Here is a 71,795-nt window from a genome sequence, read left to right as displayed (position 1 = left end):
ACCTTTTTGTTGTTAAAGCATCTTTCATCTTTTCTTCTGAGTTGATGACAACTCTCTCTTTTTTAAATGCAAAGGAGACGCCTTCTGTTTTCCCCCCATTTGTATCTTATATTATTGCGTCTTAAGTATTATGTTAGTATTGTGTAGTCTCGCCTTTTCCTTAACACTTGTGTTGGAGTTGCTTTAAATTTTTTTATCTCTTTCCCTTCAATCTCAATTTTTTTATTTTGGTTTATGTCCAGAATAAGATCTTTCACTCTTTAAATAGCACTTGCAGAGATTATACGTTTTACTCTGACAGATTTAGTAGTTGGCCCAGAAGTGATATAATTTGTATATCTTAACAACTCTGTAAAAATATCACAAAAACTGAGATATCCCCCCAGACACTTTCAGACTATTATGCAATCTGCATGGTCTTTAAAACTTTAAAAAGGGAATGGACATGGAAATTAAAAGATTACCTATTGCAAGATGAAGAATTTGTCAAAAGAATAAAGCAAGAACTAAAATTTTATTTTTAAAAGAACAAAACCAGTGAAATGCCAGCCCATATTATTTGGTATGCTAGTAAAGCAGTTATAAGAGGGCTTTTCATCCAACAAGAGGCCAGAAAAAAGAGATGCGAGAAACAAAAAGAAAAAGAACTAATGGACTCACTGAATAAGAAAGAACAAAAGCTTAAAGAAAACCCTCAAGATAAAAAAGCCAGGCAAGATCGTCATATAATAAAGAATCAATTGAGTCAGAAAATTAATCAACAAATAGCCAACAAAATAAAATACTTAAGACAACACCACTTTGAACATGCTAACAAAACAGGAAAATGGTTAGCATACAAATTTAAAAAAAGAAAGAGAAAGGAGAATGATAATAAAATTAAAGGTTAAAGGGAAAGAATACACACAGCAAGACAAAATTAAACAAATTATTACTGATTATTATTCAATATTATTCTCCAATGTGAATTTAACAGAAAAAAGTCTAAGATCCAAGAATTTATTAGAAAAGAAAAAATTCCACAATTCACAGAAAAACAAAGAAAAGAGCTAAATGCTCCAATAATTGGGGAAGAAATACATAGAGTAACAAGGAATTTGAAAGACAATAAGGCTCCAGGGCCAGATGTGTTAATTGCAAAATACTATAAGACCTTTGCAGAGGAATTATTAGTACCTATTTACAACACGATAAAAGAAATTAAAAATGGTAAGTTCACAGAAACTTGGTGTAATGCAACAATTGTGTTAATCCCCAAAGAATAAAGAGATCCTGAACTGATGGAGAATTATAGGCCAATCTCGCTTCTAAACTTGGATTATAAAATTTATGCTTCAATCTTGGCAGACAGGTTAAAAAAGTGTTGTTGTATTGGATACATGAAGATCAAGCTGGGTTTTTACTGAGATGCCAAATTAAAAATAACATAAGAACAGTGGTAAATATAATAGTTTTTTTGAACATCATAAAAAGAAAAAAATGGGAATAATATTTTTGGATCTAGCAAAAGCACTCAATATTGCAAACCAGTTCTTTCTTAAAGAGGTACTAAAACAGAGTGATATAGGAACAAACTTTCAAAAATGGGTCAATGCCATATACAGTCGGCCCTTCTTATACAGATTTTTTATACACGGATTCAAGCATACACGGTTTGAAAATGTTCCAAAAAAGTATAAATTTACCTTGATGTTCCATTTTTTATTAGGGACACCATTTTGCTATGTCATTATATTTAATGGGACTTGAGCATACATGGATTTTGTTATACACGGGGAATCTTGGAACCAAACCCCAGCGTATAACAAGGGTCCACTGTATAATAAACAATCAGCCCAAAAAGTTATTCATGGGGAAAGATCACAAGGTTGTAAAATAAATAAAGGAACTCGACAGGGATGTCCCCCCTTTCCCCATTTATTTATTTTGATGATAGAAATTCTGTTAAGGAAAATTAGAAACAACAAACAGATCACTTTAAACTAAAGGCATTCACTGATGACATTGTAATTTTCTTAGAAAATCCATCAAATAGTATTAAAAAATTATGGCTAACATTAGATGAAGCTGGTGAGATGGCAGGATTTAAGATCAAAAAACAAAAAGTGGTATAATGACAAAGAATCTCTCAAAAGCAGATGAGAAATCTCTGCTAGAAAATTCTGATTTAAAAATATAAAAAAACAAATATCTGGGGATCACCATCACAAACCAAAATTCTGAACTGTGAGGAAACGATTACAGTGGTACCTCGGGATACGAAATACCCAGGTTACGAAATTTTCGGGATACGAAAAAATCCCATTGGAAATCATTGTTCCGGGTTACGAATGTTTTTTCGGGTTACGAAGAAAATTTTTGGTGCTTTTTGGCGCTTTTTCGCACGAAACGCGGCTTTTCCCCATTAGCGCCTATGGCAATTCGGCTTACGAAGGCTTTTCGGGTTACGAAAGCGGCCGCGGAACGAATTACTTTCGTAACCCGAGGCACCACTGTATATCAAAGTGTGGAGTAATATACAGGAGGATTTGAGAAAATGGAAGACATTACAACTCTCATTAATGGGCAGGGTAGCCGTGATTCAAATGTACATACTCCCCAAGATGATTTTTTTCTTCCAATCTATACCTATTATTACATCTGACAAGCTTTTTAAGAAATGGACAAAAGACATTAGAGAATTCATTTGGCAAGGCAAAAAATCCAGAATTAAAACATTTGTCATGCAGGATAGCAAAAGGCAAGGAGGTCTAGGCTTACCAAATTTGCAAATCTATCTTAATGCATGCACCTTTAAATGGTTAAAGGAATGGATTAATCTGAAAAATGAGAAACTGCTTGCCTTGGAAGGCATAAATTTAGATAAAGGATGGCATGCTTTTTTATGTTATAAAGAAGAGGTGAACTTGAAAGATTTTAACAAACATCCAATTAGGAAATCCTTATTAAAGATATGGCATAAATATAAGAATTCATTTTATTTGAAAATCCCAAGCTGGACCTCCCCTCAGGAAGCCTTTTATAAAACCCAAGGGAAAAAAAGAAAAATGGATTACATATAAAGATCTGTTGTCTAAAATGAAAAAAGGAATTGAATTTAAAACTCTGGAAACGGTTCAGAAGGAAGATTTAGGAATACAATGGTTAACATTCTTCCAATTGAAAGAGAGATTTTAAAAAGATATTAAACAGACAGGAATTGAAATTGAATAGAAGGATATAGATTACATTCTATCTAGGGGTGAAAAACATATGGTTTCAAGAATTTACAAAATCCTATTAGACACTGAGTTAAATGAAGAAATGGTAAAGGTCTGCATGATAAAGTGGATGAGGGATATAGGGGAACAAATACCCCTTAACTCATGGGAGAAAGTATGGGGAAAAACTTAAAGTTTACTAAAAGTGCTCACTTGATAGAAAAATATTATAAATTACTCTACAAGTGACATCTAACACTTGCAAAACTGGCAAGGATGGAAGATGGTATCAATGGAAGTAAATGTTGGAGGTGCGGCAAAAACGATGCCAATTACTTTCATATGTGGTGGTCATATATGAGATAACTGAGTTTTGGAAAGCAGTACACTCCAAAATCCAAACAAACTTTGAGAGAACCCCTAAATTATTTTTGTTAAATATAATGGAAGAATTAGAAAGGAAAATAAATCAAGACCAGTTAGGCACTATATTAAACATGATCAGCGTAGCCTGTTTGAAAGTTGCAAGGTACTGGAAAGGAGGAAACTCTCAAATGTTTGAGGATTGGATACTAAAAGTAAATGACCTAATGATAATGGATAAACTAACAATGATGATTAATGGCAAATCAGAGCAACAATTTCAAAGGAAATGGGAAAGAATTACCAAAATCTGGAATTAACGATAAGAAGGGGAAAATATAATAATATGTATTATGGTTAGTAACATCAATATGAAGATAACTGTGAATGAAACGAAAGTTAGCAGGTATATATATATATACAGTATATGAAAGTGTAAACAGAATAATGTACCAAGAATACAACTCCAACTAAGGCTGGGGAACCTGGGGGAGGATGAAACCAGTTTCTACTGCTATAGTTATTTAAGTTTCATTTTTCTGAATGTAATATTAATATTATTCTTTTTACTCTTCCTTTCCAAAAACACTGAATGAAATTTGAGTATTCAAGGACAAGAAAGAGAAGATGGAAGCTTTAGAAATTATTAAAAATGCTATATTTTAACAAATAATAAAAAAATTAATAATAATAAAAAAGGAATGAAGTATACAAGGATGAACCTCAAATTCTAGAAATTTCTGTGGCAGCTGCAATGAGAGAAATTGGGACGAATCAGTCACAAGGAGCAAATGATATTCCTATTGAACTGAGACAACCCGCACAGAAAGTATCAATTTCTAAAGCCTGCCAACAAATATGGAAAATAAAACAGTGGCCAACAGACTGGAAACATTCAATATTCATCCCAATCCACAAAAAAGAGACACAAAACAATGCGGCAATTAGAGAATTATAGCATTTCCCATGCAAACAAAATGATGCTTAAAATTCTGCAACACTGATTCCAAGCATATACAGAGACAGAAATCCCAGAGGTGCAAGCAGGGTTCAGTAAAGGCAGAGGCACAACGTACCACATAGCAAACATATATTGGTTAATGGAACGCACCAGGGCATTCCAAGAGAAAATCAGCATGTGGTTTATAGACTATAGCAAAGCCTTTGGCTGCAAAGATCATGAAAGGTTATGGAATGCCCCTAAAGACACGGGAGTGCCAACACATCTGATAGTCCTAATGAGGAATCTGTACTCAGACAAGAGGCTACTGTCAGAACAGAACATGGAAAAACAGAATGGTTCCTAATTGGAATGGGGTCAGGCAAGGGTACAAATCATCACCCTATCTGTTCAACCTGTATGTAGAAAATATCATACAAAGAGCTGGTTTAGACTCAGAAGGAGGAGATGTGAAGATAAGAAACAGGAACATCAATAGTCTAAATTATGCAGATGACACCATACTACTAGCAGAAAACATCATGAACTTGGAACAATTACTATGGACAATCAAGGAGGAAAGTGTAAAGGCAGGCTTGAACATAAAGAAGACAAAAATAATGATCAAAGAGGAGCTGCATAAATTCAACCTAGAGTCCTAGACAATGAGCAAATCAAAATCATTAAAGATTTCCCATACCTTGAATCAAATATTGTTCAGAATGGAGACTGAAGTCAAGAAATAAGAAGACGACTAGGAATGGGAAGAGCAGTGATGAAAGAACTAGACAAAATCCTAAAAAGTAAAGATACGCAACTGAGCACTAAAGTCAGACTCATCCAAGCCGCTGTATTCCACATCGTCTTGTACAGATGCGCGAGCTGAACAGTGAAGAAAACGGATAAAAAGAAAATCAACTCATTTGAGATGTGGTGCTGGAGAAGAGTGCTGAGGATACAATGGATAGCCAGAAAGGCAAACAAATGTGTCCTTGACCAGATGAAGCCTGAAATCTCCTTAGAAGCCAAGATCACGAAACTGACGCTGACATACTTTGGCCACATAATGAGAAGGCAAGACTCACTAAAAAAAACAACAAAGCTAGGAAAGGTAAAAGGCAGCAGAAAGCAAGGAAGACCTCATGATGGCTAGACTCAACTAGGAAGGACACTGGCCAGAATCTAGAAGACCTAAGCAGAGCAGAGGGGGGCAGGGGAGCTTGGAGATGTCTCATCTACAGGGTAGCCATGAGTACAAGTTGACTCGAGGGCACCTAACAACTAACACAGAATATACCTATTTCTGATTTTTATTTTAAAGAAACCCCACTCAAACAGATTTTACAACTGTAGTCAAACAGTCATAGTGCAATCAAAACACGTACATTTTCAAATGTTAAGGCAGGGAAGAAGATACTCAATCCCAAACTGGACGGATGCATAGTAGAAGCTTATCAAGAAGATACTGGCTCTAAGCTGCAAAATGCTCAGCTCCTCCATACCACTGCTACTTGAAGGAAGTCTTTAATGTAACAGTTGTTTGCTCATATGGGAAAAGTGCTCATACGCACACAACTGCTCAAATGAACTCTTCTCTGACCAATTGTTGGATACTAAAATACAGAGACTCAGTGCTCTCAGAGTCCTTCTAAGCTCACTGTGGTTACAACTATGTACTGTATATGTCAAGTATTACAGATGCTGTTAAATCAGAAGTTTACAACTGATGCTTTCCCTTGTTAAAGATACTCAGAGACTACGCTTTAAAACTGTATGCCTAACAACACTTATCTGGAAATAAGATCCACTAGCTGATTTTACTTGCATATTATTATGCTTTAGATCTGGGAGGAAAAGATGCTATTACACAAGCCTGTCAGGAAACGCCCTCCCTTCATCCCAAATATATCAGAACTACCTTAAAGAAGGACATTCATGTCTTACCATATTTTAAAATTAAAGCAACTTTTTCTGGAAAGAGAAGTATAACTCATGCAAAAACATATGCATATATGCACTTATGTATGCAGGCTAATGCTCTATAGGGCCTAGCCCAGTGGTTCCCAGATTCTGGTCCTCGAGGTGTTTTGGACTTCAGTTCCCAGAAGCCTCAGCCACTTTGGCCAATGGGAACCACTGGCAGCCTGTAGATTTCACATTATTTTTTACACATAACTGCTTTCTTTTAAGAAAAGGATAATGCTCACATGATAAATGGGGGGGGGGAGTGGCTCACCAAACAAATAAATAAAATCTCAAGGTCTGACCAAAGCAGAGTGGTACTAAAGTTGGCCCTCCTTATCCACAGATATTTTATACATGGATTCAAGCATCCACTGCTTGAAAATATTTTTTTGAAAAAAGTATAAATTTCAAGTATCAAACCTTGATTTTTCCATTTTATATAAGGGACACCATTTTGCTATGCCACTGTATTTACCGGGACTTGAGCATACACAGATTTTGTTATTCATGGGGGTTCCTGGATCTAAACCCCTGGGGATAAAAAGGGTCCACTGTATTTCTTTCTTTGATCTAGACCCGTGGTGGCACGTGAAGCCATATTTCATGGCACACGGAGGGTGGGGAAGAGGAGGAACAGGCACATGCCCATTCCTCTTCTTTCCACCTCGGCCCCCTGGGCCTTCAGCTGTCTCTGGAGAGGCAGCTGAAGGCCCAGGAAGGTGGTGGGAAGACGTTCTGCTCCTGGAGGGCAGAAGTCCTGTCCTGGACGTCCCTTCCCTCGGAAGTCCTGCCCCTGCCAGGTAATATCCAGTGCTGGAATGCCTTTTAGTTTGGGCATTTAGTCCCTAAAAGGTTCGCCATCACTGATCTAGATACTACACGTAGAGAGATCTTGCAGCACCTTTGAGACTCAAGGGTGCTACAAGATCTCTCTACAGACTAACATGGCTATATCTTTCTTCTAGACACTATACTTCTATAGATGCAGCACAGACTTGCATTGACTTTTTAAGCTACATCAACAGAAGTACCGTGTCTAATCTAGATCGAGGGAAAGAATAGTGCCACTCTATTCTGCTTTGGTCAGGCCTCACCTGTAATCCTGTGTCCAGTTCAGGGCACCACAATTCAAAATAGATGTTGAGAAGCTGGAGCGTGTCTAGAGAAGGGCAACCAAAATGGTGAAGGGTCTGGAAACCATGGCTTATGAGGAGAGACTTAGGGAGCTGGGCATGTTTAGCCTGGAGAAGAGAAGGTTAAGGGGTGATATGATAGCCCTGTTTAAGTATTTGAAGGGGTGTCACATTGAGGATGGAGCAAACTTGTTTTCTGCTGCACCAGAGAATAAGACATGGAGTAATGGATTCAAATTACAGAAAAAGAAATTCCGCCTAAACATTAGGAAGAACTTCCTGACAGTAAGAGCTGTTTGACAGTGGAACACACTCCCTTGGAGTTTGGAGGAGTCTCTTTCCTTGGAGGTCTTTAAGCAGAGGCTGGATGGCCATGTGTTGGGGATGCTTTGATTGTGCATTCCTGCAGGTTAGGACTGGATGGCCCTTGAGGTCTCTTTGATTCTATGATGGCGAGTTTCTGCGTGGTGGAATGGGGTTGGCCTGGATGGCCCTTGCGGTCTCTTCCAACTCTATGATTCTATGATAAACTTTTATGTGCTGTGCCCCAGCTGTAACTCAGACACCTTCCCTTTAGATCAGCGACTCCCAGACTTTGGTTCTCCAGGTGTTTTGGACTTCAACTTCCAGAAGCCCTAGCTGACTCGGCCAACAGTTAGGAGGAATTCTGGGAGCTGAAAAGTCTAAAAGAGGTCCCCAAACTCTGCATTCTGGGATTTGTAGTTCAGTGAACCCAAGAGCTTTCTTGCTGAGAATTCTAAATGCCTCTCCCTAAACTGCAAATCCCAGAATGCAAAAGGAGGCAGCCAGAGCAGTAAAAAAAAATAATAATAATAATAATAATAACAACAACAACAACTACTACTTTATATTTCCCGCCTCTCCCTGTGGATCGAGGCGGGAGCACAACAGCTAAAATCAGCATTACAATGCATAAGTTTCACAACTCACAATTTCATACATGTATTATTGGTGGTATAGCAGCGCTATAAGAGGGTACTGTGTGGTAATCTTGACAGTGGCTATTCCATGTTCATTGGCGTTAGGGGGTGAAGGCGGTGGGGTCACTTCCTCCATTGACTTCCCCCATACCACACTCTTACAGAATCCTTAGCAATGATTTTTTGTACTAATTTACTTATAAATCAAAGATATAGCCCTGTTAGTCTGTAGAATCAGTGTCCAGAGGAATCTTGTGTTGCCCCTTTGAGACTCACTGAGAGAAAAAAGTGGGCAGCATGAGCTTTCCTAGACTTCAGTCGACTTCTTATCAATGCATGTACAGCAGTGGTCCCCAAAGTGTGGCTTTTAAGGGAATTTTGGACTTCAACTCCCAGAATCCCAGACTATCGGCCAACGTGGCCGAGGCTTCTGGGAGCTGAAGTCTAAAATCTCTTACAAGGGCACAGTTTGGGAACCACAGAGAGCTCTTGTACCACCTTTGAGACTCACTGAGAGAAAGAAGTCGACAGCATGAGCTTTCCTGGACTTAAATCTGCTTCCCTTCAAATGCACTTGAGGAAGTAAGACTGAAGTCTAGGAAAGCTGATGCCGCCCGACTTCTTTTTTTCAGTGAGTCTCAAAGGGGCTACATAAGATCTCTCTGTGTACTATATTCCTCAAATGCACCCGAGGAAGTAGATTTAAGTTTAGGGGAGCTCCTGCTGCTAATTCCTTTCTCTCAGTGAGTCTCAGGGGGGCTACATAAGATCTCTTTGCATCCTATATTCCTCAAATGCATCTATGAGAGAGAGCTCATACTGTCTGACTTCTTTCTTTCTGTAACTCTTTTGGACTCTGGCTCCCAGAAGCCTCTATAGCCTGGCGTTCTGGGAGCTGAAGTCCAACAAATGAATGAATGAATGAATAATCTCTTACAAGGGGCACACTTTGGGGACAGGACCTCTGGTCTGTATGACATCCGGAGGGGCAAAGTCTGGGGAACCAGAGCAACCTCGGTCCTGCTTACCTGGTGAGTCATTCCCGGGGTGCTTTGGTGCTGCTCCCCTCTGACGCTGGGGTCTGGGCCCTGCTTTGCCTCCTTCGCTTCGGGAGGAGGCTGGGTCCCCTGGGAAGGCTGCGGGGGAGGCAGGTAAGCCTGGGAAGGAGCCGCTTGAGGCAACTGGAAGGAGGAGGAGGAGGAGGCGGAGGATGGGGCTGGGGGCGGCGGGGTCCTGCTGGGGGCGCCGCTGGGCTCGGTCTCGGGCGGCGGAGGGGAGGAGGAGAGGTCCATGTCCATGTCCATGTCCATGCGGGGGGCTGCCTGGCGGGAGGCGGGGCTCCCACTCCTCCGGAGGCAGCGGAGGCGGCGGCGGCGGCGCGGAGGGCTCCTCGGGCGCGTGGCGGAAACCGCCTTCCCGCGAGGAAGGCGGGAGAGGCTCCCTGTGCTTGAACTGCTTCTGGTAGCTCCGCACCGGAGGCGGCTGAGGCGGCGGCGGCGGCGGCTGCTGCGTCCATGCCGAGGGCGGAGGAAGCGGCGGCAGGCTCGGCGGAGGCAGCACCGACTGCAGCTGCTTCTGGTGCATCTGCTGGAGCTGCTGGAGCTGGACCAGGTGCTGCTCCCGGAGGCTCAGGAAGCCCCCCGCGCCGGACGCAGCCCCCGAAGAGGAGCCGGAGGAGTAGCTGCCCAGAGGCGGCGGCGGCGCTGGCACTGCCATGGCGCCCGGCAGCACGGCCGGAGGGGGAGGCCCGGCCATGGCGGGAGGCGGCATCATGGCGGGCGGGTGAGGAGGGTAGGGCCCCGGGGCCGCCCCATAGAGGCCCCACGTCGGGAACATGGAGGCGGCGGCGGCGCAGGCCTGAGGGGAGACGCCGACTTCCTCAGGCTGCAACGGCGGTGCGTGAATAGGGCCACTGCGCCTGCGCACCGAGGCCCGAGACCCGGAAGCGCCATAGACAGAGGCTTGCTTCAGGGCTAGAGCGGCTTCCGGTTTTGCTCCTCCAATACGAGAGAGAGAGAGAGAGTCAGGAAAGAAGGGCGCCGGCGGTGGCTCAATGGTTAAATGCCTGTACTGCAGCCGCTCAGTCACTGCATAAGGCTGCCAGTTCAATGCCAGCAAAAGGGCTCAAGCTCGACTCAGGGTTGCAAATGAGGAGCCAGATGGTTGGGGCAATGAGCTTACAGTTTGCAAACTGCTGAGGGAATCTTATGTGCCCTGATTAGCGGTATAGAAAGGTGCTTGCTATTGTCGTTCTCCTTTGGCAGCATGCGCTCTAGGCTTCCAACCCTCTCTCTGCCCCAGGAGGAATTTCAACAGCTTCCATCCACTTTGAGCATGAACCAGAAGCACGGAGTTACATTTAAGGAGGGTAGAGTTGGAAGAGACCGCAAGGGCCACCCACTCCAACCCCATTCTGCCATGCAGGAAATCGCAATCAAAGCATCCCTGACAGATGGCTATCCAGCCTCTGCTTAAAGACCTCCAAGGAGGGAGATTCCCCTACTCTCCCAGGGAGTGTGTCCCACTGTCAAACAGCTCTTACTGTCAGGAAGTTCCTAAGGCTTAACTTGACTCTACACCAGAAACCTCCCCTGGATGCAGAAGGCATTGACAGATGGATAGCTCTTCCTTGATTCTGTGGGTGGTGGTGGATGGCCGTTCTTAGTTGGTGGATAAAGGGATTATGCAACTGTATTTATGTGTGTATTTATGTATTTTATTTATGTACACTCATCCCTCCATATTTGCAGCTTTGACTTTTGCGGATTTGATTATTCACAGATTTGAGTAATATGTCCTCTCTAGGAATATCTAGGCCCTCCTCCATGCAACTCTATGGTCAACGTTAACTAAAAGACGCACTGAAAGGACCTAGAGATCCCCAGAGAGAATACTGTACTAGGCATTTGTAGCTCATCCAGTGCAGTTCTATGGTCAGTGTCTGTCGGACGTTGACCAGAGAGTTGCGCTGGAGGACCTAGGGATTCCTAGAGAGGTGTCCTCTCAGGTAAAAACATGGGGTTTTTCTTATTTGCATTTTTTCCATATTCACGGGGGTCTTGTGCCCCTAACCCTAGCGAAGATGGAGGGACAAGTGTATTTGGTCAAGCCTTACATTTTTTCCCTTGGGCATCCTGCATTCTTTTTCTCCTGGTGCCTTGGCCCTCCCTCTGTGGTTAGGATATCTGGGTCCAAAGCACACCACAGAAATAATCCAGTTTTGAGACTGTTGTAACTGCCCTGGCTCAATGCTAAGGAATTCTAGGAACTGTAGCTTAGTGAAGCATTCAGCTTTCTCTGTCAAAGAGCTCTGCCGCCACAATAAGCCACATTTCCCAGGGGTCCCTAGCACTGAACCAAGGCAGCTAAAGCAGTCTCAAACTGGATTATTTCTGCAGTGTCTTTTGGACCCTGGTCACCCTGACTTTGACCCATGGCGATCTGAAGAATGAGAGACCTCCAAGTCACCTTTTCCTCAACTGCCCTGCTCAGCTCTTACAGATTCATGGCTGTGGCTTCTCTGATGGAATCTATCCATCTGGAATATGTTCTTCCTTTTTTCCCTGTTGCCCTCCACTTTTCCAAGCATTATTGTCTTTTCTAGTGAGTCCTTTCTTCTCATGATATGGCCAAAATGGGACAACCTCAGTCGACTGATCATTGCTTCTAGGGAGAGTTGGGACTTTATCTGTTCCAGGAACCATTTGTTAGCCTTTTTTAGCTGCCCTTGGTATCCTCAGCACTCAACCACAACCATATCTCAAATGAATTGATTTACTTCTTGTCCTCTTTCTTCACTGTCCATCACAATTGCCACCAATCATCATCATCATCATCAATGACCCATCACAGTAGAGACTGCTGTCAAAAGATCAGAAGAAGACTAGGACTTGCAAGGGCAGCTATGAAGGAACTAAACAAAATCATGAAGTGTAAAGATATATCATTAAATACTAAAATTAGAATTTTCCATGCCAACATATTTCCAATATCTCTACACATGGATGTGAAAGCTGAGCACTGAAGAAAGTGGACAGGAAGAAAACTCAATTGAGATGTGGTCCTGGAAAAGTGTTCTAGGGTCTGCTAAAAAGACAAATAAATGGGTCCTAACTAAATGAAGACTGAACTCTCCCTAGAAGCCAAGATGACTAAACTGAGGCTGTTATACTTTGGCCACATAATGAGAAGGCACAATTCATTGGAAAAAACCAATAATGCTAGGAAACATAGGAGTAGAAAGAGAGGAAGGCCGCATGCCAGGTGATAGACTCAATCAGGGAGACCACAGGCCTGAGCCTACAGGACCTGAGAAGAGCAGTGGATGACAGGCGGTTGGAGACCTCTCATTCATAAGGTCGCCATGAGTTGACGTCACCTCAAAGGCAGCTAACAACAATAACAAATGGAAAATCTTAAGCTATTTTGATCTCATGTCTATTTTGAAATTATGTAGATTGTTTGTGGTCTTAATTTTTATTTTGATATTCAGTAGTAAACATGCCTTCACACTTTCTGCCTTGACCTTCTTCAATAATCTTACCACATCACTATTTTCTGCTGGTATTATGGTGTCATCTGCATATTTTAAATTGTCGATATTTCTTCCTCCAGTTTTCATGCCTCCCTCCCCTGAGTGCAATCCTGCCTTTTGTATAATGTTCTCAGCATACAAATTAAATTGGTAGTGTGACAGAATACAGCCTGGTCTGATCCCTTTTCCAGTTGGAAACTATTCCGTTTCTCCATATTCTGTCTTGACAGTACCCTCATCTTGAGTACAGATTACACCTCAGGTCTATCAAATAGGAAATTGGTTCTTACCTGTGAGATGTTCATTTTCAGTAATGTAGGGGGAAGTATCCTATATCATGGGTTGATTCCATCTCATTGCTCCAAATACAGTAGACAGGAAAAATAGACTTGAAGGAGTCGCCACCAGAGGGAGCAATCCCCGCCATCCCTCAGTCAATATTACAGCTGAGGATACAAAGCAAAATCAGAGAGCATTCAATACAAATATATGTATAATAAATAGAAACTACCATGAACTCAAACTAAAAGTAACTAACTACTAGCCTTGCAGAGCCAAGGGAAACAGCCTCATCAGTTCTGGGTGGGGAGGATATTTCCATCTACATCACTGAAAATGAACATCTCACAGGTAAGAACCAATATTCCTTTTTCCAGTGATGTAGGTGGAAACATCATATATCATGGGACTTACCAAAGCTCACTGACCAATGGGTGGGTGAACTGAGGCATATCACCTATGTGAGAACCACAAGATATATGTCTTCTAAAGGAAACCTCGTTTGATTCAAGGCAACCCAACAGTGGTGGCATGTAAATGTGGAAGATGAAGGCCACATTTCCTACATTTATCTAAGATGGGTGTGATTGTTGCTAGTGCAAAGGAAGTAGCTGCACTGTAAATGGAGTGATCAACAACTGCTCCCAGCAGAGATATCCCAATCTTCTTGTAGCATGTTAAAATGCATCCAAGGTATACCACAATTTTACCAACTCCTTCTTTTGATTGTGACAAAAAGATACTGAACTAATGTCTTGAACCAAGGTATTAGAAATGTTGCTTTTGTCATCAGTGACCTGGATTGGGTCAGTCCTTTGGTTCACATGCACCTTTATGTTAACTTGTCAATTTGAAACAGAATTGTTCGTTATTGTGAGTGAAAGGTCCAAATACAAACACTATTGGTTGTAGCTCGAGCCAGTTCATACTGAGGGTAGATTTTGTTGCTATCACTTTTTTTCTTTTTCTTTTTGCTTACAGGGAGTCACAAACTGCTCCCCATCCCCCTAAGCTGGCATCCACCATTATTTGGAACTCCAGCAGGGCCCAAATCAGACAACCCTTCTTGATTGGTGGCAATAACCACCATTCAAAGGGGTTTGAACTTATTTTGCTACCTGTCAGAGCAGGTGAATCATCTGTGCCATCTGTTTAGGATATAGCAAGAGGAACTACTGCAGGCTCCTGACATGAAATCATGTTCATGCTAAACTATTAACTGAAGCAAATCAGGCACTGTAGGTCAGCTAGTAATAGTAGGTTTGATAACTGGGAAGAACCTACCTGCTTGAGGATGTTCTTCATGGATCTTGCCCTTTGTTTGGTAGGTAGACTCTCCTCAGCAACGTGTCTACAACCACTCCAAGGTGTTGTAGGTTCTGAAATCGAACTAGGTTGTTCTTCCCATGAGTTAGCAAAGAACCATGTCTGGGTAGGCAGGAAGCACAACTTGACATCTATTATACCCTATGGAAGAAAATCAGAACTGATCAGGACATCATGAAGTTATGTGTCCCTATCACTGAAGTGAGTGCCATTGAAGAAAACAACAGACTGAATGGTAGGGCCTTGTATGGAAAAGGTTTCCCCTGGTAAGGAATGTGCAGATACTTGTGATGAAGTGGGTGGATTGGGATGCAGAAGTATACTACAAACAAGACACATGAAAATCTTGGAGTCCAAAATTGTCTGGAGAGTGAGTCTAAAGTCTGAACCTGTATTATATTATTATTGTTGTTGTTGTTGCTATTATTATTATTTCACAAAACCAATTGACCCATTTCAGCTCTAGCACCACACTCTACAATTTGTTTTTGTTTGTTTGTTTTAAATGTAGCATTAAAGAATATTGGAATAAGCATCTTTTGTTCTTTCCAAAGATAGTATAGTTTTTATGGTCCCAATATCGATCAGACGTTCTGTGGCTTCTAGCATCAGCCAATGATTCTTTGCCTTCCTGTACCTTGGGGAGGCAATTAAAAAATCATGAGAATGATATATAGAGTATATCAGAGCACCTTCTTTCAGACCCATACGTCTGTTGAATTTCTTCCCAAAGATGAAAGAAAGACTGCAGTCTTCCTACCACCTTTTACCTCCAATCAGTCAGGACTGAGGCTATTTCTGTCATTGTTTGACAAGATAGGTACTGCCACTGACATTTTGTTGGTTCTGGTGAAGCCATGCTTCGGATTAATGCTGAGGTTGGTAACTAAGCTCAGACCACTGTCTGCCAAATCTATTGCCTCATGTACAACAAGTACCATAATTGTATCTATGGGGATGAAAGGAGGACTATCCCTGATGAAGAGACCTCTTTTCCTTTTTCATGTGAAAAAAGCTAATGCTTTCACCTTATCATACATCTCTACCAATACTGGATCCAGTGACTCCTCAAAAAGTTTGTTACCAATCAAATTATCAATTTTTGTTTAGAACAGGCATCCACATGCCAGTGGGTTTGTTTACTTGTTTGTTTTTATTTAAAATCTGACTCCTGACTAATATAGAGGCTGCCTGTGGCCTATTGCTGAACTGTATTACATGCAGGCTGGCATCAACTGAGAAAGCAGCTACTTTGAGTCACTTATAGATTGTCTGACATAATTTAATGCTCACCTGTTTATGAGGGACCTCATTGATAATATCTTTAGTCCACACAAGGTTGGCCTTCGAGAATATTGATATAGTGTAAGCAGCCCTAATTGCCAAGGAGGATGCTGTTTATGCCCTTTTAAGCACCACATCTGCTCTTTCATAGTGTGTGTGTGTGTGTGTGTGTGTGTGTATACATGTATGTGTGTGTGTATGTGTGTGTGTGATGGCTGGGTCTCCAGTCATCTGGGAACTTCTCCTGAACTACAAAGGGTTAATCTGGGAGGAGGTGCATGCTAATGAGAGATGACATCACATGCTAATGAGCTGTGACATCATAGCTGATGTAAGGTCTAACTGACCAATCAGAGAGTAGGACCGCGAGATTCAAGAACTTTCTATGGGAAATCTTTAAAAGGACTTGTGCAGCCATGTCATCCTTTGTCTCTCCCTTGATCCTCTCCTGAGGGGGGAACCAGATGCTGTCTCTTTGAGTCTGGGAGACACAGACTCAAGGGAATGCAGGTCGAGAGGCCAGGGGGCCCTCCCTGCATCCAGGAACTCAAAAGGACTACAAATCCCATCTTCTGTGAGTAGTTAGGAATGTGTTAGCTAGTGCGTTTAGGCCTTTTGTTATTTTCAACAATGGCTTGGGTGAAATGAACTCTTTGCAACTATGCTTTTCTAGACCTGCATAGCAAGGTGGCTCTGCACGAATGATATCTTTTTATTCTATGCTATTTCTTTAAAATAAACTCCTTTCTTTTAAAAGTATCAGCTGTCTCTCTCTTTGCTCCTGTACACGTGCCTGGACTCGGCTATTGAAACTAGATCTCTCTCTCTCTATCCCTCACAAGTCTCAGTGTGTGTGGGGAAAGGAATTAATTCACTGAGTGGTGGCAGCGCGGATAGGACCTCCAGGGGTCTCATTCTGCTCAACAGGGAGCAAGAATGGAGATCTAGGAGATCCTAGAGGGAAAAGTGTGACAAGAGGGGACTCCCTGGGAGTAAAGGGCCATGCACAGGGCGCCAAGGGCTCCAGGGAAAGGCCCCCCAAGTCACCACATGGTTGGCAGCGGTGGTTTTCGGACTTTTGGAAGCATTGGTTGCTAGGCAAGGGTGTTTCCGCTTTGGGAGCTATAGTGCAGCTAGGTACTTTAAAGAGAGGTTGGGTTCTTTGGCTCTGTCTCTCTCTTCTCTCACTCTCTTCTTCTTTCTCTGCCTGGGGGCGGGAAAAGAAAACTCTGTGCTGAATTTCTTCTCTTTCTGTTTCTCTCTCTCCCTTTAGGACAGGTAACAGGCTTGGATTTTGGTTCCTATCTCCTTGGTGGGAGGAGAGGGAAGGAGGATTTTATTACCACAGTGTGAAAGAGGGAATGTGTGTCTTTTCCATCTTGAGTATAAATGGGAGAAAACTAGAGCTTATACTGAACCATCCATCTATTAGATTTGTAGTTTTGCTATTACCTGTCAAGGTAAATGATAAAACTTATTAACATATAGAATTTAGGCGTACTGTGGCAGGTTTAACCCGCTCTTCCCTGACACCTTCATGAAGTCATCTCTGAATAATGCCTTTAGTATTGAAGGCCTGGTATAAGAAAAGTCACCTTTGCCTTGTGGCAAATCAAGATCGTCTCTTCTAGACTCACTGGCCTCAAGAATATTATTTCAAGTTATTAACTGCAATGTGTAGTAACACTACAAAATGCTCAGTCAGAAGAAGCCTGTCAGAAAATAAAGTCCCTGCATCAGAGGCATCTTCCTCCCCAAAGGCTCCCCATTGTCATATTTAGACAATACAGGAAAGTCAGGGCCCAGTTTTCATTATTCATTTGAGGGAATGTACTGTAGGAAAGACCTTTCCCCCCAATGGTCTTGAAGACTCTTTCCTGAAGGCCTCTTTCCTTTCCCTCTCTCTCTCTCTCTCTCTCTCTCTCTTTTAATTTTTTATTTTTTCAATAAAAGATGGTAAGGCCTTCTTCTTATCCTTAGTCTCAGCCAAGAGACTTTCCTCCAATTTGCTCCCAGTAATAGGTGGAAATGTCAGATTTTGTTTGGAATGGGCATCTATGTGTCACTTCTTTAGTCAAATCTGCCTTTGAACTGGAACTGAAGCATTCTGTTCTTGGTTTCCATCGAATCACGCTTAAACTAGTGACTACCTTCATCCATTTGTTAATGCCCTGGCAAAACTTTATTTTGCCCTTAAGTGTTTTTATTTGGTTGGGTATTTTTAACAAGAGCTCTAGTCCACACATGTATAGCTATAGAAAAAATGGAAATAGCAGAGAAGTCTGATTGAGTATAAACTCTGTCAACCACAATTGGGATCTGTTGATTCCCATGACCTTCATAAAATCTGCATGAAATTGAGTATTTGATGCTGAAGGCCCAGGCTTGGAGGGGGGGGGGAGAGGTGAATACTTCCCTTGAGGAAGACCAGGATCCTCCAGCTTCTATTGATTGGAGGTGCCATTAAACTCCAATATATTAATTGTCTTATACAATAATAATAAAAGAGCATCAGACCCCAAAAGTCTAACAGATGAAGATGCTACTGAAAGGTCCTCATCTTTCTTTACTTTTTTCCCTTTCTTTTTCTCTTTCTTTTTCAGATTACATTCCTCTTCTGAGGAATGAACTAGTTACTACTTTCTTTTGTTTTATTAGAGGCACATTGGTTAGCAGAAGCAGCAGGCCTTCCCTTTTTTGCTTTGTTTAATCAAAATGGCTGCCACACCTTCAGTTCCAGCTTTGCTCCTTCTTTTAAAAAAGGCAAGCACAATAAATAAATTGTTTAGACAAATTCCCCCAAAGGGGTGACTGAAACATCCAACTAGTGGATGATGGGGCAGAAGGAGAAGACTCCCTGCACCTGGAAAATCCTTCTGATAACTCTCTCTGATCCCTTCAGTCTGAGTGGATCATGGAGGAAGGAGAGGAGGCGGCGGCAGCAGTTGGTTTTGGTGGAAAACTCTCCACTTGCACTTCTGAGATAAAATACTCTGGTTTCTACTGAAGGCCCATTCCGCATGGGCGTAAAGTACGTCTCCAGGACGTACTAGGGTTAGGAAAGGGCGTGCGTAAAGCACACCCCTAACCCTAGTACGTCCTGGGGACGTACAAAATGGCAGGGCCTGCTCTACATGGGCACTGCCATCTTGATGTCACGGACACATAGCGTCCGCACGTCCCACAACAAGTGACATCGCGAGTGCGCCATTGGCTACTTGCAGCGCCACTTCTGGGGCGCAAAAAGAAGCTGCTTTTTGTGGTTTCTTTTTGTTGCATCCGGGAACCGCGCAGTTTTACTGCTGCGGTTCCCAGACGCAGCAACCAGCGGCAGCGGCAGAGAGTCTATTTTGGGCGCTCTGTAATGCGCCAAAGTCTCCTTCAAAACTTGCAATGCAAGGCAGAAACAAACTTCTGGGGTAAAGCTTAACCCACAAACATAGGATTAGGACTCACCACTCACCTCTCCAAATCTGCCTCCTCTCTCTCACTGCCCAAACCTCTTGCCAGGTTTGATGTCTGCGGTGGGGCACAATCTGGCCAAGGACAGATGGTTCTCCCTCTTCCAGTCATGCCAAGGTCCTGTTTGGTTCTCCATCTCACCGCCCAAACCCCATCTGGGGCTGGTGTCTGCAGTGTGGCGCCATTTGGTTAAGGACAGGGGGAACTCCCTTCTCCACCGCGACAAATTTCTTTTAGGCTCTCTATCTCACTGCCCAAACCCCTTGGTGGGGTTGGACTTTGCAGCAGAGCGCATCTGGTCAAGGACAGAGGGATCTCCCTTCTCCGGCCACGCCTGGGCTCTCTGGCCTTTCAGTCTTTTCAGCTAGACATGGCTGGGCTGTCTTTTTTAATGCTGGAGTTGGGCCGTTGTCGCATAGCAGCTTCTGAACTGCCCTTCCATGCCTGGCTTAGCTTCAGCAAAGACTAAAGAAAACATAGTTGTTTTTGTAGGGAGTTGCCAAGGCAGGAGAGAACAGATCATAAATATAATCATAAGAATAGAAGAAATATTAGAAGAAATATTAAAGTCTTTAAGACAAAGTCAAGGAAGGAGGAGAAAATGAAAAACACAGCCTACTCGGGAGCTGAGGCAGGAAAAAGACAGGGATGGTGGGGGTTGTTCCCTCTGGTGATGACTTCTTCAAGTCTGTTTTTCCTGCCTATTTGGAGCAACGTGATGGAATCAACCCATGATATAGGATGTTTCCACCTTCATCGCTGGAAAAGACCCATGTCATTGTCCGGCCTCACATCATTCTGTACAGACAATGCAGGCCATTAGCCTGCAGTTCCAGAGTGATCCCAGCTCAAAGAGGCCATGGCTCAGGGCAAATTGCTTGAAACTCTGCCACAACAGGTGGCCCTGCATGCCCTTTAGCTACTGTCACATGGGGCTGTCAGGACACATGTATTGTGTCTTTTCCGCCCATAACGAGATAAGACAGCAGTCTTCTGAGAAGACATAATGGTGAAGGCAGGTATAGAGCATGTGGCAGCAACGGGTCCATGAACAGCTGTGGGTGGGTGTGTAAACACTCACCTATCAGCACACCAGCCTGGGGCCTGACTCAGGTCAGAATCTGGGGCAAGATAGGAAGGGCATGCATGGTCTACTCTATGCTATCCTGCCTAACTGCTTAGGCCCAAGACCCATTGACCTGAATATGCAAGACCAGACCAGAGCGGTTGATAATAGGGTGAGTTGAAGGACTCTCATTCATAGGGTCATCATAAGTCGAAGTTAACTTGAGGGCAGCTAACAAAACATAATCAAGGGGGGGGGGGGGAAATTAGGCTTGATCCAAATTGGGTTAGTTATATTCTAATATAGGAATGGATAATCTGTAGTCCTCCAATCAGTGTTGGATTCAGCCAGATGGTCAAAGGTAATGGAAATCAGAATGTATCTGGAACACCACTGATTCCTTACCCCGTTTTAGTGTACAACTTGTTCCACTGATAATAGGACTAAAATATTTAGCTGTGATCCAACTCAAACTGAATTTAAACCCAGATTCTCTGTTATTTTCCAGAGCAGATAGTTCCCCCAAGTGCTGCTAAATTGATTTTTTCAGATTGCTGATTAAGAAGGGTTTGAATGGAACAAACTGCAATCTGATGGCAACCAAAAATATTTTTTTACAGATTTCAGTTTCCAACCTTTATACATTTCTATAATGGCCAGAAAGTAAGCACATTTTAAAATTAATCCCAATACCTCACACAGGAGTAACATGTGCACGCTTAATCTGAATGCATGTAAACAAAGAAAAATAAGAAAGAAGTCTACTTGTATTTAATGAAGAATATTTATTCTGGACCATAAATCAAGAAAAAAGACTGCATGTTTTTTCTGGGAAATACATTTAAGAAAGCAAACCAGTTTCAAGCACCACAGGAAGCCAATTAGAAACAATGGAATCTTACAACAGATTCATTTTTTGGGGGGAGGGGAGAGCTGGACATAGCAGGCATATCTTGTTTCCTTTCCAGAAGTTGGTTAAAATCGGGGAGCTCCATAGTCATCAGGCATCCGCTCAATATTATACCTAAAATGAGAGAAATCTTTTGTGAAGTGTTTTATTGTTTTTGCACTATGGTGCACTGCAATCACACTGTAAGGGAAGCATGGTATTTGTTAGCATTATATATCCCTTTAAACCCTTAATATAATAGCACATGTGCTAAAACAATCTGTGAACTGTATAGCTAGGGAAGTGAAATTTTGGCACCTAAATGGGAATACAGCAAGTGGTAAGGGCTACACACTGCTGAAAGTTATACTGTACTGTACATTATACAGTGACATCTGTAAACAATGATTTTAAGAGTAATGTATACAGAAGGTTCTTTGCCTCAAGGAACTTACACATCTCAGCTTCATCAGTGATAACAGAGAGAAATGAGAGGTGCAAGATGATTGTGAGCAAATCACCTACATGAACTTAGGTTACAATTCTATACTGCATTTACCTGAGAATAAGCGCCATTGCACTCATCAGGTATTACTTCTGAATAGACAAATGTAGGATGTATATTTTCAGGTTCATTTTAGCTGGAGATAGGGAATGAAACAATAGATGCATACTTGCTAAATATATTTACCTATAACTTTCATATACCTTACATTACTACTGAATTACCCATTTGTTAATTCTAATTACAAAAACAGACATGCGGGCAGCTGTCTGAAGCTAGAGAATCTATTTCACTATATCCCACAACATTTATTTTGGGTATGTTCTGTCATGAGGCTTGAATACAAAAAAGCAAGTTTACTGGATTGCATTTGTCTCCTAAATAATAATAATAATAATAATAATAATAATTCATATCCATGTCTCCAAAAAGATCAAAGCGGCTAACAATAAGACATCCATAAAATACAAGACGCATACAATAAATGTCTCATTGTCCACTGTATCCCATTGTCCACTGTATAAGACTGCTTGCTGCAATCCTATCCACATTTATTTGTGAATAAACTCCAAAGAACCCTGCTGGAACTTTCGTCTAAGTAGAAGTGTTTAGGATTCTGTCTTAATTTTATGTAGCCATCAGTAAGTAGAATTTGTGTTGATGTTTTATTCCAGCATCATGTTTCTAAATGGAACTACTGCAAATTAAGCAGCAGTAATAAAACGGCTTTTATTACTACAGTACTGAGCATTTCCTTTGTTGTTCTTCATGTGTGCGTTCAAGTCATTTTTGACTTTTGGTGACCTTTAAGCGAACCTATCATAGGGTTTTCTGGGGCTGAGTGTGTGACTTGCCCAAGGTCCCTCAGTGGGTTTCTGTGGCTCAGCAGGAAATTGAATCCTGATCTCAAGAGTCGTAGTACAACATTCAAGCCATTATACCATGCTGGCACTTTCAGACAAGTGAAGTCATCTGTGGTTTTTACCTGTGGTTTTTAAAGGTTTGGTTTAATTTTGATTGACTATTATTATTTTTACACACCTTGTACTATACAAAAGAATTGCAACAGGGAGAAAATAGAAATGTTGCTGCAGTGTCATTATTGAACAGATGGAAAACTGCCCAGAAATATTTCTCATGTGCACTGGAAAAAGCATATTGAGAATGAAGTGAAAAGGAGAGGTTCATGCAAGGCATATCTCCTTCCAAAGATTCAAAATAAACTATTACGAAAATAGAATGTAAATTCATTTTGTTATCAGTAACAGGTTCCCACTTGGGTTTTCACTTACCTATGATTAGATATATACATTATAGGGACTCCTGGTATTTTCCGTATTCTCCGTTTCAGGTCTCTGTCTACGGTAGCCACTATGTAGCATTTATGCTGCATAAAAAAGGGAGCAATCTTATATTGAGAAAAAAAACCCAGGTGCTTTAATTCATTTGAAGCAGGGAGTGTCAGAGAATATCTATTTCCAAAAAACCAGGAATTTGGACAAATACTTTATTCAGGAAATAAGAGAGGTAAGGAAACAGAATCAGCTGTTTGCAATTTGATGTTTTTTCTTAATTAAACAAACAAACTTATTTTATACACCGCTTCATACCACCTAAGCAGTGTCTAAGCGGTTTACAACTGTAAGCTAATTTGCCCCCCAACAATCTGGGTACTCATTTTAGCGACCTCGGAAGGATGCAAGCCTGAGTCGAGCTTGAGCCCTTTTGCTGGTCTTGAACTCGCAACCTTATGGTTTTGTGTGAGTGGCTGCAGTACAGACATTTAACCACTGCACCACCAGGACTCTTAACAATAATGAAGACCCTTTACTGAATATCAGGTTCTTTTAAGTCACTGGCAGTAAATTGTGTAGCTCCAGATACATTTGTATGTCAATAGTAAGGTGCAAACATTTCTACAACATGCGATACCTGAGTGACCCTCTGTACCAAACAGTCATCTGCATATGTTCCTTTGTGAGTGCATGGCAAGCGTTCAAATCGTGGGTCTTTTGCTATCCTGTGGAATAATTAAAATGAAAGTTAGGTGCTAGCCAGCTATTCAAACTGAGTAAAGAAACTAGATCTTGAATCAAGGGTGAGCCCCAGTTCCACATATTTATGCTACAGGCCTGGATCTCAGCTGTTTTTGACTGGGGACCTCTAACAAAATGGCTGCCATTGAGAAGCTTGCCCATTTGTAAAAGGGTTGCCACGTTGAATATAGCCAGTCACAAAATTACCGTCTTCCATGAGGCAAAATGGGAAAGAGGAGAAGCACTGCATTTGCATTGCAGAGTTAACGTAGTTTGACACCACTTTAACTGCCATGGCTCAATGCTATGGAATTCTGGAATTTGTAGCTTTGCAAAATATTTAGCCTTCCTTCTGAGAAGTCTGGTTCCCCAACAAACTACATATCCCAGGATTCTATAGGATGCAGCCATGACAGTTAAAGCAGCATCAAACTGCTTTACTTCTGCAGTGTGGCAGAACCTAACTTGCCCAAGAGCTTGCTTAAATGGAAGGCAGAGGTCAGGGTCTCAGCTCTAAAACACAAAGCATTCTTTTGAACCAAACATTTCTGCTCTATTTCACAGATGGTAACAAACATCTGACAATACCCTCCAACAACATAAAACTAACTAGGCAAGATACATAACATGCCAGAATAACTAATACCCCCATCATCCCAAGCTATCAAGTAACAAAACACTGCAAAAAACAAAACAAAACAAAACAACAACAAAGCAAAATACAAACACACCACACATGTTCCTTACCTACCCTACCCCAAAGACTGAGTGCTACAACACACCCTGCTATCCTTTCCCTTTTTCTGTGTGGTACCTTAACTTCAAAATAAAGTATGGACTAGTTTGTGTGCATGTGCCTTCAAGGTGTTTCTGACTTATGGTGACCCTAAGGCGACCCTATCATGTTTTTTTTTCTTTTTTGGCAAGATTTGTTCAGATGTGCTTTGCCATTGTCTTCCCCTGAGGCTGAGAGTGTGTGACTTGCCCAAGGTCACCCAGTGGGTTTCAGGGCCGAGCTGGAAACTGAACTCTGGTTTCCAGAGGTGAAGCATCTATACCACACTGGCTCTCATGGACTAGTTAACCACTATTTTTATAATAATAATAATAATAATAATAATAGGTTTTATTATATACCGCCCAATCACTGGGAATCCGAGCGGTTTACAATAGAGGGGATAACAGACAGGTCCCTGCCCACAGGCTTACAGTCTAAAAGACACAACACAAAAGGAGAAGGGAATGGTGAGGGGGGGGGGAGGGAATCAGGTCCAGCATTCTTCTCTCCCTCTGAGGCCTGGACCAAGGCAGATGGACTGGAGGGAGGGCTCTGCTTCTTCAGGCTAGCCCCTGATGGTACTGGGCCAGCCTTCTCTCTCCCTCAGAGAGAGAATTTATTTACCACTAATGCTTCTGGGACTTATCTGGAGCCCATAAGCATTCTTAAATAAAGATGGTGTTAGAGGCCAGTGTCAGCTTGTTACAAAAATCTTTGCTGGGGGTGTCTGTGGAATCATGGGGGACAGGAAGATGTGTAGGCACCAACAGAGGTGTCCATGGGCATTATAATGGTGACCCCAGGACAAAATGAGCATGCCCTTACCTTAGGGCCACACGATATTTCTGCCCTAGTTTCTCAATTTCAGCCATAACACAATCAGTGATACAGGGAATACCTGTTGGAAAAGAGTATCACCATAACATTACAAACCAGCATAGCAATAAACTCTTACAAGTGGTGCATTCTAAAAATACTTACGTTTCAAATGTCTGAATATGCAGTTACTCTATTAATCCTTTTAAGACAGTCTCCATGAAAGCTCATAGAAAATTATCAAAATTGAAAAGCACACTCTTTAGTTGATTAGTTTATCTATAGATCTAATTAGTTTTTTTCACATCAGAAAGAAAATATGTTATGAATAAAGTTCTCTTTGAACATAACTTATCAGCTGACAAAGTTTGTTAACAGACATCTTTACTTTCAACATTATAACCAGATTTTAAATAAAATTAGCAATAAGCTGGTAATATATTTGTAGCTGACTAGCTTTTTTTTAAAAAAAAAAGCAAAAGCTTGCTTTATAAATAAACACAGATACATTTGCCCACTTAATTGTAAAGCACTTAGTAGTAGACTTAAAAAACCCAACAACCTACAGCCTAGTGCCTCACTGTTGTAACAGCCTCAGCAATATGATTTTGTAACTGGAGCTTCTCATAGAGTCCATCCACAGTGCAGAAATAATCCAGTTTGACACTGCTTCAGCTGCAATTAAAGCGGTATCAAATCAGATTAATCCTGCAGTGTTAATACAGTTCCTGTCTCTTATCATAATGCTACTCTCTAGAAGAAATTGCAAAAGATGTAGATACTTACACTTGGCATAAAGGCAATCCATCATTGACTGCACCAAATCCAGTTTGGCTTTAATGGAAAAGTTAATGAAGTTGGTATCAACGAGGATATAGTAAGGAGGCCCTAGTTGTGTGTTGTATTGGAAAAACAAGCAGGAGGGATATTTAGGGCTGTAAAACAAACACACCAGGAAAAAGTAACATTAAAACAATGAAATGAAACACACTGTCTACACACTGCGCATAGAGTTTTTTTCTTGGCATATAAATTCTAGTTAATTTTAATTGTTCAAAGAATACTGTAAATATTTTTCCCAGAAAATTTTCAGAAAATCTGTTGAAAAATGTGAGCAATGTGAATAGCAAGATAGTTGGAATTTAAAATATTGGGGTACATCCAATCAAGATTTAGTTCTGAATCTTTACAATGTGTTATTAAGAAGCAAAATAGCCAGAGTGGTATAGTTTTTTGTGTTGGACTAAGACTTTGGGAGACCATGGTTCACATTCCCACTTGGCCATGGAAACCTATTGGGTGGCCCTGGGCAAGTCATACACTTTCTGCCTGAGAGAAAGGCAAAGGAAAACACCTTCTGCATAGATTTTGCCAAGAAAATCTCATGACAGGTTCACCTTAGGGTCACCATAAGTCCGAAACAATGTGAAGGCACAGAAGAAAATAAGGAGGAAGGATCAGCCCTTAAAATAAACACAAAGGTGTCTTTTTGTACTTCCTCATCACTAATCTGTAACAAACCTGCTGCTTGGAAAACAATGAATCCCAACACCTGCTTGATCAGTAAGTGATTTACAAGATGTGTTTGCCTCTCCCAACTGTATTTATTTATTTAATTAATTTATATGCCACCTTTCTCCTGGAATGGGCCCTAAGGTGGCTTCCAAAGAGAATAAGTTAAAATACTTTAATAACATTTTAAATACAATTAAAAATTCCCATATTATACAATATAAAATAATTTAAAAGCCATACAAAAGATTAAAGAAATAAACATTCATCTCAATAAAAACGTTTCCTATTTACTACAGTGGGCCCTTGACATCCACTGGGATGGGGTTTACTTCCAGCAGCCAATACCAAAATCCTTGGGTACTCAAGTTCCATTAAATACAAAAACCCAGTAAAATGATGGCCCTGATATAAAATAGCCAAATCAAGTTTTGCTGTTTGAAATTTATATATTTTTAAAATATTTTCAAGCAGTGGATGCTTGACTTTGTGGATATGGAGGGCCCACTGTAATTAAAAACCTGCTGAACAGAAATGTCTTTGACTGGCGATGAAAGAAAAGTGGGGAGGAGGCCAACTTAGTTTCCTGTGGAAAGAATTCCAGAGAATGGGAGCAGCCACTGAGAAAGCTCTCTCTCATGTCCTCACCAAGTGAGCCTGTGATGGTGGTGGGACCCAGAGAAAGCCTTCCCATGGAAATCTTAATGTTCTGGCTCATTTCCAGGAAAGCATGAAATATTTGTAGTCATTGGGCACAAATATGGCCTACAGCACATTACAAGAAAAATCCTGCTTGTTCTTAACATCAAATGGTTTAACAGGCACTGGACTAGATAACTTTCCAAACACACAGTTCTGTGAAGTAAGGAAGGTAACAGTGGAGTTAAGCAATCCATCACAAATACTTCAACCCTTTCATCATCTTCATGCCACTACTCCCCAGATTGCTAACACAGAGATTTGTGTTCATACTTGGTCATTTGCACACTACTCCTATGACAAGAAGCCAATAAATAATTTCATACTTACACCTCTCTCTCTTTGATTGCACTGGGATCTTCCTTCTTTTTCTCTTTGGCTTTTGCTCGGTCTGCCTCTTTGCTAGAAATGACAAGAAATGCAAAAACATTTACATGTGTCATCTCTTGTCATTTCAGTAAATCACTACAAGTAAGTTAGGATCTTTACATCAAAGTTGAGAAAATGCTTCAGTATAGGATCAGATGATAAAAATGAAAGAAAGCATAGTTCAAATGTTTATGACACTTCTCCAAATAATAGGTTAATGTTTTCTAAAAAGGTCTAAAAAGGATTAGAATAGAATACTCCAACTTCACAAACTCCAGCAGTCTCTGTTGATTCCAGCTAGACTGGAAAGCCATCTCTCCAAATCTGGCAACTTTCCTACCATTTAGTCTCATGATACAAATTCAATGGGAAAAAATAGCCTGAACTCCTTATGTAAAAGGATATGTAAGTTGTCACATTAAAGCTAGGTACTACATTAAAATGCTTACAATAATAATTTAAAAGCATTGAAGACAACAAAAAGTGGGTGGTGGGGAGGGAGAATGCAGTTCTCACTCAAACTTTAGGCTAACTACTAACTACTACAAATATTCTTCTACAACAACATGTCAGTGTCCAAAAATCTCTCTAAACAAAAAGGTCTTTGCCAGCAAGTGGAACAGAGCAGAAAGGAGGACAGCCTAGCCTCCAGTGGAAAGGAGTGCTGCAGTTTAAGAGCAGCTACTGCTATGTCCTAATCAAATGAACCTGTAGGGATGGTGGAAGGAAGTGAAAGTCTTTCCCTAAAAATCTCAAGGAAAAGGAAGACTCATGGAGAGAACAGTCTTTTGGACAGTCTGGCCCAAGCTGCACAGTTCATAGACAGCAGTTTGAAATGTGCCTGGAAATGGATTGGACAAATATATGAAACTGCAAGACATCTGCCCTCAGCAATACAAGAGTAGCCTGATCTCTTCTATTCTGACACACAGTAACAGCTATAGAATTTTATATAGCCATTTTCATAAATCCTGTATGAATTAAGGACACAAACAATTCAACAAAGATAAAAAATATTTCTTCAGTTTCAAACCCAACACAATACCTGAAAAAAATCTGCCTTCTATTTGCTGTCTAGAAATCTCATTTCTTTTCATAATACAAACAAAAAGATATCTTGGTCACTATAGCTACTGGCAAACACCAGGGTTTGAGGGGAGGGAGATTAAAATGGCTCCTGTCGTATGACTTAATTCTGAATGTAAGATAAAGAGTTTTGCCACCAAACTTTTGTTTAATGTGTAGCATGTTAAGCACAAATGAATAAGTAAGCGGTTCCATGTTGAGCTCTCCTCCCTTCTGTCTTTATAATACAGTAATTCTAACTTCCCTCAGTTAAGTGGGAACTATTGGCCAGTTTACAAACATTCATTACTACATCTATCAGTTAAAGAAAAAAAATTAGCACTGCAATTCTATACAAACTTTACCAGACAGAAAGCTCAAGTGAACTGTTACTTCTGAGAAGATGTGCACAGAACTGCTCTATTGTATCAGATTGATTGAATCTGATATGTGAGTGTAAATGAGAACATTGTAGTTCTAAAGGGAATATGCTACAGCAGGCATCAATGTGCAAAAGGTATCCCTTCTTTAAAGGAACTGGAATGGTTCTTTAAAATGAACTTTGTTCTTTTTGTAAATATTTACCTTTTTAAAAAACATACGCCAAATGAGGCAAGACAAATTTGTAATCAAAATACCATACATCAATAGATTTTAATAATGCATCCACCAACAGACGTCATTACTGTACATAGGACTGCACTGTAAACATTTCAGATTTATTAATTACACAAACCTATTAGAGTTCAACACAAATACTTCACCACTGCCATTATTAAATAGTACTCACATTCGTTGGTCACGGAGGCTGATCATGCGCTTCATGGTAGCATATTTCCTTGCTTTCTTCTGTTTCCCCTAACAAGTTAATAATAAATAATTGTTGTGAAGACATATATAACATCCTCTCTAGTTCTTTCTAACACCTAAGGCACCTGAGCTCTTGACAGACCAGGCTGGAAAGCCTCACCAAACTATAAATCCCAGAATCCCACAGGACATAGCCATGGCAGTTAAAGTGGTGTCAAACTGCTTATTTCTGCAGCATGGCAAGTCTCTAAAAGACTTATTTTAGTATCAATGGGGTGAAGCAGGTAGGGCAAAAGGAGTGGCCAGAGGCCACTCTGGCCCTGATTCTTCTGGGACTGCTGTGAACAGACCGTCACCAGGAGAGGGATGGCTTTGGGCTGCCTTAGAACAACTTCCAGATGGTTTGGGGGTGTGTGTTGTTTGAATGCCATGCCCCAAAGTGACCAGAAGGCACTTTATCTAGCCTGTGTGTTTTGGGACAATATCAATAAACTGCCTAACAACCTTTAGTAATGGTTAAAAGGCTCATTGGGAGTTAACTGCCTTATTTATTTCCAGGATGTACATGATACAGTATATGGGTACCATATACCTAAAAGTTTATGACTACTGTTAGCAATACAAATGTTATTTTCTGTATCTCGCACACCCACATATTGTGCATATTCCTTAGGCATGAATACTGTATTGTTTCCCATGCATCTGAGGAAGTAGATTATAACTGGCAAATAACACACTAAAATAAATCTGTTAATCTTAAAGGTGTCACAAGGCTATTTTTCTTTTCTTTTCATTAGGTATTGTTATCTCTGAAAATGTCTAGTTTGTTCTGAACAGCTATTTGAATCAACATCAAATTCTAAAAAAAATGAGGGCAAAACACAGGAATTGTATTTGACCCAGAAAATGTCCAATAATGTTAGCTCTGTATGGTCAGTTATGATAATGTAAAGCACTCTATTATGTATTTTACTTTTCATTTAAAAAAACCTGGGGCCTCTCCTTTCTCCTCCCACGGAGCCTTGCCCCACTCACACCGTCTCTTTAATGATTTAAAGGGATGCAGGGGAACGACACAGTCTGTTTCTGCCAAAAGGCAGGTGTTTGGGGGCAAGGCGGTAGTGACACCCCCCCTTAGGGTGTCACCTGGTGTGAACTTCTGAACCCCTCTCCTGACGCCTCTGGATAGGGGGAGAGGCAACAAAACACAAAGGACATCTCAAAGCTAATGACTTTCTCTACATTTTGGACCTAGGGGACATAAACATGAGTTATATGAACTATAGAAAAGCATTTGGCTGTATAGATCACTAAAAGTTATGGAATGCTCTCAGAGAAATGGGAGTGCCACCACATTTGATAGTTCTACTGAGAAATCAGTACTTAGGACAAGAGGCTACAACTAGAACAAACTACAGAGAAACATAAGGATTCCCAATTGAAAAAATGGTCAGGCAAGGCTGCATTCTATCATGCTATTTGTTCAACTTCTATAGAGAAAATAATCATACGGAGAGCAGGCTTAGATCTGAAAAAAGGAGTAAAGACGAGAGGAAGAGATATTAACAGTCTAAGATATGTGGAGGGCACTATACCACTGTACTAGCAGAAAACATCATGGACTTGAAACAGTTATGTACTAAGGAAGTTCAAAGAGAAAAGTGCAAGGCCAGGCTTAATGCTGAGCATACAGAAAACAAAGACAATGACCACAGAGGGCCTACGCACATTCAACCCGGACCATGAGGAAACCGAAACAGTTAAATGAATTCCAGTACATAGGATCAAACGCTGACCAGAATGGGGACTGTAGTCAAGAAATAAGAAGACTAAGAATAGGAACGGCAGCCATGAAAGAATTAGGAAAGATCCTAAAATACAAAGATATACCACTGAGCACTAAAGTCAGAATCTTCCAAGCCACTGTATCCCCCATCGCCACGTATGGATGTGAGAGCTGGACAGTAAAGAAAGCAAACTGGAAGAAAATGAACTCATCTGAGATGTGGTGCTGGAGAAAAGTGCTAAGGATGCTGTGGACAGCCAGAAACACAAATGGGTCCTTGACCAGATCAAGCCTGAACTGGCCCCGGAAGCCAAGATGATTCAACTGAGGCTGTTGTACTTTGGCCACAGCATGAGAAGGAAGGACTCACTGGACAGGACAGTGATGCTAGGGAATGGAGAAGGCAGTAGAAGGAGTGGAAAGCACAGGTCAGATGGCTCAACGCAATTAGGAAGGACAGAGGCCTGGATTTACAAAACCTAACCAGAGCAGTGCAGTGCAGGGTCTTGGAGATGCCTCATCCACATCTAGTTGAGGCTGACTAGACTCAGAGTTGGAAGGGGCCACAAGGCAGGGCCATGCAGTCCAACCAACCCCATTCCGCCATGCAGGAACTCTCAATCAAAGCATGCCATCTTAACTAAGGACAGAAACAACAATGCAGACATGATCTTAGTTAACATCTCCAATTTCTCTCCTGTTCGGTGTGTAACTCCTTGACTGATGGAGCTTCGAAAGCTTGCAACAAGTATATTGTGCATTTCGCTTGGCCAATAAAGGTATCCCTGTTCGGTGGATTCCTGTAGGGCAAGGATTCCCAAACGTTGGTCCACTCAGATGTTCCGGACTCCAGCTCCCAGAATGCCTGGCTGCTGGCCAACATGGCTGAGGCTTCTGGGCACAGTGTGGGGACCACTGCTGTAGGGCAAGGATTCACAAACGTTCTGGACTTCAGCTCCCAGAATGCCTTACTGCTGGCCAAGGCAACTCAGGCTCCTGGGAAGTGAAGTCCTACTGGAGGCTCAGGGCTGCAGGGGGAAGCCACTCACCATCTCCGAAGCCCTCGCTAGAGTCGCCACACGCTCCGCAGCCCCACTTCCGGCGCAGTTTCTCTGCGCGGCGGCCGCTTTGTGCGTCACTTCCGGAGTTTGGCCAAAGGGGAGGAGGGGAGGGAGGGAGGGAGAGTGCTAGCAGGAGCCAGCTCTGACAGAGCAGGACCGAGGCAGAGCGGCCGAGGGTCAGTGTTCTTGCTCCCCGCAGTCCCTCCCTCTCCTCCTCCGGCGTCGCTTTCCCTGGGACCTTTGTGGGCAGAGAGAGAAGGGAAGGGGAGGGAAGGGGAGGGGGCGTCTCCCTTGGCTTAGAAAGCCTTCCCTGCCCCTCAGGAGCAGGACAGGCTCGGGGTCCGCCGAGGATTTAAAGCCCGGTGTGTGGGTGAGGGAGGGGGGCTGCATCCACACTGGAGAAAGAACCTGGTTTGGCACCGCTTTGTAACTCTTTTCTGGCTCCAGGCTGTGGAATTCTGGGAGATACAGTTTGGGGGGCAGGGGGGTTTTTTTTGGGGGGGGGGCGTTTGTTTGTTTGTTTGTTTGTTTGTTTCGTCCTTCAAGGCCCCTCTTTTTTGTGTTTTTAATTAATTAATTTAATTTGTTTTATTTATATACCGCTATTCCAAAGATCATAGCAGTGAACAGCAAGTAAGCTAATTTGCCCCCAACAGTCTGGGTCCTCATTTTAGCTCCCTCCCGGGAAGGATGCCAGCCTGAGTCGAGCTTGGTTTAGTTGCATTCCTTTTTCTTTTAACATTGTGAAGCCGCTCTGAGTCCCATTTCTGGGGAAAGAGCAGAGTACAAATAATAATTGTTTGTCTATGTATTTGTATCCTGCTTTTTTTCTCAGAACTGGGACTCAGAGCAGCTTCACAGTATTAAAAACAACAACAATACAATTAGAAACATAGAAAAGACGTGTGTTAAAAAGAAAGTAAACTATTACAATGTTAAAATAGATAGCTGTTAAAAGAATAATATATGTTTTATAAAAGATAAAACTGTATGAAACACTTTAAATTCCTTTACAAGCATTCGTTTTAAAAGCCTGTCTGAACAGGTAAGTCTTGAAGGACTACAAAGAGGGAGCCATTTTGTTTCCCACTTACAGGACGACCCTCGGCAAGTTTCTTCAGAGGGAGGTTCTCTTTGCTTTCCTCTGAGGCCTTGGCTGGAGTCACCCGCACTGGGTTCCTGTGGCCAAGCTGGGATTCAAACCATGGTCTCCAGAGAGTCTTAGATCCAAAACACACTGCAGGAATAATCTGGTTTGAGACTGCTTTAACAGCCCTGGCTCAATGCTAGTGGAATCAAGGAGCTAGAGTTTTGTGAGACATTTAGCCCTTCTCTGTCAGAAAGCTCTGGTGCCACAATCAACTGCAATTCCCAAGATTCCTCAGCACTGAGCCAGGGCAATTAAACCGGATTATTTTGCAGTGTGTATTGGACCTCAGTCCAGTGCTCAAACCAATTCACCACACTGTCTTGGGGAAGGGGCATTTACATATGGTCAAATTTTCAGATTATTGACTCTTCTGAATTTTGGTTATGTGCGTTTCCTCTCTCTTCCTTTCCTCCCTTCCCTTGCAGTATTTATTTATTCCTCCATCCCAGCAGAGGAGAAGCGTTTGCTGTGTTTGGCATCTGCCTCTTGCACTCTTTATCTTCATGTGTCTGCAAAGGGATCTCAGGCCCGTTCCACACGGGCGGAAAGTACATGCTCAGCACGTACTAGGGTTAGAAAGGGGCGTCCTTTCCGGACGCCCCAACCCTAGTATGTGCCGAGCACGTACAAGATGGTGATGCCCTATACACATGGGTGCCGCCATCTTGACGTCTCAGATGCTTAGCGTCCGCACGTCATGCAGCGTAAATGACGCTGCGAGTGTGCCATTGGCGATTTATGGCGTCATTTCTGCAGCGCAAAAAGAAGCTGCTTTTTGCAGCTTCTTTTTTGGCCAGCGGGAAGCCTCGCTGTTTAGAGGCTGAGGCTTCCCGGTGGTGGAAGCAGAGGCACCGGCAGACCGCCCTTTGTGGGCGGTCTGTAAAGCGCCACTGTTAGTCTGCAGACTAACTGAGGGATTATTCAGATGGTGAAAATAATCCAGGATGAATCCAGGTTGAATCGCTGTCATTCACATGCCTTCTGAATGGGCCCAATTAAGTTTGGGAGGGATGTGTGCCAAACCTCCCTACTTAACCTGGGATAATCAATACTGTTTTTTGCCCCCCGTGAGTTTTTAAAAAAGATTCACTTTGTCACCAGTGTGGATAACCGATGCAAATTAAACTCTACAGTACATGCCTTGAATGTGTTTCGAATACATTCACATCGTCAACTGCATGGTTATTCAAGTACTGGCATGTGTGAGGAACCAAACTCCCAGCAATGTGATTCCATAGTGTGAATAACAAACATGGAATGCATGAGTGAGATTATTTACATCATTCTGCTAAAAAGCAACAACGTCTGAATGATCCCTGAAAGAAAGAGGTTGGTAGCATGACCTTTCCTAGACTTGAGTTTACTCAGATATGTGTCTGAAGTGGAGAGTACAGAGACAGATCTATGGTCTGTCTGACACATCTTAGGAAATAGGCTCAAGTCTAGAAAAGCTCATGCTGCCAACTTCTTTCTTTTAAATAGTCTCAAAGGTGCTGCAAGATCACTTTGCAGACTGATTTTCCACACTAATGCAGCCATGTCCTTGAATTCTACCTTCACTTTGCAGGAGAAGCAAACTCACATTCATGAATACTCAGTTTCTCATTCTGGCTTTCTTCACCAAAGCCTCCCATTTTAAACTTGTCTTGAAAATTAGTGTTTCTTATTAGTTGAAGAAATCAAAGAATGACAGGGGACACTTTTCTGGCAGTTTCTTCTTTCACGGTGGATTAGCTGTTGTGTCACTCTAGGATCCCTCTTGACTTTGAAAGCTTTCTTTCTGCCCTGTAACGATTTCTACATTATTGCCCGCATATTCAGCTGCAGTGAGGTATCGTTCTCCTTGTGCTGTTGTTTTAGAAGAACAGGTATTTGGGCATTTTTTCTTTCAACTGTCTTTTGGTTCCCTATGATTTTCACAGCAGTGGTTTGTGTTTTGGTTGCAGTGCTGTAAGAGTTGTCCTGTAGGTAAAGCCAGTCATAAATGCCCCTTTGATTTCGACATTGTGACTTGCCCAGGAACTAAAAGCAGTGACAGGAATAGACTTGTTACTGGAAGTGGGGTTCCCCTCTGTTCCTATTAAACAGAATTGCAGGAGTTTTAAACTCACAATAGGATATTCTCAGCTGTTATATGAAATGTCATTTAATGTGTTAGGCTGTGAAATTCTGCCCTACACTGACCTTGTTTTTATGATAAGAGGCCTCTTAAGGAAATCTTTACAAACAAAATATGGAAGTAGATAAACCATTGGATTACTTCCAGTTTAGTGGCTCATTTAAAATAATTTTGAATCCCATTTCTTTCTGTGTTATATTGTAATACTGTGTTGTATAATACAGTACTTCTACAGACAAGACCATCATAAGGTTGTAGCCTCATTTTCAAAGTTCTACAGATTGGTTGTTGCCTAGTTGTTCTCATAATATCTGCTGTCTGTATTTTGTGTGGCTGCCTATGGCCTCTGAAGCTAATATACTTGGATTGCCATGTTGTTGTTGTTGTTGTGTGCCTTCTCATCATTCCTGATTTAGGTTGATCCAAAGGTGAACCGATCACAACTTTTTTTTGGGCAGAATGTGTTCAGAGGGGGTTTGCCCATGCCTTCCTCTGAAGCTGAGAGAGTGTGACCTGCCCAAGGTCACACAGTAGTTTGCATTGCTGAGTGGGGGATTCAGACCCTGATCTCCCAGTCTCCAACACTCAAACCACTACGCCCCGCTGGCTCTCCATTGCCTTGTAATGAAGAAGTTATTAATTCTTGTATGTTTAAACTGGTTAATTTTCTCAAGTACTCAGGAAAACCTTTTAAATCCTCTTAATACAAATTGATGTGTACTTACAGTGTATCTACCTATTGTGTTAGAGGGAATGGTTGTTGTGGTAGTATATTCTGTTTAGATAATGTGTTTCAAGTTGGCTTGGAGATGCTTGTTCTAATCTTATTCTTCTGTGAGCTGCTTCTTAAAAGATGTTTCTGCTAAAGATCTCCTTCCCTTGTGCAGAAACTGCACAGATATAGCATTGTGCATTACACTGAATTGATGAATGCATGCCAGTTCATGTGTAGAAAGTGAAGCAGAAAACCACAATCAGCAGTAAATTTACTGCACATCCAATGATGTATGTGTGTATCTTAACATACGTAATAAAGTACATTTCTGACTTCTATGTGGGAATTTTTTTACTGGACAAAACTGCTAGTGACAGGCAATAAAGTGAGGCAAATTCTAACGTAGGGATTTCTTAAAGAGTTGTTCTTTAAGAAAGAGGGCTTAAGGTTAAAAGAAATTCTGTTTCTAACAGAAGATATGTTCTGGAAACTGAGTACAGAAAGAAATGGGTTGGCTGTTCCACCCATGACTATTTTTATAGTCTTTAGCTTGATTATGACTGTTATGGCACACTCAGTGAGTTTAGTTAATTGTTAAACTTTTTATGTACAGTTACAACTTTTTAGAATTTTTGATAGAGTTGAGGAAGCTTGTGGTTTTTAATTGAAGGGACATGATAAATAGTATGGCGGTGTGACATCAGAATGTTGTACAGAGATCTAAACTTTGTTATTTTGTACTTTGTATTTTGTACTCCTATATATGGTTCTTTAGAAAGAAATTCAATTGAAGGCCCTTTGCTTTTCCCTACTAAGTGCAGAATGTTGTACTGTATTTATCTTTGAGTTTTTCTTGTTAATTTTAGCCCCATTTTTCATTATCTCAAGGTCATATTAGTTCCTGTTCCTGTCTTTTAATGCAATGGCTAGCCTTCCCAGTTCTGTGCCATGTTTGTGTTTGATGAGCATGTTCTGTACCTATTGTTTCACGTTATTTGTAAAGATGGTGAATAACACTGGCCGTTAGACTTAACCCTGCGGCACCCGGCTCCTTCCTTTATCTCCTGGTTTTTGAGTATGGCATCAACCCAGCAACACACTCATTGTATCGCAAACATTTTGCTTGTCAGGCTACTGTGAGTAGTTTTAGTTTAAAGCCTTGGGGAGACTGCTATTGGACATCCAAAGAATGAAAGGAATAAAAGGTTTCTGTGCTCTGATGGATGAAAGGTATGTGTACCACTGCGGGGTATTGAATCTGTTTTAATAGATGCAGAGTTCATGCAAACAGATTATAAGAAATCTTGTTAGAGTAGCTCTGAGAGCCGCATTTAGCATGGTGGGCTTCACATTAATAGTATTTACTTGTCCATGGTTTATTTATGCAAACCACTGGTGATGCAGAAAACTACTAACACAAAGGACACATTTTCCTGAATGTGGATGTATTCAAGTACTGGTAAGTGTAAAAGAAAGAGTGTTACCTTATTTTCATAGCAGCCAATATGATATTATTCTCAGTATTACATGGAAGGGTACAGAGTTTTATGGACAGAATATTAACAGGTCTAAATGCTGTATAATTCCATAAAAAGTTACCTCTAAAATCATTAGTACACTGGTACCCCGGGATACGAATGCGCCGCCTTACGAAATTTCCGGGTTACGAAAAAAATCCATTCAAAAAAACTGTTCCGGGTTACGAAGGTTATTTCAGGTTACGAAAAAATTTTTGGTGCTTTTCGGCGCTATTTCACACGAAATCGCGGCTTTTCCCCATTAGCGCCTATGGCTTTTTCGCCTTACGAAGTATTCCGGGTTACGAAAGCGGCGGCGGAACGACCCGGGGTACCCCTGTACCAGAATACAGTACTCTCCTTGTATCCACTTTTAATAGTGTGTACCCTAATACAAGAGTACTTAACCTTTCTAAAGGATGGTCTTCAGCTGCACATGAATATCCTTGAGTCTGGTTTCGAGTAAGTCTTTCAGATTCATCTAGTTACAAAAAACATTATCATTCATTTGTCTTGCTATTAGGGTGGAAAACATTTACAGGGAATCTGGTAATAGCCTACATTTTATTTATTTGTTTGGTATCCTGCTTTTCTCTCAACAGCCATTAAAACAAAATACATGGAGAAAGCAATGGCAAACCTCCTCTGAACAAATCTTGCCGAGAAAACCCATGATAGGTTTGCCTTAGCTGAAAATGACTCGAAGACACACAACAACATCTAAAAATCATCATGATAAAAGTAAACACGTTTAAAATATGTTTAACATAGTTAAAATGTTTTAAGGAAGAGACATCTAAATAGGAATCTTCCGAATAATTTATCAGTTCCTCTATTTATTACCAAGTTGTTGGAAGTGGTTTGATACAAATTAGCTCTCTAGCATGTTACTGTATGCTGGAAACTAGCTGACTATGAAGACCAGCTTCTTCTGGTCCATTAAATATATTTATTATGTAGTGCAAAGGAGTATGGTTTGCATGTGTCATTTCTTTTGCTTTCTTCTTTCTGCTTTTCCTGTCACTTCATATAAAGTGAATGACTCAGAGATAAATTTACTAACAGAGTAAGGGCAGCTTTCAGGCAAAGAAAATTCTGAAGTAACATACCTACTAGCACTAACAGAATTGCTGAATCCAAAGAGTAGGAAAGATGTTGTCAGGTTTTCAGACAAAATTTATGCAGGAAGCATGTTATTTCATTACAGATGAAGGATGTTAATGGAAGGGCATGCTGGAATGCCAGTATTGTCTCATGCAGTTACTTTTCTTGCCTAAATGGAGGGAGAAATCTGAGACTGTATTTAGATTTTTTTTTATATCGAACAAAGTCTTTTCTGAGATCAGTCATAATTCCCTATCACTGAATATTCTTAAATAATCTGATCAAATATCCACCAAACACTGATGCTTTTATTGGCCAACCAAAATATACAATGTACATGTTGCAAGTTTTCGAAGCTTCACTGACTTCTTCTTACAAACCAAACAGGAGAAAAAAAGTTGATGTTAGTCATAGGCCCGAATTTTGCTGTTTCTCTTATTAGCTAAGATGGTATGGAGGGGGATATCTTGCAGGCTGACTCCTCCTTCTGGCCATATGGCAACTAGGAGATTTTCAAAGTCCAAGAAATTTAACGTCCATTGTTCCAAAGTGGATTTACTAAATGGCCAACACAGCTACCCCTGGATATACTCTTAAGTAATGTTCATTTTAAAAGAAATGTGAACATAAAAAGTGAAGACTGTTCTGTGGCAGAGTGTGTCTATTGACTAAAGGCCTTGTTTTCATAAATGCATAAGGTGAACTTCATAGAGACAACTCCATCTCTTTGCACGGGAAATTTGTTTTGACTTACTTTTACTTTATCAGTTAAACTATTTGAAAGATACAGAGTCATTGACATGAATTGTCAGTATTGCTATTAATTGGCAATAGTACTTTGAGGAGTACAAAATTGAGCATTTCATCTATTAGTTGATAGGAGACCCCATAGGCATTTTTAAAGAAAATGAGAGGGGGCAATTTATACCTCCAATATTGAAACCAGATTTTCTCCAGAATCTCAATACCAATTGAGGGACAGCTGGGGTAGAGAATTACATAGTATAGATTAAATGAGGATGCATGGACTTTACACTACTCACCTCTCTCCATCCATTCCCACTTCAGACTAACTGCTCACATAGAATCATAGAATCGTAGAGTTGGAAGAGACCACAAGGGCCATCCAGTCCAGCCTGCCTGGTTAATCCCTGCAGCAATCAAGCAGAATTTGAAGCAGAAGTCATGTGATCTGTATTGGGTGAAGCAAGCTTCATGACCCTCTCTCAGGAAGGGATCTCTAGAAGACATACTTTCTCTAGTGTAGAGACATTTCTAGCCTAGTCAGATTGGTGGCACCAGCAGTGAAGGGGATTGAACTGGCTCTTTGAAAGAATGTGACAGTATGCATCTACCTGCTTTCTTTCACTCCAGGTTTTTTTAACCACTCTTATAGATACAATACAATTGCAATACATTACTTAAATTCTTATTAAACTATTTTATTTTAATATGTTTTAAATTGTATAGAGTCATACAATCATAGGGTTGAAAGGGGCCTGACCAGAGATCTTTTGATAGAGGGCATGATAGAAATATGTTAATAAATAAATAAATAAATCCTTCACCACTGGAGCATTTTTGGATATAGAATCATAGAATCGTAGAGTTGATGTGGCACCTTCATTTTGTTTAGTGCTGAAACTTTAGTTTGAGAGCTGGTGCTGGTTTGCTGACATGCCTGCTTGCCTAATAAACAGTTCTATATACTTAAGAAGATATATATTTTTTATGACAGAATGCTTGGAAAGTTAAGCTAATTTCTTGTCAACAGAAAACCGGAAAGATAGGCAAGCTTGGGCAGGTGGGATTTTCTTTGGTATGAGCAGAATGAAGAAGCACTTGAAGACTGAGTTTTTGTTGAAGTACAATAAAGGGATTTGGAAAAAATCTCCTTTCTACTAGAAGAGGGAAGAATAATAGGTTCTTTGCCCTAGAAAATTATGGAAATTATTTATTAGTTCTCCTACATATTTCATTCCTGGCCCTTCACTTTTTCCCCTTTATATCTCTTTTTAAGGAATAATTGAGTGCACCTCAGGGATTTCACAAGAAACGTTGGCTTTCTAAATGCTCCAGACATTTCTGAATACTGCCTAGTTTAGGGTTTCCCTTTCCTGAATGTCAGTGCCCTTTATTGTTTTATTTTTACACTAGAATATTGCTGTATAATACTTGTGCTTAGATGCATTATCTTATTGTTTTGAATAGCTTGGTCATAGGCAAGAATTTTTGCTTTTCAAATACACAGTATGGGCTGTTCTGTCAATGGGCTTTTTTCCATAGAAGCACTGTTTTTGTTTCTGGTATGTATTACAGTACTCAGTTGTTGCTCACTTGTTACACAGAATCTAGAACTGTCTTCTCATGAGGTAATGACTCTGTTGGAAAGATAGCACTTTGTCCATTGTTCAGATCAATGTATTCAGAGAATGTGACTTCTCACCCTCAGTATGCTCATGATTATTGTGGATTTTGTGGGATGGTTTCAATGACATCTCTGAGGGCATCTCTGACACAGGTCTTTCCCCCCTGTGCCCTGCACCAGTAAAAAGTTGGGTTCTCTCAAGTGCTCTCTGGCAATAGTGTGTGTGAGAGGAGGAGGGGAAGATGTGCAAAACAGCACAGCACAGTTATGTATAGACTGGACATTGTGTGGAAAGATGTGCACATCTTTGAGTGTGGGCTTGTGAGCTCAGCAGACGAGTAGTTGAAGCATATACTCACCAATCATCTAACAAATTGGATGTCCAATGCATACTTACCTGGACATTTGTTATTCTGTCAGCTTGCTAGCATCTGTCTTGACTCTATTTTATTTATTCAGGGTTTATCATATTGCCATTTCTCAAAATCTCAGGTGTCTGTTAAAAAAAGAAGTCAAACTCATGGAATAAGGAGGAAGAATCAAAGGCTAGGCTTTAAAATACTTTATTTTTTTGCTTGCCTACATTATTTTGTCTAATTTTGAATACCAGCTGTCTTTCATTCCTTGAGTTCTAATCTGGCAGATACTATGAGACTCCATGGCTGAAATGCACGCACCTTCATTTGTCTCTCAGGCTATTTCCTATCAATGTTTGGGCTGCCAAAAACCTCAAACATTTGACAACCCAAGCAACTTAATACAAAGCAATTCTGCTACTAGATGTGCTAGATTCTGCTATTGCTGTATGTATTCCTGGGCATTAGTTGTTTAATAGTAAAAATTGTTACCAGAGACGGAAATAGCATGGAAAGAATAGGGACAGGTTCTTACACTACAAAAAATAAGAGCAATTTAACATGTTTCAACAAACTTTTATTCAAAACTAACAATATAGATGTGTCAAATGAAGCAACCAGTTCATTTAAGCCTTGCATAAATGAACAAAACATTTTGAACCTTCTAGAGACTACTTGGAGGATTCGTCCAAAATGCATCCAGGGATTAATTTTTCTTTCACCAGCCCCCATTTTTTTTTTATTTCCATGTTGGTGCCCAGATTTGTAGATGGCTGCTTTTGTAACATGTGGGCAGGAGCTGGAAGGCCAGGTTTATCTGTTCTCCCCTTATTTTGTACTTTTCACACATACTTGGAACTTGGAGGCAGCTGCTGTTTGCCTTGCTTGTTTTTGGTAGACACAAACAACAACTACAGTACAGTGGTACCCCGGGATACGAATGCGCCGGGTTACGAATTTTTCGGGATACGAAAAAATCCCATAGGGATTTATTGCTTCGGCTTACGAAGGTTTCTTCGGGTTACGAAAAAACCGCGGCGCTATTTTCCGCCACCGGAGGGCAGCAGAGAGCTATTTTTCCATTAGCGCCTATGGGAATTCGGCTTACGAAGGTATTTCGGGTTACGAAATTAACCGCGGAACGAATTAATTTCGTAACCCGGGGTACCACTGTATAGGATTGGTTAGAGAAGAATGCCATTGTTTCCACACTGATGCTTTCCCAACACAGGCGCGTTACAAACCGCCATAAGGGACGTCCTCAGGACGTCCTAGGTTTAAAAAGGGGCGTCACTTCTTGACGCCCCAAGCCTAATACGTCCTGAGGACGTACAAGATGGCGGCACCCCATCTACATGGGGGCCGCCATGATGGCGTCACAAACGCGCCGCCTCCAAACAAGTGCTTAGTGTGCCCTTTCGTTGGAGCAGGAAGGAGCTCCGAAATGGAGCTCCTTCCTGGTCTTGCGTCGCCACCGCGGGGTGTCCTTGGGGCTTGAAGCCCCAAGGACACCCCTTTCCAGGCCTCGGGGAAGTGGCCTTTTGCTGCTTCCCCGTGGCCTGGAAAGCAGCGGATCGGGGCCTCAGCAGCTGCCGCTCTGGCCGCTGAGGCCCCGATCCGGCAGGGAAAGGGGCGGGTGCAGGCTACCGCTTTTCAGCAGTCTGTAACGTGCCATAGTTTACTACAGACATGCTGCTGCAACCCAGCATCAATTGTCTGTGTTTCTTCATCCTTCCCTCCCCATCTAAATAAATAAAATGCTAAATAAAAAAACCCACTCTTTTTACTTGATAGAGGAAAAAGGAGCAGGTAGGCATCAAAAAACTTTGTAAAAAGTTGCTTCTCTTTCAGCTTTGTTAACTGAGATATGGTTATATCCCAATATATGGTTATATTAGGCCCATACAGACAGGCCAAAATAAAGCTGCTTTGGGTCATTTTGGAAGTATGCTGTTTAAATGATGCATGCATCCTAAGAGGCCAGAAGCCAGGCCAAAGCTACACACCAGTCCTAAGGACTGGACCACAGCTTTGGCACAACTTCTGGCTTCTTAGGACGCATGCATCATTTAAACAGCATGCCTCCAAAGTGACCTGAAGCAGCTTTATTTTGGCCTGTCTGTACAGGCCCATTGTGTCAATGTAGGAATAATGTTTATCCTGCAAGGTATACAAACTGTTCACGTGTCAGAAGCTTATTGCTAACTGCAATTCCCTACCATTTGTAGTTACATTGAAAGAAGCACCTGTAAACTTGTGAAACATGGAGAACACTGTTTTCAATAATGGCATTTATATACCGTATATACTCATTTTCAAGTCGACCTCATGTATAAATCGGCAGATTTTAGGGCCAAAATCATAGATTTTGATGTGATCTGTAGATAAGTTGAGGGTAAAACGTAGGGGCTTATAACAAAGGATGTAAAGGGGAAAACGCTACTTCGTTCCCTCTTTCTCTGGTCCTCTCCCGACCACCTAACACCATTTCCCTGATGCTGGAGGAGAAAGTTTTAACACGGGATTGAAAAGGGGAGTAACTGGAGAGGCGTGGGGTTTAGTGGTCAGAGAGGAAGGAGGAGGAAAGTAGGTTTTATCATCAGATTGAAAAGGGAAGGACAATGGGGTTTGGTGGGCAGGAGAGATCTAGGGAGGGAGAAATTTTTAACATCCACTTGGGAAGGGAAGGAAAATTGGGGGAGGGGGGGGGAGTGGGGTCCAGGGAGATCCAGAAAGGGATGAGGAGGGAAGGTTTTAACATCGGATTGAGAAGGGAGTTGTCTCTTTCACACACTTACATTACTTGCAGGAGCTCTTTGAGAAATCACTTCCAAGGTGGGACATTGAGGAGGTGCTTCTTTTCAGGACCTATCTCAGCAGTATTACTGTATATCAATCAACCTAGTGTCAATTTTTGTGTATAAATTTTCAACATATAGTTGAGTATATACGGTAGGTAAATTCTAATGTGCAAAGGGACCCTAAGCCTCAGAAAAGAAGTCCAGCACATCTAAACAAGAGAAAAGTGATGTAACTTGGCTTATGATGTTGCTTTGTGGTGTTGCTCAGCTGCTCACTAATGTGAGTCTTTGGCCGAGTGAGTTCAAAAATTAAATGATACAGAATTTCTTGTTTGTTGATATATTAATTAAAATGGTTATAACGTATCCAGTAGCTAAAGATCTAAGGGTCAGATATAGGCAGTAAAGTAGCTCAAACAATTTTGTGTGTGTGTGTGTGTGTGTGTACAGCAGGATAACACAATGGACAAAAATCCAGAACTCAGGACCTCAGAGCCAAGCCATGGTCACTGGACTCAAAAACTTTGCTGAAGAGGCATAGTTTAACTTGGAGCTGAAATTAGTACTGTCACTGGCCTAATCAGACCTCCAATGAGAAGGCAACACTGCAGAGAAGGCCCTCTCTTTTGTCTCCATGTAATGTGTTGCTTTCAGTGGAAGGGTACATAGGCAAAACTTTCCAGTGAATCTCAGTGCTCTTCCATGTTTATATAGCAAAAGGTACCTCCTGAAGTATCAAGCCCCCAAGCCATTCTGCTTTCTTTGTTGAAATTTTTAAATACATAACAGTGTTGATGATTTGATTGTGACTACTGTGACTACTGATTTTCATTTCAGGAAATCACCTAGCAAGTTTTTGGGAGATTACATGTTGTAAAGTGACAATGCAGAGTGCCACTTCTTGGAATAGTCAACTTGTAGCTGTGCATGTCCACCTGTATTGTGAGTTCCTGGATTATTTGTCTCAATGTTGATCTGGAAGTCATCTGTTCTTGCTGACACTTCCCTGTTTTCTGCATGGTGAACAAAACAGCTGAGGAATGGCCACTTCCTTATTATCTTTTGTGGCATGGAAACGTGTATAAAGGTATGTTTTTCACTTGGCTGCAGGAATAAGAAGCATTTACTACTCTTTGGGTGGAAGGGAATTAGTCATATCACATAAAAAAGTGAATATAACTATAATATACCAAATAAAAATATCTTAACCATCAAAGTTAATAAAAATGCAATATAAATGAAGCACATGTAGAATATAACAGCAAGCATACTAGTGCTGACTGTAAATTGCAGCTTGATAGGATATTGCCAATCATGACAGGGAAAGGTCCAAATGCAGATTTGATGCATAATAGAATTTGCTGCTCCTTCTAGATAATTTGTTTTTCAAATTTTTGAGAGCTAGGAAATGCATAGATTTCCAACTGTGTTCCAAATTGTGTTCTACCACGATTGTAAAATATATTGCCATATTTGGTTGACGCTTCATTAATTCAATCTGAACACTGTTCTTCTAATAACAAGGCATCAGTGTCTTGTCCCCATAAATTTTGGTACATAGCCCTCTAAAGACAGCATGATCTTTGAAGCAAGCGAGCCTACACAATGTTGGATCTTGAAAAGGAAGCATAGCTCCTTTTCTTTTTCTATATAAGGAAGAAGGGTATGTAAGAAATTTGCTGTGCCAATATATTAAACAGATTTAACAAATTTGTAAATCTTAGACTAAAATACAATTTGTCAGTGGAAATCTAAGCTTTCCAAAAGCCACAAAAACAAATAATGCATTTGACAGCATGCACACGTTTGAAAAATATCTAAACCATGCATTATTCCAAGAAAAAGTCAAATATACTCAGTGGCATATACAGTTGGCCCTTCTTATACATGAATTTCTTATACACGGATTCAAGCATCCACGGTTTAAATGTTCAAAAATAGTATAAATTTCAAATAGCAAACCTTGATTTTCCATTTTTTATAAGGGACACCATTTTTTATGTCATTATATTTAATGGGACTTGAGCATGCACAGATTTTGTTATCCACGGGGGATCTTGGAACCATACCCCAGCATATAACAAGGGTCCACTGTATACAGAATCAGAAACACTTGAAAAATGTGTACAAAAATGCATATATATCTAGGGGAAGCACATTCATTTTTATCTTTGTTGCTAAGAACTGACTTCTTAATTTTTTATTTGGTCCTTCAGCAGGGATTTTATTAATGCTGGTTCTGATGCTACTACTGCATCTTTTGTTTTGTGTTGCTTCTGTGTTGTTTGGCTTTCATTCTGTTTTAATATGATTCTGTTAATATTTATTTATGGTGCTTTAGAAATTTTTTCAAAAATTTAAATTAGGATATGAATAAATTATATGAACGTTACTGAATGCCAAAATGACATGTGTATGTTGGGTTTTTGTATTTTTTTATGCTTGCTGCTGTTAATCATACTGCAACGTTTGCGGTGAATATTGCTAATACTCAGTTTTCTGGCACTCAAAGCAACACCTAGGTCCAAAATACACTGCTGAAATAATCCAATTTGGGACTGCTTTAACTTCTTTGTCTTAATTCTAAGGAATTCTGGGAACTGTAGTTTTATGAGACATTTAGCCTTTTCTGTCAGGGAGCTCTGGTGCCGCAATAAATGACAATTCTCAAAATTCCCTAGCACTGAGCCAAGGCAGTTAAAGTGGGTTATTTCTGCAATGTGTTTTGGATTTTAGAATATCTTAGTACTAACCAGATTTGGCTTCACAATTCCATGCTGTGAAACTATTATACATTTATTTTTCTTTTCTTGAAGCGCAGGATAGAGATATGAGGGAGGATGAATTAGAGCATGTCTGCTGTGTTTTATAGGAATCAGGTGTTTGATCAGGAGATTGCCATGAGAAAGGATATTGAACTGGGGTCTGTTTTTTTCATTTCAGATGCAGCTGTGAGCCTCAGCTGTGTGTCTTATTGAAGGGACCTAATGTTTTACGTTATTGGTAAGCAAATAAAATGTCATAGGAGGCTCCTTAAAGACCCTTATTGTCTACTTTTTAATTCAGTGAATCTCAGAGGCTGTTGTGCTAATACTGAGTGCATTAACTTGCATATTTTCTCTTGGCATAATCTTGACCTCAGACCTGCTACAGCTCCCTTCTTTTCCTCTTGATGTGGGTTCAGCCACTGCTGAAAACATTTTAGTGCCAGAGGCAGAAAATCCAAATGGTGCTTCCATGTCATGGTGGACTAAATGAGGGATAATTTGTTACCTTTTATCCTTTTATCCTACCCTAAGTTGTGCTGCCCGATGCCTCCCAATGGCTCTGTGTGGTGATTTTTTTCTTCCTTGGATTTTTCATTTCTGTTTTCATCCAACATAATTCTGCCTGAAGTTCCAAATCCTTCATGGTGATAGATGCTGAGCATTTTCATGGAATGAGTAAGTGGTCTCTATTTTCTATTTGCTACAGGTGGGATCACAGTATCTGTGGTAGCTTTTTTTTTCACCATTAAGTTCCTCTTTGAGCTTGCCGCACGTGTAGTCAGCTTCCTCCAACATGAGGACCGGGATCGCAGAGGAGAGCGGACCATTTATGACTACGTGCGAGGCAACTACTTGGACCCCCGCTCTTGCAAAGTGTTCTGGGATTGGAAAGACCCCTGTGAGGTGGGCCACAGCATGGCCTTCCGAGTGCATGTAAGGGAGCTTTTCTTTTTCCATAACAGTTCTTATATTAGATCGAGGCTTTACCTCAAAGCAGTACAGGGCACCACTCCTTTTTTAATGAGTATGAGAGTATTCCTTTTTGAAACTTTGTTTCAATTTTGTTTTGGGGCTGAAAAGTTTTTGTGTTGGTGGACAGCATCACTGTAGACCTGGACAATAATAGGGGGTATCTCCTATAAAAAATTTTCTGCAATGAGTTTCATGTGGGCTTCTGGCTTCTAGAGTTAGATCAGTGTTCCCCAGACTGTACTCTTCCCAGACTATTGGCCAACATGGCTGAGGCTTCTGGGAGCTGAAGTCCAAAAGGGCACAGTTTTGGGACCACTGATTTAAATGATTTAATGATCTCATGGCATGATTTTATTCTTTTTCTTTCTGAGCTTGGTTCTGTCACTTCATTTTTGTTGTTATGTGCCAAGTAGTCAGTTTTGACTTACTGTGACCCTATGAATGAGAGACCTCCAAAAGATCCTGTTAATGTTTCCTGTCTTATCTGTTCAGAGGCATGATTTATTTTATTGAGTCAATTGATTTCATTGTTTATAAATCTGGAGGTTATCTATCTTTAAGCATGGTTGGAGGTGATCTTTTTTTAATGGTCTAAACATTTCTGCCAAGTGTGCTGAAGCTCAGAGATAATTCCATATTGACATAGTTGAGCATGATATGAAATACATTGCGCCTGCGTCATATGCAAGCACGCTTTATGCTGCTTTCAGCATATGCTGAAAACCGTGCTGGGAGAAGGGGCGGTGTGTCCCATAGGGATGAATGGGGCAAGCACCGCCGCATGCACAAGCCCCATTCATTTAAATGGGGCTTGAGCATAGACGGTATTTGTTTTACGCGTGGGAGTCTGGAATGGATCCCCCACATAAAGAAAGGGCGAACTGTATGTACTGTTTTGCTCTACCTGCATCATTAATAGAAAGCTTGAAGCAACTTACCTGACATCTCTGTAGCTCATTATTCACCTGAGCTTCTTGATTATGCAGCTGTTCTATAAGAATGGTCAGCCCTTCCCTGCTCATCGTCCTGTGGGACTGCGAGTTCACATCTGTCATGTTGAGCTAGCAATGGATATTCCTGTGACCCAAGAAGTACTTCAGGAGCCCAGTTCCAATGTGGTGAAGGTAGCATTCACTGTACGTAAGGCTGGACGCTATGAGATCAGTGTAAAGCTTGGAGGCTTGAATGTGGCATACAGTCCTTATTATAAAGTCTTTCAGCCAGGTAAGTACTAGTTTAAGCAACTACAGGGCAAGCTAGAGATGGGAAAACAAATACAATACATTGTTACTACTTTTATCACTTAATATTTATATATCATCAGTATTAGTGTGAGTATTCTGGGTTGCATTCGATGTCCAAGGTTTGAGAAAAAGCATCAAGTTATTATTTTATTTATTAATTTATTAAAATTGATATTCTGCTCTAGATTATAAACTCTTTGATTTTTTAAATTTAGAATTTAAAACAATAATAAACTTTCTAAAGGGTGATTATGGCTTTTTAAGTGTCAAACCCTGGCCTGAAGCATAATTGAAACTGGTCCAGAGTTGTGCAGAAACCTCATGCTTGAATACCTTGACCAATGGTTGATGCAGTCCTTGGGATGCAAAAGGTCTCCTGTAAGAGTGGTCGCACAACTACTTCCTTTAATTGTTTAGAATCACCTGACATCGAAACCTTAGTCATATTCTGGACCCAACCCATTAGGCTTCTCCTAAGATGTTAAAGTAAAGATTGACAAGAACTGGTGGTTGGCTACACTGTCCTAGCACCTTCTCCATATCTTTGGTTTATCCAGAGAAATCTGAATAGTCTATTCTCTGGACCTATCCATTATGCTGTGAGCAAAATTAGTTTCAGATAATTGTCGATATCAGCAATTTCACCTAAAAAGTGCTTAGCAAATAAGTCACGTTGGGGTCCCAAGGATTGTTAATATTCCTTCCTGACCAAGTTGGAAAGATATTGAAGAATTTTTTTTTAAAAAAGGTTAACTGGATTGATTTTTCTATATATTTGATACTAAGTAGATATAGTATTGATAGAGAAACATTCCTTTCTTATCTACCATTATCAGCATAATGGAAGCTCTTAAAGGGCCCTCAGCTGAAAGCATTTTAATTTTTCATCACCTTTGTTTCATCTGGTAGCTTATCTATTTCATTGCTCTTAATTCCTGGGTAAACCATGGAGGAGAATTCATCGAGTGGGAGAGCTTGCTTGGGAGTATCATCTACCACTAAAGTTATCTCTTCAAGGATTTGTTTTTTGGTTCAAAGAATAGATCCAAACCAAGAATTCTTGGCATATTTAATGATGCAGTCCACTTATTAATTACCTTTTGCTGCACTATAATAAATAAATAAAAATAAAAAATTTATTTATATACCGCTTTTCTAAAAATCAAAGCGGTTAACAACATGTTCAAATACAGTCTAAAATCATCAAAATACAAAACATCGTATAAAACATCAGAACACCAACTACAGCAATAAAACCACATCTCGTGCCAGCTCAACAGTGCTGACGAGGGGGGGGAGCACATCGGGAGTCAGGAGTCAGGGGTATGCCTGCTCGAAGAGGTGTGTTTTTAACCCCTTCTTAAATTGGTTCAGTGAGGTGGCCGAGCGGAGCTCATCGGGAAGCGAGTTCCAGAGATTGGGGGCCGAGATAGAGAAGGCCCTCCTGGTGGTAGTAACTAATCTGACCTCCGGAACTCTTAATAATTGCTTCCCGGTTGATCTGAGTGTGCGGGGCGGATTATACGCAATACTTACAATTGCAACATCTTTGGATGTCTGTGTAATGGCCATAAGTTCTTAGCCGCCCTTGCTATGTGATCTGCTTTACAGTTCTGAACTGTCTGTTGCACACATTTCATTGTCCAATAGTGTTGATTTCTACTTTCCCCTCAAGGGTTTGATAGTTCAGAATTCATCTCACTTCCATGACATCTTATATCTCTAGTTATATATGTTCCTTGTAAGACTGCATGAAATTCAATTTATTTTTTTTACTTCCTTCAGGTATGGTAGTTCCCTCCAAAACCAAAATTGTTTGCCATTTCTCCACTCTGGTGCTGACATGTGGGCAGCCGCACACTCTGCAGATAGTTCCCAGAGATGAATATGATAATCCTACTAGTAACTCATTATCACTGGTAGATGAGCACAATTATAGCCTCTCAATCCATGAGGTAAGTGACATATATCCTTCTGTGTCTCATCTCTTATGTGACCAGAGCATATCAGTATATCCTAACACAGGTTCTTTTTGTCCAGCTTGGTCCCCAAGAAGAAGAGCCTTCTGATGTTTTGTTTGAAAAGTCTGTGTTGTCCAATCAACAAACTTGTCAAGTTTTTCTGAGACTCACCTTACTCTGTAGAGGATGTTTCCGTGCCTGCATCTCCTACCAAAACCAGCCTATTAGCAATGGAGAGTTTGATATAATTGTTCTAAGTGGTAAGTTTAAAATACAGTATCTTTACTTCTATTTCATTTCTTCCGCACAATTCTGTTACCAGCTGGAGACACTTAAAGTTTATTTATATTATTTATTTATGATATTTATACCTCGCCCTTCAGCCCTAAAGGCTCTCAAAAAGTTGCACCTGAGGAAGTAGGCTCAAGTGTACGAAAGCTCATGCTTCCAGCTTTTTTCTTTCAGTTAGTCTCAAAGTTGTTATAAGATACCTTTGCATACTGATTTTTCAAAATTACATGGCTTTTTCTTTTAAAGTTGCTTTGTGTTATGGATTACATCTCTCTTAACACTGTTGGTAAATAAAGGATAACTGCTATAATAATATTTTTATGGGAAATGGTATGAAAGTTGTCATTGGCATGACTAGTCTACACTAGGGTTGAGCAAACCCATAGGTCCACAAACTAGTTTGCCCCTCCTCAACCCATTATGGGTCACGCTATACTACCAAATGTTAGTATAATTTTAAGAGATAATTTAATAATGTAATGTTGTTGTTTTAGATTGTACGCTGCTTGGCAGGTTTTTATTCGTTTCCACCCCTTATTTTATTTGACTCTTATTATATACTGTGCAAACTTTACAGTGCTCTATAAATAAATGTTAACATCAACAACAACAATAAATGTTGGCTGTTAATGCTTAAAAGACCTTTAATACAAGCAGAGCATGTTTATTTTAGAAATTACACTCTCTCAGCTTCAGAGGATGGCAGTGGCAAATGCTTTCTGAAGAAGCTTGCCAAGAAAACCCCATGATAGGTCTTAGGGTCACCATAAGTTGGAAACAACTTGAAGGCACACAACATCAACAACAGGTAGATGAAGTATTCTGCATAATATGCTAAATCTATAAAGTTAAAATAAATTCCTCGAAAGTAGCTTTTATCAACACCATCTTCCCAGCCAAAGAGAGCTCTTATTTTATTTTATGATGTGTACTTTTATGATGTATAATTTTTACAGATCTGTGAACCGCTTTGATTGTTTCGGAAGAGCGGTATAGAAATAAAGTATTATTATTGTTGTTGTTGGCGGTTGCTTAAGCAGCTCTTGCCATCTGATGACATTATAAAGAATATTCAGATCTACTGCCTACATATTACCATTTTCTGTGTATTGTACAGTGGACCCTTGTTATACACTGGGGTTTGGTTCCAAGATCCCCCGTGGATAACAAAATCCATGGATGTTCAAGTCCCATTAAATATAATGACATAGCACAATGGTGTCCCTTATAAAAAATGAAAAATCAAGGTTTGAAATTTATACTTTTTTTGAACATTTTCAAACTGTGGATGCTGGAATCCGTGTATAAGAAGGGCCGACTGTATTTTTCCTCAGGTTCATGGAGGAGCCACACTCAAGGTATTTTGTTGTAGCATCTGGATAGTTGTCATTCTAATATTTTTACACAATTACTTTAGAAAACACCTGAAGAATTAAAGTGTGTGGGCAATGAGAACTGTTGCTTTTGACATATTATGAATTTTTGTTGAGGAACAATAATAAATCCTGAAGAAACAATCCATACAGAAGGTAGTTGAGAAAAAGATTCTAAACCCTGAATGGAGAGTGGCTTACTGTATTACCTAGAACAGTGCAATAAAGTTTTGGCAGTGTAAGACTTTATGTCTGTTTATCTTGTATTTTACAGAGAATGAGAAGAACATTGTAGAGCGAAACGTTTCCACCTCAGGGGTCAGTATCTACTTTGAGGCCTACCTTTACAATGCTAGTAGCTATGCCAACACACAGTGGCATCTTCCTCCTTTGCATTTGGGTTCCTCACAACGCCGACCTTCCACTGCTACTGAAGATGAGGATGAAGACTCTCCTTCTGACAGCCAGACCCCTGAGAAAGTGAAGAAACCAAAAAAAGTGTATTGTTACGTTTCACCCAAGGTAACAACAGCTTCTGATTTTGTCCTGCAAATGTTATTAGAACCATTTTTGCGATATTCCTGTTCTTGCTATTATGTATGACTGGTGTTATCAATAACTTTCAGAAGTTATTTCATTCTGTCTGTTAGCCTTCATCACTGTTGTGGATGAGTGTGTACTGTGCCATGAAGGACCATGAAATACTTCAAGAAAATATTGTCCTTCCTTGGTTCATTTCTATATTAACCAGTAATCTAAACTGTGGTTAAATTGTACAGGTTGCGTGTCCCTTACCCCAAATGCTTGGAACCAGAAGTGTTTTGCTTTTTGAATTTTTTTGGATATTGGAATATCTGTATTTGCATATACATAATGAGAAGTAATGAGGCTGGAGAGAGTCAAGATATGTGAAATGGTGGGAATCCAAGTGTAGTCCTTGGCATGAATCCACTCCTTTCGCCATTTCACAGATCCTCACTTCTCTCTCAAGATTTGCAAATACAGTAGAAGTATGTAGCTCAAAAAGTTTGGAATTTTTGAATGTTTTGAATATTTTAGATTTTGGAATTCTGGATAAGGGATACTCAACCTGTATAATTTATATTACTTTTGTTATGTTGATCCAAAAGAATGGACTCATTTGTTTTCAGGTTCTTTGAGATTACTGTGTTCATGAAGACATGGTTATTTATGCCTTCTGTTTTCTTTTAAGCAATTCTCAGTAAAGGAGTTCTACTTGAAGATCATTCCTTGGCGTCTCTTTACTTTTAGAGTATGCCCTGGCACCAAGGTGAGTTGAGGAAACTGGGTTGTGGGGAGTATGCTTTGTTTTTGTGTTGGTTGTTCTGAAAAAACTTGAAGAGGTTTATTCCATTTGCCAGCCTAAATCACAAATACTTGAAAGAATATTTCTTCATCACCATTTTAGAATTTCAGTCTTGCTTGGGAGTCTGTTGTGATCATCTCTTTACGTTGCACTCTGTTCTGATTACTCTGCTTCTTTCCTCTTGTAAAATTCTTGTCCACCCCCTAACAAGAGAAGTACTGAGGCATATTCTGTGGGAAGAGGAATTTTATGAAAGCATTGCTTCAGCTGAATGTTTGACAGTACCTTTCCTGCAAACTGAGTCTGAGCAGGTGGAGGGGGCAAGAGAATGTATGCAGAGGATGGTCTCACTACGTCTGCTGAGCTTTCTGGTGAATGATGGTTTCCCTCAACCCTTTCCTTCATCTCTTTGCTGCTAGTTTTCTTACCATGGGCCTGACCCTGTGCACAAGTTGCTGACACTGGTGGTGGATGATGGGATCCAGCCTCCTGTGGAGCTCAGCTGCAAGGAGAGGAACATATTGGCGGCCACTTTCATACGCTCTCTGCATAAAAATATAGGTAAAAAAGAGTCAGGGGCATGAAGTTCTGTTGCTCAGTGTCTGATGTAGGGTTGGGCAAAGTGCGACTGTATTGTGGCCCTTGATGCCTCCACACTGCCTGGAACACACCTTTTTGGCCATAGTAGAGGGTGAATTGTGTCCCTTGGAAATATAGAGGACTACCAATTCATCTTTTAAATAGGTTGCAAAGTCTCCCTGCACTGTTTGACATTTAAAAAATGTTTCTTGTTGAGACCCAGAAGTGGTCCCCTGCCACTTTCTGGTTTTTTGTTTTATTTTTTGACAATCTGTGTGGACACGTTACCCTCCCCCTCCCCCCCGCTGGGAAGGTCCCAGGGTCATAAATTAGGCTTCAGGACCTGTTGCAATCAACTGCCTGAGGCCTAATGTAACCTAACTTGCATGCAATAATACATAGGGCTGCTGATCATGTTATAACTTCTGTGGTATGGTCTGCAAGCATTTTCATCAAAGGTTGCATGATTCCTGGGTTTTCTATGCTGCCTAAAGCAGTCTTTGCCTAAAAATATAGAATAAGAGTCACCTTTATTTGTAAGCAATCACACACCTTTCCCCAGATTCTGATAAGTTTTATTTCAGTGATTTCTTTCTGATATTTCTTTGAAGAAATTTACGCAGTTAGAAAGGGAAGGTTGATGAATGTGGGAAGGGGGGACTTATTCATCTCCAATCTTTTTTTAAAAAATCTGTTCTGTGCTGCTACAGTGGAGAAGGTAAATAATGCTTTTAAAGATTGAGTGTGAAATGGAGTGGGGGTGTCAGACTAGGTGGAGAGATACAGAGAAAAGAGAAAAATAGTAGGCACAGGGAAACAAGGTACAAGGAAGTCATTCTGATATAGTAGCTTGAGTGTTGGAGTAGGACACCAGGGTCCACAACACACTGGGTGACTTTAAGCAAGTTACAATCTGTCAGCCTTAGAGGAAGTCAGTGGCAAACCTCCTCTGAATAAATCTTGCCAATAAAACATTATGATAGAGCTGTTATCAATTTGGAGTCAACTTGAAGACAGAAAACAACAATAACAACAGCAAGGAAGTGATAGTTGGTGAAATTTTTATTTGTGCACACATTCCATCAGAAATAGTAGTATATTTAGGTATTTTTTAAAATTATGATTTACAGTATCCTCCTTTGGTTCCTTATGTTTTTATACTGAGATTATTAATCCTTTTGAGATTATAATACATCTGAATTTTTTTTGTTGAATTACCATGATCCAGATCATAGAATCGTAGAGTTGGAAGAGACCACAAGGGCCATCCAGTCCAACCCCCTACCATGCAGGAAATCTAAATCAAAGCATCCCAGACAGATGGCCATCCAGCCTCTGTTTGAAGACCTCTAAGGAAGGAGACTCCACTACACTCCGAGGGAGTTTGTTCCACTGTCGAACAGCCCTTACTGTCAGGAAGTTCCTCCTAATGTTGAGGCGGAATCTCTTTTCCTGCAGCTTAGATCCATTGTTCCTGGTCCTGTTCTCTGGAGCAGCAGAAAACAAGCTTGCTCCCTCCTCAATGTGACACCCCATCAAATATTTAAACAGGGCTATCATATCACCTCTTAACCTTCTTTTTTTTCCAGGCTAAACATCCCCAGCTCCCTAAGGCATTCCTCATAGGGCATGGTTTCCAGACCCTTCACCATTTTAGTCGTCTCCTTTGGATGCTGTTCTTGAACCTGTGTGATGGCTTGTCTCTGGTGTCTTGGTATCTAGCATTTTTGATACCCATTGCAAAAAACAAACAAATAAATAAAAATAAAAAAGTTGAGGATACCATTGATGCTTGAGTTGTTTCAGAAATGAGAGATGACCATGGACTTGTTGGTTTTAGGAGGCTCAGAGACTTTTCAAGACAAAGTCAACTTCTTCCATAGGGAATTGCGTCAGGTGCACATGAAGAGACCTCACTCCAAAGTTACTTTGAAAGTCAGCCGTCACAACCTTTTGGAATCAGTGAGTATTTCTTTTACAGAACTGGATAGTGTATGCCTTTTTAAGAGCAGTACAACTCAGAGTGGTGAGCTGGTCATGGTCCCCAATGAGTTTCCAGGAAGGAAAGCAATTAATGGTAACCAGTGGGCACAAATGTGGTACCACTTCATGTCAATTGGGGAGTGGGGAATCGCTCATATCAGGTAGATTGGAAAGCACTAATTTAGGGGATTGTGCAGACCAGGGATGAGTAATTTCAGAGGGCCACATTGCCCTCCCCTGGATTCACTAGGGGCCACATACACGATATGCAGAAAAGTTTTCCTTTTTTTGGTTTCTTCACAAGAAAGTTTGTGCTTCCAGTGCCCTTTATTTAAAAGCAGGGTAACATTTAAAATGGCTTTCATTAAGATGAAGTGCCATAAGTCTGTTGCTTGTTTTGCAGAAGGTGGGAAAACTTAAACTGGCTGCAAAACCAGACAAAGGACTACACATGGGCAAAGGAGAGAAGGGGCCAAGGTGGTTCTTATTTGTATGTATTAAAGTCATGTATTTGCATATACATAGGGTCATGAAAATGTAGATCAAGCAAGTAGCTTGTATTAAATACTGCGCACCCGCTCCAAACGCGGCTTCCGGTTTACGCGGAAGCTGCACTGTAATACACTCTATGGCGCACGTGGCCATCACATGCATGAGCCCCATTCACTATAATGAGGCTCGAGCATAGGTGGAATTTGCCTTACGCAGGGGGGTCCGGAACGGATCCCCCGCAGAAAGCAAGGTTCCACTGTATTAGTCCTTTCTAAGATGACTAAGGGGAAGTTGATCTGTGTTATAGGAGGCCTGTTTGATTACTCACAGAAGTCAGCAAGAAAGTCCCATTGTTTGATTCCCTCATTAGCTACTTACGCAGAAAAACCAAAGTAATTCATATCAGAGACTTGTTACCTGTTCGTACAAAATAAATTCTTAGTCTCTTGGCTGCAAAAATAAATTTACACTGCATTTTCTTTATATACATAGTCCCTGAAAGCAACACGCAACTTTTCTGTTTCTGACTGGAGCAAAAACTTTGAAGTGATTTTCCAGGATGAAGAAGGTAAGTTACCTTTTTACTGTGTTTGTGCATAACAGAGACAAGTAAGAAGTCTGTTTGGCTTTATTCTGTACTGTTAATGACCAAAACTTAATAAAACTTACATAGTATTTTGCAAGCTATGGTAAATTTATTCTCCAGTATATTAACCCACCTCATTTATGTAAATATCTCATCACAGGTTAAAATAATAAATTGAGGATGTAGCAAAGCTAAGGCAGTTATCCAGGTCTCATTGAATACAGTTAAATTGCTTGACATTCTTTTGTTGTATTGTCTAAGTATAGAAAATATAGAAAACAGGTCTATTTCTTCTTAAATGTAAAGGTCAGATTACATGTCTACAGTATATAGATACCATACTTATTTTCTTTTTTGTTTTTGCAAGATCTGATTGGTCTTGGATTTGTTCTGTCTTTTAGCCTTGGATTGGGGAGGTCCTCGCAGAGAGTGGTTTGAATTGATCTGTAAAGTTCTGTTTGATACTACCAATCAACTTTTTACCCGCTTCAGTGACAACAACCAAGCTTTGGTGGGTATCTTTCTCCAGTAATTGGTGAAAATGAGAGACAGTGTATCTATTCATGTCTTCAGTTTAGAGGCTTATGATCAAATATTCATGTCCCTTTCTCAGCTTTTTCAAGTTTATTCTGTTTGGCAGGGTTATGAGTATGTGAATGAAGGCGGTAGCTAGTGTGAACTTATACTAAGAAATGATGGTGAAAATAAAAAGAAATACTGGTGTTAAAGGAGGACAGTACAGTGGTACCTCGGGTTACGAAATTAATTCGTTCCGCGGCTAATTTCGTAACCCGAAAAACCTTCGTAAGCCGAATTGCCATAGGCGCTAATGGAAAAAATAGCTCTCTGCTGCCCTCCGGTGGCGGCCTTTCCATTTAAAACAGCGCCGGGGTTTTTTCGTAACCCGAAAAAACCTTCGTAAGCCGAAACAATAAATCCCTATGGGATTTTTTCGTATCCCGAAAAATTCGTAAGCTGGGTAATTCGTATCCCGGGGTACCACTGTATAAGTTGTTTGTTGACTGCTTTAACTAAGTCCTATTAGATATCCATAATTACCTAATGTATAGAGAAGGAAACAAAAGAGTATCATGTCATCCTGGCTGATGGAGATCAACAATTGGAGTGGCAGGTATTCTTTGGATGTAGGGTTTTCTCAGGGGGAGGGGGTTGCTGTTTCTATAGATGGTTCCTGTATCTATGGAGGAAATCCTACACCAGTAGGTCTGGGAGCCACATTTCTACCCCAAAACCCCTCTGGGTTATATGGACTGCCAAAAATGCCAGACCACAAACAACTGCACAAAGTCCACTTTTAGTTTGAAAAACAAGTATTTTGAGGTTAAACAGTGCAGGGAAGACTTGCAAGCAATTTAAAAGGTGAATTGCAGCTCCTGGAGGTTTCCAAGATAGATAATACACTCTTTTTTGTGTCAGAATAGCATAGTCTAGAGGGACTTTGCCCTTCACACATATAAGGGTCCCTTTGTGATGGAAACCAGCCACATATTTGCTGAGGGTTTATTATTTCATGTCAAATTGATGTCACAGAGTTGTCTTCATGTGATTAAATTCTATACTATTGCTAATGGGTTCAGAGCAGAAGGTGATTCCTTCAGGGAGCATCCACGTTGCAGAAATAATCCAGTTTGATATCACTTTAACTGCGAATGCTCAATGCTGTGGAATTCTGGGCATTGTAGTTTTGTGAGACATTTAGCCTTCTCTGTCAGAGAACTCTGGCGCCACAGCAAACTATAGTTCCCAGAATTCTATAGCACTGAGCCATGCCAGTCAAAGTGGTGTCAGTCTGGATTATTTTTGTAGTGTGGATACAGCTTTAGTCAGAAAGATATCTGCATTTACAATCAGACCAGAAATGATAGGCGAAATCCTTTGTCCACAATATACAAGAAAAAAATGAATAGAATATCTCTAGTTGGACTTGCTTTGATTATTGTGGGCATTACTATGGTAATTGTGGGCTCCCTTGTTTGTAGGTGCACCCCAATCCCAACAGGCCTTCATATCTGCGGCTGAAAGTGTATGAATTTGCAGGGCGCTTGGTTGGAAAGTGTCTCTATGAGTCATCTTTGGGAGGAGCTTACAAACAGCTGGTGAGAGCTCGTTTCACCAGATCTTTCTTGGCTCAGATCATAGGACTGCGGATGCATTATAAGGTAGTGTTTCTTTGAACAATGAATTATGCTTCAAAATATTCGGTAGACTCAAATCTGGTTTCACAGTACATACTAAATTTATTTTCTTTCCTTCATCTCTTTCATGGTTTTCCCCCACAGTATTTTGAGACGGATGACCCCGAGTTCTATAAATCTAAAGTTTGTTTCATCCTAAATAATGATGTGAGCGAGATGGAGTTGGTTTTTGCTGAGGAAAAGTACAGCAAATCGGGACAATTGGAGAAGGTAAGACATTAGTTGAGATATTACAATGTCAGTTTCTTTTGTTCCCAATGATGAAAAGAGCAGTGTGTCACTAGAAAGTAAAGTAAAAGGTATTAAGTTGGTGTGGGCAGCTTGGGGTCTTCCTAATATTTATTTATTTTAATATCCAACCTTTCATATGGCTTGGGACTCAAGGCAGCTGTACGGCTAACAGCTCTAGCCAATGGCGTGGAATCACTGTAGTTAGAGCCCAGAAACTGGCAAAACCACTTCGAAGTATTCCTTGCCTAAGAAAACGCTATAAAATTTATGGCAGCACCATAACTTGATGGGCACTTTGAACATGCACATGCAAACATGTACACATACTCGTGGAAAGCCACACATTGTCCATCTCGCATGTAAAGGATTTCTTCCTGTGTAGATTGATGAAATAGATGTAACTTTTCACCGGCACATGAAAATTTTGTCATGTTTTGTTTTTAGGTGGTTGAACTAGTAACTGGTGGTGCTCAAATGCCAGTCACAAATGAGAATAAAATTTTCTACCTGAATCTGCTTGCACAGTACAGGCTAGCCAATCAGGTTAGAGAGGAAGTGGATCACTTTTTAAAAGGTAATCGGATGAATGTGGTCCTTTGTGCTTTTGTTTTGTTTGAAGATTTTCAAAATGACTAACTTAATTGAACAAACAAACCCGGAATTATTGCGAGATGCTTTATTAATGTCCTTCCATGGTTCATGTGAATCTTTCTTCCTCCTCTTCTTCCAGGTCTCAATGAGCTAGTTCCTGAAAACCTCCTAGCTATTTTTGATGAAAATGAACTTGAGGTGAGATTATGTACTGTTGTCCTTTAGGCCAGTGTTACTGAGCATGTAGCTCATGGACCAGTGCTGGTCCTTGAGCCATTAGCTGTCAAGAAGCAACAGTAGCCATTGGGCACAAGTATGATGCATGCCCCTGGCATATTGATACAAAGTAAATTGTGACTCCATCACATCCTAGTTTGATGTGAACTGCTTTAGACTGCTGTAATTTTGCAGTTGGATGTGAAATACTGAAGTGAGAGATGTTGGGAGCCCCCATTCATGAGTGTTTACTTAGCCAAACCAGCTTTCATGAGGCCACCCAATTAAACTAGGGGAAACTGTTCTGCTCACAACAACAAGTAATAATGGCTCACCTGGGCTCAGAAGACATGCCTACTGAACAATTTAGGGTGCCTTCACAATGCAGACTCTCTGCTTTTCCCTTCCTCCTCCATAATAAAGAAGAAACTGTAGCAGTTCTGGACCAACGGACACATAGACTCTTTCCTAACTCCAATTAACTGTGAAATCACATCCTAAACAGCACTGCTGCACCAGATTACTTGTCCATTGCCTCTGTCTCCTTTCTGTGCTATACAGATAATGGCACAGTGTAACACCAACTGTCCTTTTGTCATTTCCAGGGAACCTGGTTGGAAACTCTCGAGCCTATAATACATCATGCTTATGATGCTTAAAATGAAGTGGTGAGGGAGAAGCTACAACCCTAGGGTATATGCCACCTTAGAGATACAACATTTTAGGTTACTACCCATCCTAGCCAGTGATCTATATTTTTTTAAAAATGTTTATATATACCAAATTCTAAGGAGGACCTTCAAAGCCAATGTAGAACATCCTGTTCGTTTGGGAAGTATCTGGGTCCAAGATACATATGCACATCTGTGCCTTCTAAGAAGCATTTTGGCTGAAAAACTGAATAGTTCTGTAGTGTTTTATCCAAAAATGATGGTTAGTTGCTGTATTTTGTATATCCAGTTGGGACTCTGGTAGGTGTATTATTATTATTATTATTAACCTTTATTTATAAAGCGCTGTAAGTTTACACAGCGCTGTACATCAATTTTTTAGTCAGACGGTTCCCTGCCCTCAGGCTTACAATCTAAGAAGACAAAAGTACTTGGACTTCTGTCACCAAATTCAGCATATGGGATAATCAGTAGAAGTGCCATACATTTTGAAATGACCATGTTGTTCTGAAGAACAAAAAATCTGCCTCCAGTCACTTTAGTCTGAAATAAATACTGTTTCTCCCTTTCCTTAGTATTATCTCTACAATAGGGGAGTGTTATCTTTCTTTGCACCTTTTGTCAAGGTGTATATAGATATAAATGAGACCTACAGCAAAATTTAATCATTAAAATGTGTGTCTCCTTGGAAAGATTCTCTGCAAATGTTGTTTTTCTGAGCATACTCATACCCCGTCCCCCCAAGTGTTTGTTCTGTATTGGCTGGAATCCTTTTTCAATTCAGCATCTGAGCATGTTAGAAGGAGTGATGTCCTTAGTGTTAAATTCTGAGCATTTAAAGTTCTAGAGCTGACTATATTAACTAATTGGGGGAAACAGCTTAAAACACTTTTTGAGTGAAATATTTTCCTTTTTTTCAGCTGCTGATGTGTGGTACTGGAGATATCAGTGTCTGTGATTTCAAAGCACATGCTGTAGTAGTGGGTGGTTCTTGGCACTTCCGAGAAAAGGTACATAGTATGACTTTCCTCCTCTTCAATAATAGATTGGCTGTCTTTTTAAACAGTGAAGGTTGAGAAAGGAGTGGTGTAAGGGAAATACAAAGCTTGGGTAGTAAACTTTCAAATCAAATCTGTATCAGTGAACATTCTGTAAATCTCATGATAATTTTTATTGCTGTGGTTTTTACAACACCAGGAATGTTCTTTGTACATGTGCACTTTGTCTTTTCTTAAAAATATTATTTGGGCCAGATGTATGTTACTTTAATAACAAACCAAATCTATAGTTTTATTACTTAACATTTTGTTGTTGCTATTGTTAAAAACATAGAAAAAGAAATCTTATGAGATTTTTAGGATTAGGCAACATTTTAGGAAGTGGACTTGGAGAGAGGTAACAGTTCACTTCAGGAGATGTGAATGACATGATTAATCCGTTCTCTGGTCTGACCTCAAAATTGACATCTCTGTACAGCTTGTTTTGTGAGAACTTTTTAGCTGTATTTCTCTCTATAATTTTCCATTTTCCTTAGTTCCCTGACTTGTTACTCCATTGTGCAGGTAATGCGGTGGTTTTGGACAGTGGTCTCCAGTTTCACACAGGAGGAGCTGGCAAGGCTGTTGCAGTTCACCACTGGCTCTTCTCAGCTGCCTCCTGGAGGATTTGCTGCACTCTGTCCATCTTTCCAGATCATTGCAGCTCCAACGCACAGTACACTGCCAACAGCCCATACTTGGTGAGTACTTGTTGGGTGCTCTTGCAGGAGTATCTTAGTCATCTGGCATGAGCTTGTAATGGAGCAAGCAGTTGGTTTTGCACTTACTTGGTCGTGCATGAGGGAAAATTATGGTGTCATTTACATGGGGATCTTCCTCGTTTTCCTCACCACTTAGCTATACCTAAGGCTCCTCATAGTTGCAGTTCAGCAACATCTGGAGGAGTGCACAGCTTTTTCATCTGTTTTAGTGAAATTGAATTGTCAATTTCTTTTTGAAGGCAATTTTAAAGGCCATTTAGCTCCTCGAGGAAAACATGTGATGATCAAACTTCATGGCTGATATCCTGTTAGTTAGATATGCAGGCATAATTTCACCTTATTCTTGCAATTATTTTGATCATTGAGGAGGTTGGTATTCCTTTCCCTCCTCTGCAAAGCAACAATTCCCTCATGATTCTCTGTGATAGCTGCCACCAGTGGCCATTCTGTTGCCGGTGGATGATGGAGGAGTTTGAAGAGCAGTCTGGCTGTGTTTCCATAGCCAAACACAGGCTGACATACTCTACTGAGACCTCTGGAGGATGCAGTGGATCCTGGTGGAAAATCTCATTGATTGCATTTGGCTGTGGGAGAATAGCCAGATGCCCCCAGCTTTCCACCAACAATGAAGTAGTGGCTATCACAATGGCACAATGAGTTTTGAGACTGTTGTCAGGGAAGACATAACTGAGTTCTGCATGTGGAATTGTTATACTACACAGGACTATTTATTTTATTTAGATGTAAAATCTTGGCCCATAAGTGTCACCAGTGAGGCAGATATTTTTTCTCTTGTCTAGAAAATATTGAAAGCATTATGTATCAATGTTTCATATTATATCTTAGTTTGTTCTTTCTTTCAGTTTTAACCAGCTGTGCCTCCCAACATATGATTCTTATGAAGAGGTGCACAAGATGCTGCAGTTGGCCATCAGTGAGGGCTGTGAGGGATTTGGTATGCTCTGACTCCCCCAGGAGGAGTCCATTTAGCTTTCTGAGCTCTTCAGGGTAAGGTCCATCCGGATGTCCCTGCTCCAGTCTCATGCAACTCTGGGAGCAAAAGAGGATGAAGAAGAAACACCATGCAAACAGAAATGTCAAACTGCAGTGTCACATAGATGCCTCCCTGTGTCTGAAGCCTATTATTAGGAGCACCTCTTGCCCCTTTCCCTTCATAGTATGGTACATGAAATGGGGTTTATCTTTTGGAGTGATATGGTACTTGCATTTCATAGGGCATAATATGCCTGGTTTTCTGAATGAAGGAAGCTCATAAGCAAATGTTAATATTTTGATACAGGAGAAGATCTGTAATTTATAGTATTCTGGTTGTTTTGGGGATGAGTAGACCAGTATGGAGCTCTAAATTCCCCTATTTTGGGAAGCCTTAATACCTTTCCATGCCTTGGCCCAGGTTTTCACATAAATAATGCTCTTGAATTTTGCAGGAGTATATTATTCTCCCCATCCCACCCCACTTCCTTTTGGTACCTTGTCCTTTAGGGCTTTTTACTTCTCCCAGCTACCTTGCCTTGGGTGCTGCCCACTAGTTGCTCTTGCTGGGAAAGGCAGGCAGGCAGGTGGCATTTCATTTCTGGAGCACAAGTGCTAACCCCACCAGTGGCATCATTCTACCTCCACTAGGAGCTGGCAACAGGATGTATTTCTGTAGTGGCAGTGGCTTCCACTGGCCTATGCCACTGAACTGGAAGAGGAGTTTCTTCTCCAAATAGCTGTTTCTGACAGTACTCATCCTCAGAGAGGATGGATAATACACATTAAAGTTTCATGAATACCCTAGTACTGATTTTTTTGGATACTTGAAAGCAGAGGTGGTAGGCCAAAAGGCAACTGATATTGTGTGCATCAAGTGTATGTTTGTATACTAATACAAGGAGGTGGTGAATATTGAGTACAGCCCAATACCTTGGTCTCTCTCCCATTCCACAGGGTCTGGTATCTACCTCTACCATATGGCAGCAGCAGTATTATTTCTGTAGTTTGAGGCAGAGAAATGTTAAATAATTTTTTTTGGTACTTGTGCCCTCCTTATTTCCAGTTATCTTGCATTCTGTGTCCTGAGCATTCCATGACATGAGGGGATTAAATTAGAGCTGTTGTTACTTTCCCATGAAGAAATGGGTCCCCAGAGCAGTACAGTGCTCTGTTTACTTTTCATATTAAGAAAGCAACAGTGTGAGCTGCCATGTATAATAAATAGATGAACATCTCTTGATTCCATCCTTTTCACCTCTCCTGTTTCTTTTGCAATAAAGGAATGGGAATTCAGGGATTCCAGCTGGTAATCATTTCATCATCAAAGCCAAAATCTGTTTGGATGGTGAACTGACTATTTTGTCAGCATCTAAAATGTGTGTCTCCTGATCAAGAGATAGAAGTTGTTGGTGAAAGAGTGAGAGGAGCCTACATTATGACTGTCTGGATTAATGGTGTTCCACTCTCCTGCCCCCAATTAGAATCTTAGTTGGATAGCTCGTAAAAACAAACCTTCAAAAATTTCAATTCAAGATTGTACAAACTCTTCCAGTTCAATCATTTGGCTATAGCTTGAGGTTATAGATTTATTGAGAAGACAACTGGTTATGTCTTACACTTTTTAATGATAGTTCTGTGCTTTTCCAACTTAAGCTGAATCACTTGCAATTAGAAAATAAGACAGTTTGCAAATCTGCATGAATAGAACACTTTAACTTGACATTTCCTTTACCTGACTACATATCACATTTGTACAGAACTTAAAGCCATTGTTTTGCCAAAAATGTTTAAACTCTGAGTATTGGAACAATTCAGGGATCCCTTCCATTTGGGGCATTTTTAGAGACCACCACTGTATTTACCTTCATAGCAAATATTTTGTTTCTCCTCAAGCAGTTACTCTCTTTAAAAAAAAAGCTTATATGTGCCATCTTATTGCACTAAGGATGGCTTCTACAAGCAGTGTGATTCAGGCTCCTGAATGCCTTTTGTCACTACCCACTGCTCTCTGCAGGGACCAAAAGGAGATTATGCTGCGCAGCTCAGCCAGGGAATTGTTGGGGGTTGTTGCTTGGTGCTGATCCAGTCCTTGTCTTGTTCCCTGGCCTACTGAAGGTTTTTTCCAGCCATGGCTCAAGGTTGGTTTTGCTACATCTTCCTCAGGAATCTTCTCCTTTCTTCTCTAAAGCTTAGCTGTTTTTATATTGAGAAATGAGTGGCTGGACATTCAGCAGACATCCTCTGCTTGAAACCACTCTCCTAATAATATGTATTTGGCACTTCTTGCCTCTCTGCAGATGCCAAGGATTTTCTTTTTACACAAGCACAGTCAAAGCAGTGGTGGGTGCTGCTAGTTCTTAGCTATTCATACACTTGTGTGTATGCTCCTTTTCACCCCCATTGGTAGCTGGGTCCATTCTTCCCAGTGCTTTATAATCTCAATTATTTTCCTAACTTTCACTTACTGTTCATTCCTAATGTTGTATGTCACCCTGATTCCCAAGTGTGGGCCATGGTATAGACTGTGTTCTAGCCATCTATAGTGTGTGTGTGTATATTATGAAGAGGTTTCTCCCATTCATTGGCCCCTACTTGTTCCATCTAATACTAAATGCATCAGTTTCAAAGACAGAGGTTAAGCCCATGGTGTAGTTCCATGTACATCTTTGTCATCTGGAGCTGCTCTGGATACCACAGAACTTGGCCTGCATCTGAGAACTACTTTGCATGCTTTAGAAACCAAGATCCATTATTTTAGCTTGGCTAGAGCCTATTTCTAGCTAGCCAGATCTAGACAGGATTCAGCAAGAATTATGTAAGCCTCTACTAGATGACTGTGTAAATAGTTTGTATAATAAATAAAATTTACAGTATGTTGTGTGTATGTTATTTCCCATACAGAGATTATTAAACACTTGGAATACTACCACATTTTGATATTTCAAGTTTTCCGTGGTGTCCTTTACAAGATATTATTACAGCACCCTGGGACCACTTTAAGTGCCATGACTGCATTCTACAGGATCATGGGATTTGTAGATTTGTATTTTGAATTCTCTAGCAGATAAGTGTCTCACCAAAACTGCGCCAAAAATTCCTGGGGAATTCCATTATAATACAGGGCCTGACAGTTGAACTTAATTGGTAAAATTAGTATTCAACAAAAAGCTTGTAAGGTTATGTAGTTTTTTTTGAACGAGAGACCTTTGAACAGAAAAACTTCTTGGGTTTTTTTTGAAGGTTTCATTTGTAGTTATTTTAAACCAAAAACTTCTGGGTTTAAAGTGTCACATTCATGCTCTACAGTCTGGAAACCACCAAACTTACTATTACAGAAAGTACAGTGGTACCCCCCGGGATATACGAATTACCCAGCTACGAATTTTTTTCGGGAGGATACGAAAAAAATCCCATAGGGATTTATGTGTTCGGCTTAACGAAGGTTTTTTTTCGGGTTTAACGAAAAAACCTCGGCGCTATGCCGCCACCGAGGGCCAGCAGAGAGCTAAATTTTTTTCCATTAGCGCCTATGGCAATTCAGTGTTACGAAGGTTTTTTTTTTTTTTTTTTCGGGTTACGAAATAGCCGCGGAACGAATTATAAATTTTCCGTAACCCGAGGTACCACGGGTATCTTTCCATTAGGTTTCCAAATTAGAAGGGTCTCTTTACAGAAATATTGTGATGATTTGGTAATTTTCTGGGCTGGCCTAGTTCTTTAAAGGGAGCCCTGGTGGTGCAGTGGTTAAATGTGGGTACTACAGCAACTCACAGTCCACAAGGTTTGTGAGTTAGATACCAGCCAGGGGCTCAAGGGTCAACTCAGCCTGCATCCTTCTGATGTCACTAAAATCAGTACCCAGCTTGTTTGGGGGGGGGGCAGTAAGCTTACACATTGTAAACAGCTTAAGAGACTGCTTAGTATAGGAACAGCCCCCTCAGGGCCCATACTCATGATCATAGAATCAAAGAGATTGGAAGAGACCGCAAGGGCCATCCAGTCCAACCCCCTGCCATGCAGGAAATCCAGATCAAAGCATCCCCGACAGATGGCCATCCAGCCTCTGTTTGAAGACCCCAGGGAAGGAGATCCCACTACACTCCAAGGGAGTGTGGTTCCACTGTCAAACAGCGCTTACTGTCAGGAAGTTCTTCCTAATGTTGAAGTGGAATCCCTTTTCCTTCAGCTTGCATCCATTGTTCTGGGTCCTGTTCTCTGGAGCAGCAGAAAACAAGCTTGCTCCTCTCAAATATGACTTCCTTTCAAATATTTAAACAGGGCTATGATACACCTCTTAACCTTCTCTTCTCCAGGCTAAACATCCCAGCTCCCCCGAGTCATTCCCATAGGGCATGGTTTCCAGACCCTTTCACATTTAGTCGCCTTCCTTTGGACACGCTCCAGTTTTCAATGTCCTTTTTAATTTGTGTGCCCAGAACTGGACACAATATTTTGAGGTGGGGCCTGACCAAAGCAAAATACAGTGGCATTTATACTTCTTGATCTAGACACTATACTTTTATTTTGATGCAGCCTAAAATTGCATTGGCCTTTTTAGCTGCTGCATCGCACTGTTCACTCATGTTCAACTTGTGGTCTTCTTGGACTCCAAGATCCCTTCACATGTAGTTTTCATTCAGCCAGGTGTCCCCTATCCTATATCTGTGCATTTTATTTTTTCTGCTTAAGTGCAGTACCTTACATTTTCTCTGCGTTTGAATTTCATTTTGTTTAGTTTGGCCCAGCTTCCTAGTCTATTCAGGTCGTTTTGAATTTTGATTCTGCTCCTCTGAATGTATTAGCTATTCCTCCTAATTGTGTCATCTGAAAATTTGATAAGTATGCTCCCAATCCTGTCATCCAGGTCATTGAAAAAGATGTTGAATAGCACTGGGGCCCAGGACAGAGCCCTGTGGGACCCCACTGGTCACTTCTCTCCAGGATGAAAAGGAGCCATTGTTGAGCACCCTTTGGGTTCGGCCGGTCAACTGATTACAAATCCATGTAACAGTTACCTTTTGTCTAGCCCACTTTTTTTTTACAAGCTTGTTTGCAAGAATGTCAATGGGAAACTTTGTCAAAGGGCCTTACTGAATCAAGATAACTAATCCACAGCATTCCCCTTCCATCTAACAAGCCGGTAATTTTATCAAGAAAAGAGATTAGTTTGTCTGGCATGATGTTCTCTGAAAACCCATGTTGACTTTTTGTGATTATGGCATTGCCTTCTAGAGGTTCCACAGACCCTCTGTTTTAATGATCTGCTCTAGAATCTTTCCTGGTATAGATGTCAGACTAACTGGATGATAATGTGGGATCCTCTTTTTTCCTTTTTTTGAAGATGGGAACAACGTTTTGCCCTCCTCAGTCTGCTGGGATTTTTCCTGTTTTTCCAGGAGTTTTCAAAATATTATGCCAATGGTCGATATTACATTTGCCAGTTTCTTTTAATACTTGGATGGAGTTCATCTGGTCCGGGAGACTTAAATTCATTTAGATTAACAAGGTATTCCTCTACTATCTCTTTAGTTTTATTCTGTACTGAAATTCCCCCTAATCTGTCCTCAGCTCCCATTATTCCTCAGATTGAGCAGCCTTTTCCTTTTCTGAAAAGACTGAGGCAAAGAAGGGTGTTGAGTAATTCTGCTTTCTCCTTGTCTCTGTTCGCATTTTGCCATCTTCTGCACGCATGGCCCAAACCATTTCCTTCTTCTTTCCTTTTTGCTGTGGACATACCAAAAAAAGCCCTTTTTATTGTTTTTAACCTCACTAGCAAGACTGAGTTCATTTTGCGCTTTAGCTTTTCTGACTTTATCCTTACATGTGCTTGCTTTTTTCTTTGAATTCCTCTTTGTGATTTCCCCCCTTTTTCTTTCTTATACATGTTCCGTTTCAAACTTAGCTCGGTTGAAAGTTCCTTAGTCCATCCATCCTGGTTTCTTGAGACACCCCGTTTTTTCTTTCTCACTGGAACTGTTTTGAAATTGTGCCTTCAGTATCCTCCCTTTGAGAAACTCCCATCCGTCCTGAACCCCCTTATCTTTTAGTATTTCTGACCACGGGGATCACTCTCATACTTCTCTAAGTTTACTGAAATCTGCTCTCCTAAAGTCTAGAATGCAGTCTGACTATGCCTGGCTTCTTTCCATTGTATAACAAACTCCAGGAGAACATGGTCACTTCCACCTAATGATCCCACCACTTGCACCCCATTACCAAGTCATCCTGGTTGGTTAGGATCAAGATCTAAAATAGCTGACCCCTTGTTTGCCTCTTCCACCTTTTTGGACCATGAAATTGTCTTCCAGGCAAGTGAGGAATTTGCTAGGCCTGGGAGGATTTTTCTGAGTTTTTGACTTCCAGCAAATATCATCACTACTACATCTCCCCATTCTGACATGTGGTCCATCTGTTCTAGAAAGGCATCATCCAATCCTCCCGTCTGACTTGGGGGTCTGTAGTAGACTCCACAACAAACATCCTTGTTGTTTCCCTCCCCTTTAATTTTTATCCAGATGCTCTCCACCTGGCTTCCAGGATTGATGTCCTGGATCTCTTCACTGGTGTAAATATCTCTGACATATAGTGCT

The 71,795-nt window shown here is 40.7% G+C and overlaps 3 protein-coding genes across 9 annotated transcripts in view; 1 reads left to right on the top strand and 2 right to left on the bottom strand.

The window, feature by feature from the left end:
- YLPM1 (YLP motif containing 1) overlaps window positions 1–9,991 on the bottom strand; it is a 91,172-nt gene extending 81,181 nt beyond the window's left edge. For all 3 annotated transcript variants that reach the window (XM_042448299.1, XM_042448316.1, XM_042448307.1), the window contains exon 1: window positions 9,571–9,991. In XM_042448299.1, coding sequence (XP_042304233.1) covers window positions 9,571–9,852 — 282 coding nt within the window. In that variant the 5' untranslated portion in view covers window positions 9,853–9,991. The remainder of the gene's footprint in view (window positions 1–9,570) is intronic.
- Window positions 9,992–21,263: 11,272 nt separating this feature from the next.
- On the bottom strand, window positions 21,264–32,925 carry FCF1 (FCF1 rRNA-processing protein). Its single transcript, XM_042463051.1, has 8 exons — window positions 32,808–32,925; window positions 29,953–30,020; window positions 28,059–28,130; window positions 26,304–26,452; window positions 25,527–25,599; window positions 23,820–23,907; window positions 23,180–23,274; window positions 21,264–21,517 (listed from the first exon to the last, which is right to left on the bottom strand). Exons 1-8 carry the CDS (start codon window positions 32,808–32,810, stop codon window positions 21,469–21,471), a joined length of 597 nt encoding a protein of 198 aa, XP_042318985.1. The 5' UTR covers window positions 32,811–32,925; the 3' UTR covers window positions 21,264–21,468.
- Window positions 32,911–68,083, top strand: AREL1 (apoptosis resistant E3 ubiquitin protein ligase 1). Of its 5 annotated transcripts, XM_042463004.1 has the most exons (21): window positions 36,614–38,262; window positions 38,923–39,061; window positions 45,787–46,036; window positions 47,893–47,952; window positions 48,424–48,650; window positions 49,676–49,913; window positions 51,719–51,888; window positions 51,974–52,154; window positions 53,833–54,080; window positions 54,772–54,849; window positions 55,305–55,446; window positions 57,305–57,426; window positions 58,432–58,507; window positions 58,927–59,036; window positions 60,526–60,705; window positions 60,826–60,951; window positions 61,417–61,546; window positions 61,703–61,761; window positions 63,371–63,460; window positions 64,013–64,188; window positions 65,073–68,083. In XM_042463004.1, the coding sequence occupies exons 4-21, from the start codon at window positions 47,937–47,939 to the stop codon at window positions 65,173–65,175; spliced, it is 2,472 nt and encodes an 823-aa protein (XP_042318938.1). In that variant the 5' UTR covers window positions 36,614–38,262; window positions 38,923–39,061; window positions 45,787–46,036; window positions 47,893–47,936; the 3' UTR covers window positions 65,176–68,083. The 5 variants fall into 5 exon arrangements, with proteins under 5 accessions (XP_042318946.1, XP_042318938.1, XP_042318971.1 ...); XM_042463012.1 differs by lacking the exons at window positions 36,614–38,262; window positions 38,923–39,061 and adding an exon at window positions 32,911–32,995; XM_042463037.1 differs by lacking the exon at window positions 38,923–39,061 and having other exon boundaries at window positions 36,614–38,033.
- The last annotated feature ends 3,712 nt before the right edge of the window (window positions 68,084–71,795 follow it).

Source organism: Sceloporus undulatus, chromosome 1 (genome assembly GCF_019175285.1).
Source record: "Sceloporus undulatus isolate JIND9_A2432 ecotype Alabama chromosome 1, SceUnd_v1.1, whole genome shotgun sequence".
NCBI classification, from domain to species: Eukaryota; Metazoa; Chordata; class Lepidosauria; order Squamata; family Phrynosomatidae; genus Sceloporus; species Sceloporus undulatus.
The sequence above is the reverse complement of the archived record's forward strand: the minus strand, read 5'-3'. Positions and strand labels throughout refer to the sequence as shown.

Coding starts and splice junctions, on each gene's coding strand:
- FCF1 (XM_042463051.1), bottom strand. Junction 26,453..28,058: donor GCAATCAAAGAGAGAGAGGT/GTAAGTATGAAA, acceptor TTTGTTTTACAG/CCCTAAATATCCCTCCTGCT. Junction 23,275..23,819: donor TGGTACAGAGGGTCACTCAG/GTATCGCATGTT, acceptor TTTTTTATGCAG/CATAAATGCTACATAGTGGC.
- AREL1 (XM_042463012.1), top strand. Junction 60,952..61,416: donor AATCGGGACAATTGGAGAAG/GTAAGACATTAG, acceptor TTTTGTTTTTAG/GTGGTTGAACTAGTAACTGG. Junction 61,762..63,370: donor TTGATGAAAATGAACTTGAG/GTGAGATTATGT, acceptor CCTTTTTTTCAG/CTGCTGATGTGTGGTACTGG.